Here is a 71,176-nt window from a genome sequence, read left to right on the forward strand (position 1 = left end):
TCAGAAAAATGTCCCAGTGTCCTTGTCTCTGTCACCTCTCTCCATACAGTATTTGGCTCCCCTGGTGCCTCCTTCCTGCCAAATCCCCAGCCCTAACTCCTACTCCTGAGCTATAGATTTTCCAGATCTTCCCCCCTATCTTCCCTGATCCTGTATCCCAACAGCCAAAGAGCTGGTCTGATAACATGAGGGCCCTCCCTGGAGTGGGGAGGGGGACCAAAAGGGGTGGAAAGATCCCGGGAGACAACACCAGAACCCCCTTTATCGAGTGGGGTAGGGACAGGCTGGGGACACCCCAGGTTAACCCTTTCTGTCCCAGGTTAATCCTTTCTGTCCTGTCACACCCCCATGAGCACAAGAACTCTCCGTGGCTAATATCCCTCTTCTTCCCAGGAGCATCAGCATTCCCTATTTGACATTTATGATACATCGTTCCAACTCTTATTTACTGGGGATTGTAGCAAAACACAGAGTTGGGGCTGCTGCCGTGGGAGAAAGTTTTGCTTCTGTCCCCCTAGCTGTTCATAGTAACCAGCCCAGAACAATGGGAAACAACCTGGTGATACTTTTCATCTCAGTCCAGAGCCAGGGTACTGGCCCTATCACCAAATCCCAATGTAAACTGGAATGACCCCTGGGATCTCACCTGTCTGCCCAGCCTAGCCCAGACCGATGGGATGCGCAATCAAGGCAACACTTTGGAAGACCCCCTTCCCCTTTCCTCAAAGAGAGATTTCCTTTCCGTGCACCTACCACCACTTCCAACACACCGACCATTCAGCTTAATTCTTCAGCTTCGGAAATTACCTCTAAAACATTCCCTGAGAGCAATGGTCAGTGGCCCCATGGCGCTAAGGTGTGAGCTTCTCGACCACAGGCACTTTGTCTGACACATAGTAGGTGCTCAGTAAATAGGGATCGAATGAATAAATGAGTGTCCACTAATATAAGAGCATAGATTTAAATTAGATCGTGTTACTCACTGATATCTGGCTGAGAGCAAGTTTTTGAAGGGTCTGGGTACTGAGATGATTTGTTCATCCACTTGGCAAATGCTAGTTGAACCTACATGCAGTCACTGTGCTAGGCACTGAAATGCAGGTGATCGGGGCAGAGACTCTCCCTGTGCTTGTGGGGATGGAAAGAACTGCCCTGGTTTGACATGAGGATACTTCTGCCCTGCCTCGGACAGAGCAGGACTTCCTCGGCCCCTGGGGCCTCTTTTCCAGAGAACCAGCTCTCTCCAGACCCCCATCTCTACCCCTTCCTCCCCACGTAAGAAATTCACAAAATGTGAGACCAGAGGTGAGGGAGTGAGTGTCCCTGAAAATGGCCATTATCAGATTAGACAAACCCCATGGCCTCCAGCCAGCACCGCCCACAGCTCCAGCTACCAATTTACTGGGATGAAAAAGGCTCATCCATATTTCATCTCAGGCACTCCGCATTCTCAGCTGCTGTCCCTTCCTTCAGTGGGCCCATTTCATGCCTCCCTGCCTCAGAGATGGCCCCGGACCAAAGGGGACACGCAAGCCCTGAGATGACAGCTCATTTGCGCAAAGTCTGCAGCCAAAGTCTGCAGCACACACATTCTGTGATGGACTCAGGCCCCTCTCGGAGCCCAGTCCCCACCTTCTGTCCATTCCCAAGGGCCAAAAGAGGATCTCTTCACCCCCCTTACCAGGGAAGGCACTCCTGCTCCTTCATGCCCCCACCCCGGTGTCCCCACCCCACCCCCAAGGGACCTGGTGCTTGCCACACTGCACAAATCAGCACAGGGGTGGAGGAGCCCATCTCGAGTCCCTGCAGGCGGATCTAGGACAAGATCAGGGATTTTCAAGCATGAAGAGGACCTCAGAGATAAGGGTCCTTATCTTCTCCCTCCCCCAGCAGAGTGATGGGCATTTGCCTTTTTTCTCCCTCCTTGCAGAACCAACTAGAAACTAAAGCAGCCAGAAGGCTCGGCAGGACCAGACAACCTATGGGAACTGCAGGATTTTAGTAGCTTGGCTACAGAGGACCGGGGGCCTGAAGAGTCAGCTCAACAGGATAAGAGGCGGGCAGGAGCAGGGGGGACTGCTCTGTCCTCATCCTCAAATGCAGCCAAACAAGATTTGGAGAATTGAGGAAGTGTAGGGGAGCCCTGAGCCTCCAGGGCCTCAGGGCCATGAGTTAGGGGGTGGGGGAGGTGTGTTCTTGGTCACCTCCCTTACGGTGACCTTGGATGAGTCCCTTCCTGTCCCTGGAATTAGTTCACTCAGTTATAAAATGAAGAAATTGAATCAGGCCAGTGATTTTAAAGACAGAGCTTAAAGAACACACCCCTCCCAGAGCAGAGTGATGTGGGGACCCCTCCTTACTAGAACAAGCAGCGCCAAGCTCAGAATGAGGAGGGAGTTTCTGAGCACTCCTGGCAAGAGGTGGTAGGTTTCAGCCTAAGCCAGGGGTTCCCACAGCGACTTGATAATCTAATCTAGTGGGGAGCCCCACATGACCCACTGAATCCCCATCTTTAAGATGGAGAATCCAGCCATCGGCATTTTCCAGAAGCTCTCCTAGCAAGACTAGTCACAGACCAGATTCCGAAATAGCTGGGCTGGAGGGGTGGGAGGGAAGGGAGGTGGGGTGGGGACCCTCTGAGGCTTCCAGAGCAACAGGCAGAGGAGCGTGAGGGCCAAGGCTATCTGGGGAGCCCCTCCGCTGTCCACCCACACGCAGAGCACGTGCAGGAGACACTCGCTGTCCAGCACCTCCCCCCGCCCCCCCAAGAGGAGCTAGTGCAGGGCTGGGCGTTATTTGTCTCCCTGAAGCCTTCTTTACTGTACAGCTGCAAGCTGGGAGCTCCTTCGAGGGCTCCCCTGGAGCACTGGAGTGTCTGTTTACAGTTCATTAGCTACTTGACAGAGAGGCTCCAAGAGCGAGAGACATAAAGAGAAAGTGTCAGGGCCGGGCCCAGCGCAGGTCCATCAGAAATGAAGATAAAGCTGCCCGCAGATGAAGAGGTCTGACAGTAGCTCCCGCAGCTCGGGCTGGGCGCCTGGCCTCGCAGGTGGTCGGTGAGCACCGCTCAGCTGACCTGAGACCGCGACTGGTGTCCCCAGCTCACCCGTGGCCCAGTCTGCCGGTTCCCTTGGCGACTCACATCCCAGAAACCAGCAAGAAGTCCGGCAAGAGGGGTTAGTCGGAGAAATGACTGCACAGCCCCTCCAGGGCATACTATGGGGCCATCAAGAATTATATTTACAAGAACTGTGTCACTACATGAGAAACGACTTCTATGCTGTAAGAGGAGGTGGGGGGGGAAGCAAGATGTGAAACTGTATGAACAGCATCAACCCAGTGGAATGAAAATTACACATGGGGGGAAAAAAAAGAAACCTAGAAGGAAATACTCCAAAAAGTAACGGTGCTGGACCCTGGGTGTTGAACGGTCTCTCTCTACTCCCCTCTGGTCTCCATTTCCCACAGTTCCCATGCTGGGCACCAGTGCTTTTATAATGGCAACACCAAACTTCACTTTTAAAATAAAAAGATTTTTTTAGAAAGATTTTATTTATTTTTATTTGAGAGAGAAAGAGAGAGTGCGCATGAGCAGCTGGGAGGGGCAGAGGGAGATAAAGAAGCAGGCTTCCTGCTCAGCGGGGAGGACTGATGCAGGACTTGATTCCAGGACCCTGGGATCATGACCTGAGCCGAAAGCAGAGGCTTCACCCACTGAGCCACCCAGGTGCCCGAAATAAAAAGATGTTAAGTCTTTTCACCATCTGAACTTATTCTATCCTGCCATTCACAGGGTGAGGACAGGTCCCCACTTCCCCACCCCCTTAGGACCCAAACCATGTCTCCTGACTTGAGCTGCATCCCTGAGCCCATTACTCTCCCTGGAAGCTCAAGACAGACGTCCCAGTAACTGTTTCTGCAGCCACCCCTCCAGCTACATTTTGGGGCCGGGGGGCTCCCTGGGAGTTGGCAGCCCCTCCCAGTCCGCCCCCTTCACACCCAAGGACAAGGTGCCTCTACCATGCTCACCAGTGGAGTCATTGTCAGTGGGTAATTGAAGGTAATTGAGTATCTATGATTCTTTACCCCCAAGACCCGGAGAAGGAAAGACAAACGGAACTCGGGGGTGCGTTTTCAGGGAGGGAGGTGGGGGCGGTGGGGTGGGGCGGGCTGGAGGAGCTGCCGTGGAGATTCTCAGCAAACCCTTGGTCATGACAGTAACAAGCAACAGTACTGAGACCTTTCCATGGACCGAAGTGGTTTGAATGAGGAGTCCCCCGAAAGACTGCTCACCTAGAATGGATGGATGTGGATTCATTTGGAAAGGGGGTCTTTGCGGATGCAATTAAATTAAGAATCTGGAGAGGAGATCACCCTAGGTCCATCCAATAGCACCTTTCCTTGTAAGGGACGGAAGAGAGACCCACAGACACACAGAGGTGAAGGTGGTGGGCAGACCAGGGCCGAGGTCCAAGTGATGCGTCCTCGAGCTCAAGGGAGGCAGGCCCCGGCAAGAAGCTGAACCTCCAGAAGGAACCAAGCCTGCCAACATCTTGATTTCGGACTTCTGGCCTCCAGAACTATGAGACAGGAAATTTTTTACTTTTTAAACCCCGTCCCCCCAAGTTAGTGGTCATTTGGGCAGCCTTGGACAAGTAACACATGGTGAAGCCCTTTATGCCCATCATTTGTCTCGTGAGATAGGCTCCTCTATCATCCACATCTTGCTGATAGGGAAAAACGAGGTTCAGAGTGGTTATGCAACTGACCTAAGGTTGCACAGCGGTGAGCAGGAATGGACTGGGGCGCAGGTCTGTCATCCTCCCAAGTCCCTGACAGTGCCAGGGACTGTGCTAAAGCTTCATACCCATGGTCTGCTGCTCTAGACTCGGGCTCTAGCTCCATCACTCACGGGCTGTGTGACCCCCACACAAGTTACTTAATATCTCTGAGCTTCAGCTCCGCATCAGCAAACTAGAGAGACTACTACGGGCTATCCCTAGGGCTGTAATAAGGATTTGAAAACTACCGTGAAGCTCTGAGCTAGAGGACCCCTCCCTGTCAGGGATATCCTCTGTACCCCGTCTGCTCCCAAGGATCTTCCCAACTCCCACCACGGCCAAGCCACAAGCCCAGCCTCCCTCCGTTTGCATGCTCCAGACACAGCTCCCAGCAAGCCGGAGCAGCACCAGCTCTAATGGCAACAGCAAATTATGCTCGTAAATTAGGGTTCAGCTAATTGTGACTTTATAGACCAGTAGTAGACATTCCTTTTAAAACCCTGTCTGTAAACACACAGGAGCCCCGCTGAGCAAGTGCCGAGCTGTATAAAAACTCTTTTAGGCAGAAATATATGGGCTGTGGTAGCTGACTCTCCAGGACAGCACCTCATTCATTATGTTTCCTTCTCCTCCCTACGCTGAACAGCTCTGCGCCGAGCTGATCCGCCGCATCGCTCCCTCTCTCTTCACCTCATAAATCCCTGGATTGCAGCGGCCCCTGGGCACCGACACCTGCCAACGGGCAGGACAACACAGCGGCGACTGGGTGGGGGCTGCCCCTTGCAGGGTCCCCACCTCTCATAAAAAGCCTGTGAGGTCCCGCCCTCCTGAACCCCCGTCACTTGGAGCAGGGAGCCGGGAGCAGTGGGGGCACGGGGGAGGGGGAGGAGCTCTGGCCGGGAGAGCAAGAGCCCTGATGCTTCGTATTACAAAGCCACCCCACTCCCATGCTCCATCCTCACCAGGAGAAATGGGGCTGAGCTGGAAGGTCCAGGGCAGCATATAGAGTTTGCATGAATTGCATGGGGGTCCGGGGTGGAGAGTCGCTGAGAGCAGGTCCCCAGGGGAGGAGAGGCTGAGGGGAGTGATCCGGAGGCTGGGGGTGAGTCTCCCACTGTGTTCCCGCAGTCCCCTACCTCTCTCAGGAGCCAGTGACCTGGAGGTCTCCCCAAGACCAGCCAGGGGCTTCTTCATAGGGGTGGAGAGAGGAAGAAGGATGCTGCCCCGTTCTCCCTGCAGGAGAAAATGCTCTGCCTTTGCAGTCCGCCTATCCTGGGCTCAAATCCACTCTTGTAGAGCACCGGCTGCGAGCCAGCACCTTGCTTGCCTTGCTTGTTGCCTCTTCACCTGATCCTCTGTGGTAGCTATGTATGGACACCTTCCCATTCTGCAGAGAAGGAAACTGAGGCACACAGACTCTATGAAATTTGCTGGGGTCAGCAGAAAAACGGAGGAAACAGGATTTATCCACCCTAACCTTTCCTTGGTTAGACCCCAAGGCGGCAAGTTGGTCACGCTGAGCACTCATGCCTCATTTTGTTTTTGTAAATGAACTTTTACTAGAACATGGTCACGCTTGTTTACACCTGCCTATGGCTGCTTTCTTGCTACAAGGGCAGGATGGGCGGAGACTCTATGTCCTCAAAGCCTAAACTATTTACCATCTGGCTTGTTGCAGAAAACGTTCGCTGACCTGAGCCTGGGTTTTCTGGTCTCTTCAACCGCAGCTGAAATGAAATCATCTGCACACAGACCCTGAACACAGCCAGGCTCGGCAGAGGTCACTCCCTGTCTTCTCCCGCTTCTCTCCATCTTCATTCCCGCCTACGCACCCTCCACTGCCACCATCTGCTCACCACACTGGGCACTGGATCTCCATCCCCTCCCCCACCCAGACAAGGGCGAGGGGCTCCTGGGCCCCAGGTAGGATTCCAAGTCATTAGTAAATCAAAACAAAATTTCCTCCCATCCCCCTTCTTTCCCACACTACTCCAGCGGGCCAATTATGCTGAGCCCCAGCCTAAGCTCAGCGGAAAATGTTTCACTTTAAGAATGAAAAGTATGTTTTAAAAGAACGTTGTTATTCTATGGAAACTGAATCCCCAAATAAATCTCCAACCCTGCGGCCACACACAATGGAGAGAAGTTGCTAAATAAACAGTCACTAATTTGCACAGGAGCCAGCCCTGACCCACTTCTGGGTCTTGCCTTTCTAAACAGCCTCTTTATGGTTATCTATTCATCACCGACCCAGTTTTCTTCCCTGTGTTCCAAAGGTTGGATTCTCTTCAGCTTTAAGCAGACACTTGGTTTGTTATTTAAATTATTTAGGTTGCATATTTGAGCATTTTGAATTACATTTTATTTACAACTGTGGTCAGTTAACAAATATTTGGTGCACTGAGGTTGGCATGTACAGTTGTGCAGGCTGTGCACTGTGCAAATCTAGGAGACACTGCTCACCCTTCGTGCTCTTAGATTTGTATATGGATGGGGATGTAAGTCATCCATCAGATGTAAGTCAACTCCCTTAAGGAAAGGGCTTTTTTTTTTTTTTTTCAATTTGCACTAAGTGCCTTGGGCTGTGTTCTGAGTAAATAGCTGTCACTAGCAGTCACTGTCCTCATGGAGCTCACAGTCTAGTAAGAAGGGAAGGACAGTGGTGACAGTAAAAGGAAAGGCATATGAGGGTGTTCTGGAGAATCTGGTTGGAGGGAGTGGGGTGAGTGGGAACCAGCTAGGTGGCAGGGGAGGGGGGGGTCACATCCTGTGAAAGGTCTGGAAGCAGTAGGCAGCAAGGACTTCTCTCTAAAGGAAGATCCTTGCTGACTCACTTCCTGAGCCCCAGTGTGTTTCCTGAGCCCCAGCAAGTTTCCTGCCTCCTCAAAGGAGCACCGTGTACTTTCCCCTGAACATCCCTGGGAGAAGAAGCTGTGTTCATGCCTTGATGGAAGGAAAGGGAGAACATTCGGCTCGTTCTGTGGCAATGACCTGCGTGGTGGAACAGGGCCAGTTGGTAAGTACACTCCGTGCTTCAGGCTCAATCACAGGTGCCCATGACCCAGAAGGCAGTGTCTGGAAGAATGGATATGGGAAGCGAGTGTGGCTCAGCAGGAGCTCAGCCTTGCAACCAGACGCAGCACGGCCCCCTTCCCCCCAAGCACGGATCCTGGCTTCAGCCAGCTGCTGCCCTGCACCAGAGGCCAGGCAGGAGTGCTAAGGTTCAGTCCCACCTCCCCCCAGCCTCTTCCCAGCTGGGCAGGGCAACAGGACTGGTCAGGCTAGGTCATGAGAAGCTGCCTGTGTTTAGATCTGACCTCTGCTGTGTCTGATCTGTGTGACCCCAGGCAAGTTACTAAACCTCTCTGAGCCTCTGTTTTCTCATCTATCAAACGGCATAACAAGAGTGCCTACTTCGGAGGGTGCTTCCTTCATTCAGGAGTTATTAATGGAGTGCTTCCTGCTTGCAAGATCACAGGACCGCTGATGTTCCTGAATTCTCTTTCGGGTGTTTCGGGTGTCTTGTGAAAATCCAGCATGCAAATCACACTTGGTTTGCCCCCCAAAGCCGGGCTCCCCGGAGGCCTCATGATGATCTTGGTGAGCCTTTTCCTCTTCTATTGGTTTGCTGCTCAGACAAAGGCAGGGTGGCAGCAAATTTGAGGGAGGCCAGTGTCAGCAGAAAGGAAGTTCCAACGGATCATGGCCGTGAGCACAGAGCCCGGGGCTGTCCGGTGCCAAGTGCCTGCAGGTCCATGGGGAGGGCTGAGACACTTCAGAGCCTCACCTCCTGATGGGGGTGAAAACAGTGCACTGCTTGCTTCACCATCGGCGTGGCAGGATCCTGTACTGGGGCGCTGAGCCTGCATCACACACACACACACACACACACACACACACATACAGCCCACATAGGCGGACTTAATTTTCCCTTGGGTAGGATGGGTGGTGGGTTTACAGTGGACACAGAAGCTCTCATACTTTGGGGGAGGCCTACAGCCCTCTAAAGAGAGGAGCCAGGGCTTTGGAGCCCAAAAGGGAGAGGAATGAGTGAGACTTGCCCAGAGGGGAAGAAGTGGAGGCTCCCCCAAGACTACTCTCTCCCACACATGCAGCACGTGCACCCTGAAAAGAACCCCCACATACCTGGAACCAGAGGTGCAGCACAGGACCCTGGATCACGGGATCCAGGCTGTCTGATTGGTTCATTCCATCCTCTTGGCCACTGTGGTCTAGAAGGGTGTCAGCTGCACAACTGGGGCCTCGGAGGGCCTGTGGCTGAAGCTGCTGGCAGCCACGTTGTCACCACGAGGGGAAGCCTGTTCAAAGTCAAAAAGTAAATAGAGAACTGGGCATGGCTGGATTGAGCTGGATTTTCTCTCCCCTGTTGGCAGTGGCCTTCTGAAACACAGTATTGAGGAGGACAACGGGGTGTGCCTGGGCCAGTGAAGACGGTCAGGACAGTTTTCTGGGCCTACCACACATGTCTAAAGGACAAAACAGGAGCATGCATGTCACACATGGGCGAAGGTACCAGGCAGAGGCAGCACATACCGCAGCGGCGCAGGTCAGGGAGAGGCTGAGGAGGCCGGAGGTGATTCTCCCAGCAGTGGGGTGCTGACTCTGTAGGTTCCAATCCCAGGTGAGCTGCTGTGGAACCCTAGGTAATTCACTGCCTATCCTGCCTCCGTTTACCCAGATATAGAATGGGGATGAAGAGAAGCACCAAGCTCAGGGTTTTGGAAAAGAACTCCCAGGTGTTTTCAGCAAGTGCTAAATTCATGCACGTTGGAGTCATACAGTCAGTGTGAGTTGTCTATTTCAGGATATAAAAGCCCGCTTCTCTCCCTGACAAATGCACGCACACTTTCTTTCTCTCTCTCTCTCTCCTCTCTCTCTCTCTCTCTCTCTCTCTCTCTCACACACACACACACACACACACACACACACCCTCTTCCTGATCTCCTTTTCAGACACAGTGGAGAACTGGCTGGAGCTGGGGGTGGCAGACCAACCCGGAGCTGACATGGCCCCGGCCACCAAGCTTCTAGCAGTGATTGTAGAGTCACGCTGGGAGCTCCTGAGGGCACCATTCATCCAATCCAGGAGGACACCGTGGAGACCACGTTTGCCCAGAAGCTGAAGTCAGGACCACACAGAAGCAAAAAAATCGTTTGAAAGAGCCCACCTGCAATGCAGGTTAATGGGGTGGCTTTGGTTCCCATGGCCAGAAGAGGAAATTACAAGCTTGAAAAGATTCAGAGGCTAAGGAGGGGCCATAGGGGAGCTTTTTTCTAGAAGCCCTGGAGCTAAGCTTCTCTGCTGCTGTGCTGGGAAGATCTGGCCAAGGCTGAGCTTCCTCCCACCCCTGCCACCTCCAATTTGGGACTTTTTCATGTCAAGGGACCAGGGGTCTCTGAACCTATCTGGACTCGAAATGCTCTAGATGTTCCGTTGGGCATGACTTATAATTACAAAGCAAGTCAATTGCTCCATTAGCATAAGGTCATGGGGTTAACAGTTTTTTCTCTATCTTCATCATTTTTCTCAGTTGTTTGTGTTACTTTGAAGATAATCCTAGCTAATAGTGATACAGCCCTTTCCGTGTGCCAGGCACTGTAAAATGACAAATATTAACCCTCATAACAGATCTCTGTGGGAACAGAGCAGGGAAGGGAGCTGAGGCTCAGAGATGCTGAACAACTTGCTGGGGACCAACCAGCTGGGAAGTGACAGAGACTGACGGTGGCGTCCATGTCCCAGACCACTGCCCCACACTGCCTCACAATGTGTCGCCTGTCTTTGGGCTTGCAAGTGATCGATCCCTGCTTTTGGCCACCTGCCCACTTACCCCATCTGAAGAGACAGGGAGAAGACAACCATCTCCAAGCCACGGAGAGAGGTCTCAGAAAGAACCAACATGGCCAATACGTTGATTTTGGATTTCCAGCCTCCAAGCTGTGAGACAAAAAATTTCTGTTGTGTAGAAACTCTGGACCTGCCTGTGGTCCTTTGTTACGGCAACACTGGGATGCAACGCTGGGCCACAGCCCTGGGGATAAGCTTCCTGCCTCATAGCCCCGATGGTGGGTTCGTGGTCAGAGTCAACACCAGTACAGACCTCTTATATTTCCTCCTTTGCCCTCCCCACCACTGCCCTGTGGGAAGAGAGTCCCCTTCTTCAGCCCCCAAAGATGGGTTGCTTAAAAACAAAAGTCCTCCCCAAGTGAGGCATTTAATAGACACACAATCTGTATCTAAACACTTTCTTATAGAGAATCGTCAACTTTGTGGGCCTGTTCACATCAGGATTCTTCCCCCACCTCCCACCCCCCATCTCTTATTTCCTCTGCAGTGGGCCCTGGGCCCCAGCTCCTCGCAGGAGTGAGTCAGACTCTGACCCTTACAACCTGGTCTTCTCCAGCGTGGTGTCTCTGCTGGTGTCTGGGGCTCTGAGGTGCGGAAGGAGCTCAGGAATCAGAGCCTACAAGGCAAGCTCAGAAAGGGGTGGGGGGAAACTGCTTGGCTGAGATTCTTTCTTTCCTTTTTGTTAAAGTTTTTATAAAAGTTTAAAATGCGTATGAAAAAGTGTACGTTCTAAGTGTTCAGCTCAGTGAATTGTCTCAAGCCCAGACCCAGGCAAATAGTGCCCAGTCAAAATACAGAAAGCTAGCAGGACCCCAGAGGTCCCCCTCATGCCCTTTTCTAGCTACAGCCCCCAGAGGGAGAACCTAGCAGTACTACCCTCCGTCCCAGGCTAAGGTCCCGTGCATTGGGGGCTTCACACTTTGGAAGATTTCCCTTGAAATTCTTTAGTCCCCCTCTGGTGGCTGAGACAGTGCTTTCTGGACAAAGCACCCCAAACCCAGTCCAAGGTCTGTAACGGCCTGGGTCTCTATTTCTCCTCTAGTGTTCTTTCCGGCCCCCTACCCTGTACATAGGACCAAGCAGATGCCCCCATGGGGCTCTGGGACTCACACCTATGGTTTGTCCTGGAGTCCGGCATTGAGTCTCTGGTTCTGGGAGGGTGGGCTGGTGTGCCGAGCACTTTTGCTGGCCAGCATGTATTTCTTCTGTGAGATTGTGCAAGATCAGGCCACTAGAGTGGTGCTGACATGCTGATTTGGAACAACTCACTCACTCTGGACACAGGACGAGCTCAGGGCTCCGGGCTCCCATGGGGCCACTGCTACCCTCCAGCTGGAGCTAGGTGTCACCTCTTGCCCATCTGCTTTCTGGCTATAGTGACACCTCTGGTCTGCAGGATTGAGGACAGCAGGGCTTGTGGCAAGTGTCCCCAACACTGTTCCCTTCTGGCCCCCAGGCCAGTGACCCATCCTCCTCTCCAGGACGCCACCTGTCAGGTGGTCTGGGAGGTGGCCGTGTCCCTACCTTCCAAGGGCTTCTGAGACCATTGCTCCCTGAGGCCCACGGGCCCATCTTGCTGGTGTCTTCTCATTTTCTACCAGTGTGGGATGTTGTGCTCTATCGTCTTAAGTCATGCCAGACAAAGGACGAACACTCCTTGCATGAAAGGGACCTCTCTCTTCTTGCTCAGGCCTTGTCCCCCTACCCTTCTCCCTGTGGATGCTGGTGCGGAAGGCAGGTGTATGGCCAACATGGAAAGACACTGCATTCTGGGAAGGCCATGATTACAGCCCAAAAACTCAAAAAAAAGGGTTGGCTGTTCCATGTGTATGTTATAAATGCTCGAACAGCAGACCTACCATTTCCGGAACATGCGTTCCCCCACGCACGCTGGTAAGATTTGCATCTGCGGTCATTGTCACCAAAGGTCAGTAACTGCCTCTGAGAGAGTCATGAGAAGTGAGGACACAGGGGTGGCCCGGTGCAGGCGGCAGCATCATGAGCGTGGCTCCGGCAGCCCTGGGTTGATGCATCAGGGAACGGCAGAGATGAGAAGATCTATACTATTTCTGTAACAACAGGTTCCAGAGAACCACAGCCCTGTGAATTGTAATGGCACTGTTACCTTCTCCTCCTGGTGGGAGAAATGAAATTAGCCAGGAAAGGCACGTCTGACGACAAAGAACACGAAGCCAGGGCTTCTGGATCTAAATGGGAGAGATGGTGTCTGGACACTAACAGGAAACGCCACCAGCCATAAAGAAACAGACCATACGATACCCAAATACGTAACTCACTCTCTGTCCACTGTTCTAAATCTTCATCAGTAAATCACCATGTCTTATGTGGACCCATGAGCTTTGTGAAGTATTTTCAGCAAAACTGTTTGTCTAGACAAGGGTCCTGCAAAAACAACACTTGCCCTGAGCCTTACAGACCACAAGGATGGCATGTCACCCACGGGTATAGTTGCCGGATCATGTAGGTTTGGTTGCGGGAGGCTTGGCCCATTGCCCGAAGAAGTTTTGCCAATTTACACTCCTACCAGCGACGTCCCAGGGCTCCTATTGTCGCCCCCCACCCATCCCTGCCAGCGCCTGGTACTTCCTTTTCACTGGTTCATCCTGGTACTGGGAATAGCGGGATCCTATTATGGTCTTAATTTGCTCTTCCCTGATCATTAATGAAATGGAGAACCTTGTCACATTTTCCTGGGCCATTCTGGGGGCCCAAGAGATGCTGTTGCTGGAGGGGTCCTCTGTCTCATTCTGGATGTAAGTCTCTGCTCAGGGACATGTATCACAGATATCCTCCCCCGCCCTGTGGCTTCTAGCTGGGACTTTCAAGTGCTCCAGGGTTGCCCCTTACACGGCCCATTTGGACCTTTTTAAGAATGGGAGCTCTCACCACTGCTGAGGGCTCCCGGCAGCAGGCGTGGAAGAGAGAGCGAACAGGAGTGAGGGGTGGAGAGTTGGGGAGACACCCAGTGCTTCTGATGTTGGAGGCAGCCTCCATGAGGCTCAGTACCCAGCCCCTGCGGTCTGGCAGAGCAGGGTCAAGTCCTGGTTACCCAGGATTTCAGCTACGTGGCCTTGGGTGGCTGGCTTGATCTACGCTGCTGGTTCTTCTGCATCTGAGTCACCTGGAAGGCTCCTTAGAACATCGGGCCCCACCCCAGATGAGAATTTACATTTCTAACAAGGGACGTTGATGGTCCTGGTCCGGACACCCCAATTTTGGCACCACTGCTATAAACCTGATGCCCTGTAGGTCACTGTCTCAGAGCCAGCAAGGGAAATGGAAACTGAAGTGTTTGCACACCCTCTTACCCCCGGGTCTGACCCAGTGGGAGGTGTGGGCAGGTGTTCTTCCGTCGCAGGGCCCAGCTCTGTAAGGTGTCTGGGTCTCAGAGCTCCCACAGACCCCACTGAGACCCCACTGTAAGCCAGCAGACCCTGCAGTCAGCCAGATCCTGGCACCTCCCTCACTCATGGGTGACCCGGGGCAAGCGGCTTACCTTCGGTACACTCCTCGCCTGTAAAACAGCCATCAGGACAGGAGTTTCAGGGAGGCACGAGGAAGGTGACACAGACACAGAGCTCAGCATGCGACTGGCACTAAGGAACCCCTCCATTCATGGTGGACAGTCATTCTTCTTATTATTAATCATATAATAATAATTCACTCCTATTATTAACTCTGGAGTTCCGGCTCTGCAGGAAAAGAAGGAAAACTGCAAAATGGAATAGTCAGATGGTGATCTTTCTCTAGAAAATAGCAATGGCTGGTGGAATAGAGGGGGGAACCCCGTGCTCAAAGCTGTCCCTGCCACCTGCTGCTCTCTCCAGGGTGCACATGCACCCACAGACAGACAGACACATATGGACACACAGACATGCACTGGCGCGTGCACACACACACACACACACACACACACACACCTGCTGCCTCAACGTACATCTGAGACCTTTTGCTAGTTGCCCTTTAAATGGTCCGACTCCCTTTCTCTTTGTAGGCTAAGTATGACATGGGGTGACACCGACACACCAGGGGAAGGCCTGAGCCACACGGCTGTCCCCTTAGCTGCGGCGGGCAACCACGCACGCACACTCCTACTGACTACCCCTGCGCAGCCTCCAGCCTCCCCCTTACCTCCTGCCTCTGCCCACACTCTCCTCACCAGTCCAAGCTTCCTCGGAGATGTGAGAACTTGTGGAAAGAGGACTGAGGGTATCAGAAGGGACTAGAACAGAGAAAAAGGGCTTTGCCTGGGCCCTCAGCGTGCTCCATCCATTGTCTCACCCCATGCCAACGGCAAGGAGGGAAGGAGGAAAGGGGGTGGTTTCTGGAGCCCGTTGTCTGGGTCTGACACTCACTTGCTGTGTGTCTTTGGGAAAGCTACTTAACCTCTCTGTGTCTCGATTTCCTACTCTGTAAAGTGAGGATGATAATTATACCTCCCCCTAAGATTGCTAGGAAGCGTTAGTGAGTTAAGGTTCATAAAGTGCTTAGCAGAGCGTCTGGCACACAGTAGGCCCGTGATAGCTGTGAGGGGTCATTATTATCCCCATGATAAGTCCTACAGAGGAGATGAGGAGCTGGGCTCCAAGAGCGCCACATGCAGTGAAACTGGCAGATGGGGACTGGGACCAGGCTCCCTGAGGACTCACCAGAAGCTATGCCCGCTCCACAGAGGCATTTCCCCTTCTCCCCAAACCGACAGCTTCCCCAGCCTGTTCCACATCAGTCCACTCCCTCCTTCCCGGTGACCAGACCCAAAACCTTGTTGCCACTCTACCTTAGCTCTCTCTCACAGCCTCAACGGATCCAGATCCAGCGGCGAGCCCCAGGGGCTCCACCTTCAAATGCACAGAGAGTCTGCTGGCTCCCCACCCCCACTGCCCTGCAGGCCCCAGCTGGTCCCCCCTCAAGTCCCCCGCAGCTCCCCTCCAGGAACAACAGCTAGAGGGACCCAGCATGCCCCCTCTCTGCTTCAAACCTCCAAGGGATCCCATCTTGCTCAGACCACAGCCAGAGTCCTTATGGTGGCCCCAAGTTCCTGCATCCCCGACACCCAGTCCCTCTGTCGCCTGACCTTCAGCCCTCACTCACCCTGCTCCAGCCGCCCTGGATTCCTGATGTCCCTCCAACATCTCCCTCCTCCACCTCTTCCCCTGGGAATGCTTTCCCCCACAGATCCACATGGCTCACACCGACCCTTACTTCAGGCCCTTGCTCATAGGCCAAGGCCATAGTGCTCACGGACCACTCTGCTTCAAATTGCAAACCAGCCCCCAGCCAGCCCCACCTCCTGCTGACTTTGTCAGTCTCACAAACTATTATTATTTCCCATTTCCTGATTTATCTTACTCTATTTTCTTTTTTGTCCACTAGAATCTAGGCTCCACGAAGGCAGGAATACTGGCCTGCACCATACCCAGGGCTTAAAACTGTGCCTGGAACATAGCTCAGTGAACGTTTGTTGAATGAACAAATGACCCGACAGAGCTTGGAGGGAAAGAAGCTGCACTTGGCTCCGTCCCTCCTCCCTTCTCAGCCTTGGCGGGTTTCCCTGTGTACCCACAGCAGGAGCTCGGTAAGTGGACACACCATCTAGGTCTCCCTGCCTTTGATTTTCTGGCTGATTAGATTTTTTTCTGAGCCATTCACGTGTAGATTTTCACGGAGCAACTGTCGACTGGTAGAGAGAGAACCACAGTCTCCAGGCAGAGCAGCGGTGGGGCTGGGGGCTTGGGGAATAGCTCCGTGCCACCGCCGGGGCTAGTGAAACGGTGTTCACGTCCAAGACAAGTCATTGATGGAAGGGAGACAGCCAGGAGAGAGAACAGAAAGAGAAGATAAATGCCTTTGTTACTTATTTTTCTGTGCACCTCCACTGGAACAAGAATAATGGAAATCAGAATAGAAGGGGGAAAAAATTACCCATGGTCCTGACATCCTTCACAAATCACACTGTGACATATTTATTTGTGATGAGAGGCTCTGGGCAGAAGCCGTGGGCAGTGGGGGCAGGGCCATAGAGCGGGGAACCAGGTTCCAGAGCCGCCCCTAGAATTCCCAGCCTCACTGCCAATGTGCCAGAGAAGCCGGAGCAGAAGAGGGGGCAGCTTCCACTGAGGTCCCATCTGGAAAATGGGACAGAGGAACAGAGTCAGCAGAACACAGGAGCATCACATTTGGGATGAGAGGGAGGCTGGGGTGGGTGAGAGGGAACCCAGGCAGGCAGGAGTGGGAACCCGGGGCTTCAGCACTTGGACCATGAGGAGTCGTTCTCAGCTCCAGCCTCTAGGCTGCGTGCTCTGAGCTTGGTGATGTGGAACAACTTCACCTCTCCAGGCCTCAGTTTTACCTTCTGCAAAATGGGGTGTATATCTCACAAGGTTATTGAGATGAAATAATACAATATTTATATAGTTAGATACAAGAGTAACCATACACATCTATGTACAATCTATACACAATTTAGCACACATGGAAAGCATTTTACAGACGTACTAAATCCTCCTTCTGTGACAGCTACTGTTACTACTACTTCTATTAAAGGGAAGAGCAGAGTAAACAAGTGAAAGAAATCAGAATAAAAATACCCCTCTTCTCACTGCTCACAGGGTTTTGAACCCAGTAGACGGAGGAAGAAACTCCTTTAGAACATATCATTCAAAACACAAGAAACTGGCTGTTTTCCAGCCAAGGAAAAAAAAAAGAACACCGTAACGTATCACACACGCACACATATCTTCTTTCATCGGAATCAAGCTGAGGCAATTACCAAGTCTCAGAGCGCTGCCCCGAGTCACGTCCCCTCAAAAGGAATTTGTGAGCATGACTCCTACTTCAGAGTCTAAAATCCTGCCAAGTGGGGGAACTGACAGCTCAGAAAATTGCAAGAACCCTGTGATGTCAGGAAACACACAGCGTGGGCCCTAACCAAGCTCCTGAATTCCATCTGCTTCCTGTTTCCTCAGCAGGTGCCATCCTGGAAGGAGGGGCCTGGCTGGAGGGAGCACAGTCGTGTGACGGGAGGCAGGAGGTGTGGAGTGGGCTCCGCGGCCTCTGCGGTCCGAAGCTGGCTCACCTCCTGGGCATGTGTGAGCCTAAGCCTGTCCTTTGGCATTTCCAAGATTTGGTTTCTCCATCTGTAGATGGTCTTCTTGAGTCTCTACTTCCTGGGAGATGGCGGGAGCTATCAAACAGCGCAATGCCTGATGCCTGAGATGCTCTCGCAGTGAAAGCTGTGGGGGACCCTCCAGTCCTGCTGGCACGCACCCTTCCTGCCAAAGCCAACAGCTTCCTACAAACAGGCCTCTGTAAGTCCTTCCCTAGAGCCTTTACTTACTGCCCTGTTCTTTCCCTCTCTCTTCTCTCAAATAAATAAATAAATCTTTAGAAATAAAAAAAAAAAAGAGTTGGCAGAGAAACCCCCAGCTTCTTTACCCCTCACCAGGCAACTCTGCTCTAAGAAGGCTCCTTGAAGTCCCCAGAAGCGAGTCTGTTTGCCCACAGCGGTCACCTGCTCATTAACACCCGTTGCGTTGGCTTCCTTCCCTTCCCTTTTCCAACTTTGCTTCTCCCAATCAGTGATCCCTGGGCCTGCCTCTAGGGAAATTCAGCCCAAGACAGAGCTCAATAAAAGTCAGCTATTAAAATAGTAAGAAGGGGGTACCTGGCTGGCTTGGTGGGTGGAGCGTGTGACTCATAACCTTGGAGCTGTAAGTTTGAGCCCTACATTGGGTGTAGAGATTACTTACAAGTAAAGTTGTTTAAAAATAGTAAGAAGAAGAGGGGCCAATAACATGGCAGCATCTTGAGTCTGAGGTCCCAGCAGAACATCGAGTTAGCGTCCCATCTAAGGCTCAGGAGAAATGACTAGAGAAGACCACTGGAGATCATCCACAGAGAAGAGATGGTGGGGGGGTGTTGTTATTGTTTGGTTTTGATTTTCCAAAGATGCATAGAAACAGAAATAAGTTGGTCAGACCCTGGTTGGGGGTAGAAACAAAACTTGTTTTAGATTGAACCAAAGCACATCCCAAAAATATTGTATTGCAGGAGATCTTTAAAATGAGATCTGTAGTGAACTTTTCCTCCTGTTCTGGGGAATGTGGTTCCTAAGAACTACCACCTCGTTCTGTTCCAAATCGGTCTTGTGCCCCCGGGAAGCTGCAGGAAGTTACTTGAAAGCTGATTCTTTAAAATACGGCTTTCTATTTTGTTCTTACTGCTACAATCTTGACTGTACTGAGCATGAACAATTTTGCCTTGAGGTCACTGGGATTTCAACAAGTCCCAGGGATGGCCCCTCCACTTTTGGTTGCAAGTTCTCTCTTCAAGGGTTCTTTCTCATGCACTCATTCATCACACATTTATTTGTCGACCTAGATGGGATAGACACGGTGCTGGTGGGTTTTGGGGTGCGTGTGAGCCAGAGAAAGTTTGCAGAGGTTGGTTTTGCTCAAATTTACAAGGGAATGTGGAGGAAGAAAAGAAAGTGGTTAGACAAAGAGCTGCAGGGCAGACATTTGTAGGACAAGACAGGAAATGGGAGGGATGCAGACAGGACCACGGGTAAAGCCAGAGGAAGAAAAGCTCAAAGAAGTGGGGCAGGGTGGGGAGATTTTTCACTATTAGATTAGAAAAAATATTAATGGTAATATACAGTGTTGTTGAAGACATAGAGAAACAAGCACTCTCCAATGTGATCTGTGGTCATAACTTGATATAATTTTTCTAGAGGACAATGTAGTAATGTGTACCCAAGAGCAATTTTTCTCATTCATTTATCATTAGATTTTGCTTCTGAAATGTTCTTCCTAATTTTGTTTTAATAGGGGGAAATCGGGATCCCTCTGCATTTACTCTAAAAAGTCCAGAACAATAGGCATTTGGTTCAATAAATTATGGTTTTACCCAGACTGAAATATCGGGAGCTGTTTAAATGGATGGTGTGAATGTTTACTGGCGTGAGAGAAGATTTGACAATATGGCAAATGGGAAAACAATTCATGCCAAGAATGATCTCAATATTTTCTTCTGGTTGTTAATACCTATTGATTAAAATATACAAGAATCAGGGCTCCTGACCAGCTCTGTGGGTATAGCATGCAACTCTTGATCTAGGGGTTGTGAGTTCAAGTTGGGTGCAGAGATTACTTAAAGATAAAAATCTTAAAAAAAAAAAAAAAAAAAAGAGGGGTGCCTTGGTGGCTCAGTGGGTTAAGCATCCAGCTCTTGATTTCAATTTAGGTCATGATCTCAGGGTCGTAATATTGAACCCTTCGTTGGGCTCCACACTCAGTGTGGAGCCTGCTTGGGATTCTCCCCACCCTCCTTCCCTCGGAACCCCTCCCCAAAAGTGCCATAAATAAATAAATAAATAAATAAGAACTGTAACACCGTGTCAATAGGGGTTCTTCTTGGTGATGGATAGTGAGGGTGTCTGTGGTGGGACATCAGCTCCTTGTGGTCCATTAGGACATTCAGGTAGTGTCGGTTTCAGTGATGCCAGAACCACTCAACCCCCTTCTAACGTGCCTTCCCTTCTGCCAATGTCAGAATTGCCCCCCCCCAAAACCCCACTGTATTCCAAAGGCTCCCTCGCAGCTCAGTCACCTCAGGGAGCTTACAGCTTTTAAATACTCCCACAGAATAAATTGCGTCCTTCCAAAATTCATACGTAGAAGCCCCTACCCTCAGTGTGATGGGATTTGAAGGTGGCCCCTTTGGGAGATGATTAGCCAAGGTCATGAGGGCAGGGCCCCTTAGAAGAGGAGACACCAAACAACTTGATTCCCCACCCCCACCCTCTCCGTCTCCCTCTCCAGCTGTCTCCCTCTCCCTCTCGCCACCATGTGAGGACCCTGGAGGAAGGCAGCCTTCTGCCAGCCAGGAAGAGAGTCCTCGCCAGGAAATGGATCAGCCAGCATCTTGCTCTTAGACTTCTCAGCCTCTAGAACTATGAGGAACATGTGTCCGTTGTTTAAGCCCGCCACTGTGTGCTATTTAGTTAGCAGTAGCCTGAACTAGTACAAATACCATTTCCATCTTTTAGGTGGCAAGCCAGGATTCTGAAGTCAGATTCCCTTCCACATCTTTTTTTTTTTTAACTTGTATTTATTTATTTTTGAGAGAGAGAGACCACGAGCAGGGGGAGGGCAGAGGGAGAAGCAGGCTCCCCACTGAGCAGAGAGCCTGATACAGGGCTCAATCCCAGGACCCAGGGATCACGACCTGAGCCACCCAGACACACTTCCTTCCACCTCTTAAATGTAAACCTCTCTTCTTTTCTAAACACTGGCCTCCATGGGACTTGACTGCTTTGGCTATATCTGTCTGGTGACTATAGCTCCACTTCTGGGGGAGTTCCAGTGCCCCGAAATCAGTGACCTGGCAGATCTCAGGACCCCAGTGTTGCTGGTGTGGACAGTGGCAGCTGCATCCTGATTCAGCAGCTGGGTTAGGGTGGCAGTGGTGTCAATCTGGAACCGGCCTCCAGAAGAGCAGCACTTCCCCCTCCCACCAACTCCACAAGAAGTTTCCTGAATGTGAAAGTGACAACCTCCCCATTGGTGGCCCAACTCTGCTGTGTGATTATAGAAGTCAATGCTGAAACCTCAAACTGGAGTCTGGGTCTTCAGGCCCTGATGATTCTACAGACCACTGAGGACCCTGAGAAATGTCCCCATTTTGTTCTGCAACTAGCTGAGTGGCCTTGCCTCGTTACACCAGGCAGAGGATCTGAGTATGTCCCTTCTCCATCATTCTGCTTATTTTCATAGCACAAACTCCAAACCCAACTTCCCTTGGGACCTTCCCTTTGATTCTCAACACATCTCAACAGTGACTATTCTTGTGCTCTTGCCATAATTAACCCTAAGACAAGGTGATTCCTCTGCCTGACCAGGACAGCTTGTCTCCTAAGACCTGATTTTGAAAATTTAGGGGCACCTGGGTGACTCAGTCGGTGAAGCAGTTGCCTTCAGCTCAGGTCATGATCCCAGGGTCCTGGGATCAAGGTTCCACATTAGGCTCCCTGCTCAGCGGAAAGCCTATTTCTCCCTCTCCCCCTGGTTGTGCTCTCTCCCACTATCTCTCTCTGTGTGTCAAATAAATAAATAAAATCTTTAAGAAAAATCTAGATCACCATCTCTGGTTGTTTCTGATATTTACTATCATATGTTACTAACATCATAAAAGAAGTTTCAGAAATAAAGATGTCCACCCAAAACCATAAGATACCTAGGAATAAACCTAACCAAAGAGGCAAAGAATCAGTACCTAGAAAACTATAAAGTACTTATGAAAGAAATTGAGGAAAACACAAAGAAATGGAAAAATGCTCCATACCCATGGATTGGAAGAACAAATATTGTGAAAATGTCTAAGCTACCTAAAGAAATCTACACATTTAATGCAATACCTATCAAAATACTATCAATTTTTCTCAAAGAAATGGAACAAATAATCCTAAATTTTATATGGAACCAGAAAAGACCCCAGTCACCGGAAGAATGTTGAAAAAGAAAGCCAAAGTTGGTGACTTCACAATTCCAGACTTCAAGCTCTATTACAAAGCTGTAATCATCAAGACAGTATGATATTGGCACAAAAATAGACACATAGATCAATGGAACAGAATAGAGAGCCCAGAAATAGACCCTCAACTCTATGGTCAACTAATCTTCAACAAAGCAGGAAAGAATGTCCAAGGGAAAAAAGACAGTTTCTTCAACAAATGGTGTTGGGAAAATTGGACAGCCACATGCAGAAGAATGGAACTGGACCATTTCCTTACACCACACACAAAAATAGACTCAAAATGGATGAAGGTCCTCAATGTGAGAAAGGAATCCATCAAAATCCTTGAGGAGAACACAGGCAGCAACCTCTTTGACCTCAGCCACAGCAACTTCTTCCTAGAAACATCGCCAAAGGCAAGGGAAGCAAGGGCAAAAATGAACTATTGGGACTTTATCAAGATCAAAAGCTTTTGCACAGCAAAGAAAATAGTCAAAACCAAAAGACAACTGACAGAATGGGAGAAGATATTTGCAAATGACATATCAGATAAAGGGCTAGTATCCAAAATCTATAAAGAGCTTAGCAAACTCAACACCCAAAGAACAAATAATTCAATCAAGAAATGGGCAGAAGACATGAACAGACATTTCTGCAAAGAAGACATACAGATGGCCAACAGACACATGAAAAAGAGCTCCACATCACTCGGCATCAGGGAAATGCAAATCAAAACCACAATGAGATACCACCTCACACCAGTCAGAATGGCTAAAATTAATGTCAGGAAACGACAGATGTTGGCAAGGATATGAAAAAAGGGGAACCCTCCTACACTGTTGGTGGGAATGCAAACTGCTGCAGCTACTCTAGAAAACAGCATGGATGTTCCTCGAAAAGTTGAAAATAGAGCTACCCTCTGACCCAGCACTTGCACTACTGGGTATTTACCCTAAAGATACAAATGTAGTGATCCTAAGGGGCACATGCACCTGAATGTTTATAGCAGCAATGTCCACAATAGCCAAACCATGGAAAGAACCTAGATGTCCATCAACAGATGAATGGATAAAGAAGCTGTGGTGTATATATGTACAATGGAATACTATGCAGCCATCAAAAACTGAAATCTTGCCATTTGTGCAACGACGTGGATGGAACTAAAGGGTATTGTGCTGAGGAAAATAAGTCAATCAGAGAAAGACAATTATCATACGATCTCTCTGATATGAAGAATTTGAGAGACAGAGTAGGGGGTTGTAGGGGGCAGGGAAGGAAAAAATGAAACAAGCTGGGATCGGGAGGGAGACAAACCATAAGAGACTCTTAATCTCACGAAACGAGCTGAGGGTTGCTGGGGGGAGGTGGGATAGGGTGGCTGGGTTACCGACATTGGGGAGGGTATGTGCTATAGTGAGTGCTGTGAAATGTGTAAGCCTGACGATTCACAGACCTGTACCCCTGGGGCAAATAATACATTATAAGTAAATAAAAATAATTTAAAAAAAAGAAATGAAGATGTCATATGGGAAGATGAAAGAAAGGGCAACATCTGAGCTGTGTTAGACAGAGGAACACAGTGTAGGAATTGGTTCCCTGAAAGGAGATGAGTAGATTTTACCATCGGGTTCTTGGTGAGTCCCTGGGCACGTGTCATCCAATACCATAGTCACTGGCTACACCTGGCTACAGCACACTTGAAATATGGTTATGGAGATGGGATAGAGGTGCAAAATACACATCAGATCTCAAAGAGCAAGTACAAAAAAAAAGAATAGGGAATACTCCACTAATAATTCTTTTAGAGATTTTATTTATTTGACAGAGAGAGACACAGCGAGAGAGGGAACACAAGCTGGGGGAGTGGGAGAGGGTGAAGCAGGCTTCCCACCGAGCAGGGAGCCCAGGGTGGGGCTGGATCCCAGGACCCCGGGATCATGACCCGAGCCAAAGGCAGACGCTTAATGACTGAGCCACCCAGGTGTCCGTCCACTAATAATTTTTTATTGGTGACATGTTACAAGTTGAAATGATACCGGTTTGGATATACTGAGTTAAAAGAAATATATTATTAAAATTAATTTTACTTGTCTCTTTTTACTTTTTGAAGGTGGCTAGGACATGTTCAAGTCCACGTGTAGCTGGCATTCTAATTCTCTCCCAGGGACGGTCCTGCCCTGGTGCCTCTTGGGGGTGGGGAGAAACAAGATCCTCAGTTTTGGGGTCAGGAAGTCAGTACGTTAAGGGGAGACCTGGGCAGAGGGCGGAGAGGGAAGTTTGCTGTTTCAGAAAACGCAGGGAAGAGAGAACAAGGACTATGGCTTGGGGAGAGGAAGGGAGAAGAGGAGTTGTATCTGAAGATGGGGAACCCGAGGACGCTGGCTGAAGATTAGGATACAGGAGGGAGAAGGCAAATCGGCCAGAGAGAGGAAGAAATAATGAGCCAGTCCCCGAGTGGGGATGGAAGACAGGAGCAGACACTGGGGAGGAGCATTCCCGGGCATTGTTCCCTTAACTGAAGAGACAGGCTGAAACAGTACAGTACACATTGGAGACGACGTATTACGTGTAATATGCACTTAGACAAAAGACTGGGGGTGATCACAGAGAACATTCGCACTCCCTGGGAGTAGGATGGCCATTTTCCCTCACGTGGGTTTTTCTGTGCTTTCCCCAGTCTCCTCCGACATACAGGTATTGATCTTGTAATTAGAAAAGCAAATAAAAAAAATTTTTTTTTCAAGACTCCAAGAGGCCAGGGAAGCTTCTGGGCTGGAGAAGGACACACACAAAGCAGTTGTTCTGAGTCCCCTGAGATTCACCCCAGACCTGACCCCAGGTTTAAGAATTGGAATCTTCACGAGGGAGGTCCCCCCCAGCGATTTTGAAGGGAGTCCCACTGATTCTCTGGCTCTGCTGCACAGCCCATAAAGGGGACTGGAGGCATGGGAGGCTTTGCAATGCAGAGGTGCATGCTGGGTACAGGCTGAGAGGCTATTGGTGCTTAGACTGAGGGTCTTCCGGGGGTGGGGGTGGGGGGCTGGCTCAGCAAACATTCTCAGGCAGCAGTGAAGAAGCCTGAGAGAGCTGTAGGAACACATTGGCAACTGGGAGCCTCCTGGCCAGACTTGAGGCTGAGGGATGGAGTCAGCACCAGCCTGGTGGGTTCCTGGTACTGTCTGTTGCATTCATTTTCTCCAGTCCTCGGACTTTAATCCCCTGCACCTGGCAAGGGCTGATTTGGATCATCCTAGTTTACTTTGAGGTTAAGAGAAAATGAGCTCATGCCTCCCTCAGGGAGCGCTAACTATGTGCCCAGCAGTGGAGGAGCACTGGGCATGCCTTATCCCACTGAACCTTCCCAACCACCCCGCAGGAGCCAAAATCTGCAACCCTCCCATTTTACAGATGACTAAATGGGCTCAGAGAAGTTAAGTCATCTGCCCAAAGGAATGAAGGTCCAAGGGTGATAACCAAGTGGCAAAGGCAGAATTCTAACTAAGGTCTGTTCATTGCACGGCCCATCCGGCGCTTTCTTACTTTTTTTTTTTAACTCCTCCAGTGTTTATTGAATAGTAAGCTGTTGCCAGCACTGTTGAAATCTGCAACTCACTCACCCAGTTCCTTCTCTTTGCTACCGCCTGAGAAGGAAGCCAGGAGAAGGACCACCCCAAATGCTAGAAAGTAGCCAGAGAAGTGAGGATGCAGGAAGAAGGGAAAAGCAGGGAGAGGAAGGAACAAGACAGGGTACAGAGCTACACTCACAGGGACACACACACACACACACACATACACACACAGATACACCTACACACAGATACTCACACAGACAGACACACATGCACATGCAAGGATCGGGGTGTCAGTTTCTGCCCCAACTCAGTGGCCACAGGGACATCAAGGAAAGACCAGGCATCCACAAGACCTTCCAATCCTTCCTGTCTTGAAGCATCTGCTGTGAGGGTCTGGGCCAAGGTCACTGGCCCATCCAAAGCAGCTTGGATGGAGGCCACCAGCTTCAGAAACTTGCTCTCCATGTCTATGTAGCCATTACCTCTCTTCTTGGAGTGAACCAACGTCACCGCTACCATCACTTGGAAGAAGCCAGTGGCCTATGGAATCCCTTCACCATAGACGTCCAGGCATCTGGGGACCTCATCTTCCAACTTCTTGAACTGAAGATTCTTGGACTTGTAGCCTCAAGCACCACAATAAATGATTGGGTCGGTGAGGGCCATGGCTAGGGACCACAGCATGGGAATCAACACAAATGGGCAACCCACCTACGGCATGGACAGTTGAACTCTCCGTCCTGAGCTTCTTGCCTTCCTCAGCCTTTGGCGTGCATATCTGTGCATCATGGATGTGGGGTTTGGACTTGAGAGAAGAGCAGAATGCTGCATCTCTCTCCATTACCCATCAGGAAGGTGGAGAGTGTCCAGGCTGGCCTCCCGAGGAGGGACACTGGGAGGCGGGGGTGGCTTTCAGGGAAGGGACCCCTGGGACTGGGCCCAGAAGGTACTTTGTTCAATACGGCATCATTTTCAACTTGCCGGGACTTGCCAAATGAATTACAAAATAAAGACCCAAATGACAGAATAATGAGCAATTCATTTGAAATGTAAAATAAATAGGTAAACCTCTGGTGAGAAGGCAGGATAAATGGCATTCGTCTGACATTTGGTGATTAAATTAAACAGTAATGAACTTGTGAATAATGTGCCTAGAGATGGCTAGGGAGGGCGATTATTTTTTTTCTGAAACCGAGGGCTTAAAGCTCCAGCTGTTCTCAATTCTCATGGCTGGGAGCCTAGCTGGGGGTCACAGACTCTGGGAGTTGGTGGCAGGTAACTGGTCCACCTACCCCACCAGAGATCCAGCCTGGAGGGCAGAGCTTCCAGAGACCCAAGTCCAGGTCTGTCGGTACTCGGAGAACCTTCCAGACCATCAAGTCCACTTCTGGACCGGTAGAGCCAGTATCAAGTCTTCTGGCCTGCCTGCTTCACCACATTTCCTCTTCTCCCCTGTAGTAGTTGGTCCTCAGAGATGACCCCCCCCCGAAACCACACCTCCTGACATTCACACCTTTACATGGTGCCTCCCCTTAAATCCAATCTGGCTTGTGATTTGCTTTTAGCCATGATGGAAGTGACACTGTGTAGCTTCCCAGGCTGGGTCACAAGAAACTTTGTAACTTCTACCTAAGACTCTTGGAACACTCCAGAGAAAGCCAGCCACTGTGTAAGAAGTCCAACTCATCCTCCATGCTGTGAGGAAGCCCAAGCTAGCCACATGGAGAGGCTACATAAAGAGGGAGAGATTGGGGTGTCTGGGTTGCTCAGTTGGTTAAGCATCCAGCTCCCGGTTTTGGCTCAGGTTGTGATCACATGGGTCATGAGATCAAGTCCCGTGTCGTGCTCCGCACTCAGTGGGGAGTCTTCTTGAAGATTCTCTCCCTCTGCAACACATTTGCTGGCTGCCTTTCTCTTTCTCCCTCTCTCCCTCTCAAATAAATAAATAAATCTTTAAAAAAAAAAAAAAAGAGGCGAGATTGCTGAACAGCTGTTGGGTATTCTGGGGCATCTCAAATGAGGCATGTACATGAAGAAGCCATCTTGGAATCAGCCCTGCCAAGCTTTTGGATGATTCCAACACCAGCCACCATCTGGCTAGAAACCACATGAGAGACCCCAAGTGAACTGAGTCTAGTCAACCTACAAAAATGTGAGAGTTAATAATAAATTGTTGTTTTGAGTTAGTGTAGTGATTGATTATTTTTGTCAACTTGAGTGGGCTAAAGGATGCCCAGATAGCTGGTAAAACATTATTCCTGGGTGTCAGGTGACCCACCAAGCCATAAAGTTGGGTCTGCACACCACACTCTCCCATCAAATGAAAGTGGTATAAATGAGATCAGACCCAATCAGGCCCTAAAGGCACAAGTAAGTTACAGGAAAGAATGTCCCAAATGCCCATGGTGCCTATTCTTGCTATACTGCTTTCTCTCCCAGCCTATACCACATGGGGAGTTCCCTACCATTGGCTGTCAGAGGAAGGGAAGAACTCAGACCTGGTTTGTGGGTGGCTCTGCCCAACATGCACGTTACCACCCAGAGTGGACAGCCACAGCATGGCAGTCCTTCCCTGGGACATCCCTGAAGACACGGTCCCAAAGACAAACTCCCAAAGGGGCAGACGAAGTGGGCAAAACTTTGGACCATGCACCTTGTTGTCCACTTTTGTTGGCAGGAAAAACGACCAGATGTGTGGCTATATACTGATTCATGAGCTGTGGCAAACGGTTTAGCTGGATGTTTGGAAGGAATGTGATTTAAAAATTGGTGACAACAGAATTTGAGGAAGAGGTATGTGGATAGTCTTCTCTCAATGGGCAAAAAAAGGTGAAGATATTTCTGTTTCACATGAATGCTCACCAAAGGGTAATCTCAGCAGAGGAGGACTTTCACAACCAAGTGGATAGGATGACCTCTTCCATGATACCAGTCAGCCTCTCTCCTCAGCCGCTCTGTCATTGCCCAATGGGTTCATGAATAAAATGGCTGTTGTGGCAGGAATGAAATTTCTTTATGGGCTCAGCAACATACTTCCACTTACCAAGACCAACTTGGCTATGGCCATTGCTGAGTGCCCAATTTACCAGCAGCAGAGACCAACACAGAGCCCCTAATATGCACCATTCCCCAAGGGGATCAGCCAGCTACTGGTAGTAAGTTGGTTACACTGGATCACTTCTCTCATGAAGGGACAAGTTTTTGTCCTTACTGGAATAGATGTTTATTCTGGATATAAACTGCATGTAATACTTCCCCTGCATGTAATACTTCTACCAAAACTATCATATGTGGATTTAGAGAAATCTCACTCACTGTCATGGTATTCCATGCAACAACATTGTTTCTGACCAAGGATCTAACTTACAGCAAAAGAAGTGTGGCAATGAGCCCATGATCATGGAAGTCACTCGTCTTATCATCTTCCCCACCATCCTGAAGCTGCTGGCTTGATAGAACAGTGGAATGGCCCTTCAAAGACTCACTACACTGTCAGCTAGATGGCAAAGCTTTGTAGGGCTGGGGCAAGGTTGTCCAGAAGGCTGTGGATGCTCTGAATTGGCTTCCAATATATGGTATTGTTTCTCCAGTAGGCAGTTTCTCCTTTCTAGTGGAGAAACATAAGAACTACCACTCCCCAGGGGCACTTGAATGGCTCAGTGGGTTAAGCCTGCGCCTTCGGCTCAGGTGGTGATCTCAGGGTCCTGGGATCGAGCCCCACATCCGGCTCTCTGCTCAGCAGGGAGTCTGCTTTCCTTCCTCTCTCTCTGCCTGCCTCTCTGCCTACTTGTGATCTCTCTCTGTGTTAAATAAATAAATAAAATCTTCAAAAAAAAAAAAAAAAGGAAAGAAAGAAAAGAACTACCACTCCCCAAATCTTATTCACAGCCCCAAAAGGGAGGGCTGGAAATGGGAGTGGCACCACTCACTATTAACCCTAGTGACTCACTAACAAAATTTTTGCTTTCTGTTCTAGAGACTTTATGCTCCACTGGGCTAAAAGTCTTAGTTCCCAAGGAACAAAGACAACCACTAGGAGACGCAACAATGATTCCATTAACTGGAAGACAAGACTGCCACCCGGAGATTTTGGGATCTTCAAGCCTCTTCAAGCTTCAAGTCAACGGGCAAAAAAGGGAATCATTGTGCTGGCTGGGGAGATTGATCCTGACATCCAAGGAGAAACTGAACTATTACTCCACAATGGAGTGCTGAAGAGTATGCCTAGAATCCAGAAGATACCTTAGAGAATCTCTTAGTGTTGCCCTGTGATTAAAGTCAATGAAAAATTATAATAGCCAAACTCAGGCAGAACTGTGAATGGCCCAGATCTTCAGGTATGAAGGTTTGGATCATCCTACCAAGTAAAAGACCATCACTAGCTGAGAAGCTTACTGAAGGCAGAGGGAATACAGAATGCGCAGTAGAAGAAGGTAGTTTTAAATACCAACTATGACCATGTGACCAGTGACAGAAATGAGGACTGCAATGATCATCAGCATTTCCTCTTTATTTGTTGTGAATGTTTGTGTGTCTATGTACATATATTAAACAAATATCTTTGTTTTCTTTCCTCTCTTATTCCCTTATCAAGTAACATAAAATGTTGTGACTTACTGTCAGTATTCATGAATTGTTAATTTTATATCCCAGTGTTTAAGTTATGGGGCATCAAGGAGAAGAGGAAACAGCACTCAAGGACTTTGCCTTCTCTTCTGGGGAAGGAGTTAGTGTGTTTGGGCTCATATGCAGCATAGCTGAATCGTGTTAGGTGGAATTACGACCTTACAATTGTCTTTATTTGGAGATTAGTGTGGTTTATGGAAATCGGTGGGGGTGTCAAGTTGACAAGAGTTACACTTGTGATGGTCAATCTGTTTGTCAATTTGACTGGGCTAAGAGATGACCAAACAGCTGGTGAAATGTTAATCGGGGGAGGGGGGAATGGTGCTTCCAGAAGAGATTACCATTTGAATCAGCAGGCTGAGTAAAAAGATCTCCTTATAGACATGAGTAAGCATCATCCAATCCATCTAGGGCAGGAATAGAACAAAAAAGCAGAAGAAGGGCCGGTTTCTCTCTTTGCTTGAGCTAGGACACCCATTGCCTCCCGCCTCAGGCATTGGTGCTCCTGGTTCTTGGGCTTTCAGGCTCAGACTGGGACTTACACCATCGGCCCACCCAAATGTTGGGCCTTTGGACTCAGACTTACACAATCGGCTTTCCTAGTTCTCAGGCCTTTGGACTTGATGCAACACCACCACCAGCTTTCCTGTTTCTCCAGCTTGCAGACAGCAGATGGTGGAACTTTTCAGTCTCCATAATCACATGAGCCAAGTACTAAAAAAAAAATCATATATATGTGTGATATATATATATATATATATATATATATATATATATATATATATCCTTTTGGTTCTGTTTTCCTAGAGAACACTGACTAAAACAGCTACTAAGTTGGGGGGAAGTTTGTTACACAGCAGTTTATAATCAGTATAGAACTGACTTTCAAAAGAAGGAGGAGTCATCAGAAAGATATAGCAGTTGGAGACCAGGGTCCTTGGGTCCCTCCCTCTGTGTCTAATGTGGGTCAACTTTAACTTAGATGTCCCATGAGAACCACCACTCCCCAGTCTGCAGGAAACCTGTCAGAGGTCCTAGAGAAAATGACACTTTGGTTTCTTGACTTATTTATTCAGCAAAAATGAATAAAGTTCTACCATGTGAGTAGTATAGATATGATTGCAAGAAAAGCAGGTTTTGTCCTGGGGCTCACCGCTCACCAAGAAAAACAGACGTTGATCAAGTAACCCTGACAGGAAAAACCAGGCTCAGGAGTGGTATAAGCAGACCCCCAGCTGGGTATGGAGCCTGACTTGAGGCACAATCTCACTACCCTGAGATCAGGACCTGAGCCAAAATCAAGAGTTAGATGACTTAATCAACCGAGCCACCAGGAGCCCCTGTTTTTCATTATTACCATTATCACTAATAAAAGAATTACAAAATTCTTCCATTTTTTCCCCCCAATTAATGAAGAATCTATTGAACATCTTCTCAATGCCTACTTTGTAACCTCTCTGCAACCAGATACTTTCCAAGTCCCTGAAACTTAAGGTCCCCAGGGGTTTTCCCCCAACACTGCTCAACCTGGCTACCTCGCTCTGTCAGGGACTCCAGCATCCATGGCTTGAGGACACTAAAACCTGGCAAAAGGTACAGGGTGGGGAAAGTTGGGAGAATAGGCTTCCAACCCTAGGACAGAAGACACTACAGATCTACAGCCCTTCAGGGTCACTGACTGCACCCACATCTCTCAGACGGTAGAATCAGCTTCCTGACCCAGGAAACCAATCTCCCACTTGGAACCAAGCAAAGCTTCACTTCCCATTTTGCTCCAAGTGGCAGCTAGATGCATGCATTAACCTTGGTCATTCTTTACTCTAAGAGTTGGGGGCAGGGACAGATGTGTATTCATACTCAGTTCTAACCACGATCCTTCCCATTTGGAGGATAACTTACCTTTCTGAAACTTCTGCACCGCAGAAACCCTCTTGATTCTCCCCCTACTCTTTGGGACTACTCCCGCATGATGACTACTGGGGAATCCCACCCATGCCCCTTGGCACTCTCCTCTGCACACAGAAGACACTTACTACAAACACCTGCAGTTCATTCCTCAAGTCTCTGCAAGCATGGGTGACCTCTGACATGGCAGCCACTCCATCTGCCCCCTGTGGTGTTTGATGAGTCAATGAAGGTGGGGTTAAATTTGAACTCTAGAGCCAACCATGAGAACTACCACTCCCCAAATCTTATCAAGAGTCAGATTCATTCAGCTTCATGCACCTGACACTAAAGCTCAGAAACCAGGGCCAAAACGGAAGCCATCTCCTATTTGTGCATTCATTTCACACACATTTACTGAGCACCTACTGAGTGCCATGCAATGTGATAGCTACTGGGAATAGAGCAATGAACAGCTTGACCTCAATCTCAGTGTTCTGTAGGTGAGGTCTTAGAAGGCAGTGCAGCTGAAACCAGCAAGGTGCTTAGCAATCCCCTTTCCATTTCTTTAGCACACAGGAAAACTACATTTCCCAGCTCCCCTTGCAGTCTCTCAACCTCTCCAAGCCTCAGTTTTTACCTCTGTGAGATGGGATTAATGACAGTCGACTGTGAGACTGTGGGGGGAAAGTATTTAGCATATAACGGCTGCTTTATAATTGCTCCTGCTCCTGCTGCTGTTGGCTAAATGAGTTTAAAGAAGAGGTGAGATCTGTCCCTGGTTTTGAATTTCATCAGGAACAACTGTCTCTCCCAACCCGGGGACTCCAGGGTCTTGTGGCCAGCCTCCCCAGATTTCAGACCCAGAGACAGGAAGACCAACAGCCAAGAGCAGAGGACACATGAGTTTGGAGAACATTTGCAAAGAGTCACAGTAACCAAGAGACAAAATAATGTTTTCTTCTGAGAAGTCAGGAGACCCTTGTCCCCCCAACCCCCTTCCCCAGATGCTACATGAGTACAAACTGAGGACAGCAACCTCATTTTCCCCAAAACACCCAGAGGTGGTTGGGGAAGGAGGAAAATCAGATCCAGAGTGGGGAGTTAGGAACCTCTGCTCGTAGGTCTGTCTCCATTCCCCCCAAGTCGATATTGTTAAACTGAGGGTGCCATTCCCCACCTCTAACTGGGAATGTTGTAAGACTAAAATAACATAATTGGGGTGAAAGCTTTCTGGAGCAATGGCATTCCAGCACTCCTGGGCAGTGCAGCCCTGAGACAACTTCCATGGTCACAGATAATAGCCCTGTGAAGCCATTAGGTTATTACCAGCATTACCATTAAGGCACTTGGTGTCACTGAGCTTAATTCACACCCCACCCCCAGCGATAGGAACAGATTCCAGAGCAAACACTTGGGGCCTGAGAGTCCTGCCCTGGGGATGGTGGGACTCTCCTATTTTTCTTTCCCCAAAGAGCCTTTAATCTTCTACACAATGGCTCTTTATTAAACCTAGACATTATGTAAAAGGGAAAAAAATGTTCCTAATAGTGAATTTTCATGAGGTTAGAAGCAGGAAGATGCTTTCCTACTCTCATTAGCCCTGGAGTGTGTCTATCCTGAAGCCATTAGCTTCCAGCACAAGGACATCTGTGTTGCAACCTTGGGGCCTCTGCACACGCCATTCCTCCTGCCTGGGTGCTCCTCCCACAGGATATCCACACAGCCTCCCTCTCACTCACTCAGATCTCCATTCAAAGCTTGTCTCTTCAGAGACGTCTCCCCAACTACTCTTCTAAAGAACATCCCCAGTCCTCTTTCTCTTCTTATCTTGCTTTTTTCCTAGCTCTTGTCCCTGTTCCTCATGGCATTATATATTCACTGGTTATGGCTTGTGTCAGACACTGAAATCTACATTCCCAGAGGGCACGAACGCTGTCTCCCTCACGACGGCATTTCCAGCACCTCGGACAGAGCCTCCAGCACCTCGGACAGAGCCAGGCACACAGTAAGCGCTCAGCAAAATTTATTTCTTAATGAATACCTGAAATGGATATTTATGCTTTATAGTCATTCCTCCACAATATACTGAAGGTAAGCCAAACAGGAGCACAAAACCGGGCTCAGTTTTATCCACTAATACCCCATCTCCAACCCTGACAGCCCCCCTGAGCCCCAGCCTCATTCATCCAGCCACTCGTTTAAAATTGTTACTAGGATAGGAATTCAAAACAGAAATTCTGATTTCCCCCCGCCCTTCCCTCCTGTTCGGGCCCAAGGGCACAGGCTCCACTTCAGTTGCTTACGCCAAAAGCCCATGCAGCATCTTGTATTCACGGTTTGCCCACCCTCTGCACCCAACTGGCAAGTCCTGTGGGCTCTGTCTCCAACACATATCCCAAAATATGCTTCTTCATATGTCCCTGTCCCTAAATTCCTTTTCCAAGTCAACTCCCTAAATGCTTCCAGCATCCCTGCCCACTCAGCAGCCAGAAGGATTTTTTAAAAAATATAAATCAGATAGGGCCACCCCTCCCTTGTTTAAAAGCCTTCAGTGGCTCCCGTACCGATTAAAACTCCTTGCCTGCTGATTTGTCTGACCTCATCCCACACATTCCATGTTACTCACCACCACCTTCACCCTGCACTGGCTCTCCTGTTGCTTCCCAAACACTCCAGCCTCATTGTTTCTACCCCAGGGCCTTTGCATTTGATATTTCCCCTGTTCAGAAAACTCTTTCTCAAGACCTTTGCAAAGTCAGCTCTGTCTTATCACTCGGCTCTCAGATCACATGTGTTTTCTCAGACAGGCTTCCCTTGACCACCAAACCCCACTCCCAACCACTGCCATGGCATTATCTCATGGACTCCCTACATCTCACAGAACACCATCTGAAACACTCATGTTCCTCTATGTGTTGCTGAAGTGTGTATCTCTGCCATTGACTGGAATGGGGAGACAGGGCCCCAGAAAGCAGCTGGTGGGGAGGTTACAGAAGGAGGATGGCAGGTCCTGCCTGGCTTTGTTGAGTCTGAGGGGCATGGGGTTGTCCAGGTGGGGATGCCTAATGGGCAGGAAGACCTGTGGTTCTGGAACTCAGGAAAGTGTTCAGAGTTAGAGATGGAGATCTAGATGAGTGCTCTGAGAAGGGCATGAAGAGCGAAAAGGGAGGCTGGTAGATTAGCACAAGGGGTAGCTGGTAGCCACAGCAGGTGCTGAGCAGGTGACACAGAAACCTAGAGAGAAGTGCTGGCCAGACAGGCCAGTGGGGCCAGTGGCACAGGACAGAGCCTGTGCCCTGGGAACCCCAGCCTGGTGGTCCTTACACTGGGGTTAGAGAGGAAACCACAAAGGCAGGACCCCCAGCATGGGATCTGCTAGGAGGGCATCCTCTCCCCTTCTGCAGACAGGGGTCTGAAATTTTATTGGGATCCCAGCTGAGGCCCCAATTCAAGTTGCTCTCTTCACTCTGCTCCACAGGGACAGCCCCACCAGGCCCTCGCACATCAGTTCTCCTGCCCCTTGGCTCTTAGCAGCTCCCGCCAATCGATGGCACTGAATGGAGTCAATAGGGCAGGGCCAGAGGATCTTGGGCTGAGAGATCATCACAGTGGTGGTGCTGCCAACATGTATGAGGACAGATTTCCCATTAACACGACAGCCCTCTCCTGGAGCACCCTCACTTGGCCTCTAGCCACAGGCTTCTGGCTCCTGAGCTCTCCATATCCCTGGCTCCCTGCTGGCAAAGAGTGCTGAACTGGGGACCATGCTGGGCTGGGTGTCAAGAGCCCCAGGAAGCTGACCCTCTTGCAGAAAAGACCCAATGGGAGGGCAGCCCCTCTGTACCAACCAAGCCCAGTTCCAGGGAGCAGGAGGTACAGAAAGGGAAGTGGCCATCCCAGAGGTCCCAGAAAGAGCCTCAGTTCCCAGGGCATTGATGGCAAAGTGTCAGCAAGGGCAGTGTGACCTAGAGGTTAGTTCTATGGCTCTCACTCCCCATCCACCTCCCAATCCCTGCACTTCCCAGCTGCATGGTCTTAGGCCAATCACCAGAGGCTCAGCTTGTCCATCCATAAAATGGGGACAATAATAGTACCTAATCCCATAGGGCTGTGGTGAGAATTAGATAAAATAATCCATGTGAAATGCTCAGTATGGTGCCTGGCTCATTGGTGCTTGAGAAATATCAATATTCTTTGACTCTTTTTTAGAATGAGGTAGAGATGGAGGAAGAAGAACCCGAGGTTTCCCCAATATTTCATCCCCAATTTTCTTCCCTCCCAGACTATTTAGCTCAGGAGAGCCTATATTCGGTGTTACCTGGAATATTCTCCACAGTCAGCTTGGCCAAAGGATGGAAACACGTTGCTGCTCACTATGACCCCCCCCCAGCCCAGGAAAGTCCTGCTCCCTTTCAGACTCTTGGCCACCCCTCCTCCAGGGAGCCAGGACCACAGTCCAACAAAGACCCCAATCAGGAGGTTCCTGGCCACATTCAGAGACTCTGGACCCTTCAGGTTCTCCGCGGGGTGTGAGGGCTGCTGAGGGTGGGCAGGGGTCAGAGTTATTGGTAGGAACAGCAGCAGGTGGGTCTTCCTGTGTCTCTGGACCCTGAGACGGGGAGGGATGCTGTGGAATGGTGTTTGTAGCTCCCAGTACCAGGAGCTCAGAAAGGCATGGGCTCTTGCTGTTTCTCTCCAGATGGAGTGGTTTCTCTGTGACAAATGATAGAGTTAATGATATCTCTCCTGGGTGGGGAAGGGATATCTTCCTCTGGAGGAGGTCTGGACCGAGGGAAATGGCTGCTGATAGCTGATGCCACCCCATGGGGTGAGCAGAGCCTGTCTCTGCCTCTTTTTATAGATTAAGAATCTATAACCTGAGAATCAGGCTGAGCACCTTGTCCAAGGTCACCCATCTGTTACATGGGGAGAGAGGGTCTAAAGCCCAGATTTCTGACTCCAAGTCCAGTGCTCTCACAGGAGTGGGGAAGGGATGGGGTGAGAGCTTTTCAGGGAAATGACTTGATCACCTGCTTTCAGTGGTTTGAGGCCCCAGATACATGTGTTCCCAAAGGGGCTTGGTCTCTCCGTCCACCCTGCAGGAAGGCCCTGTGGTGGAGGACGTGGGGACCCAAATGGGAAGGGTGATGGCAGAGTAGGAATCAGAAGAGGGTTCTGACCTCACTGCTGTCCTGTCTCCCCCACGTGACCTCGGACAGACCCCTTCCCTTCTCTGAGGCTCAATCTTCTCAGTTGTAAAACAGAGAGATGACATTGACAGACCTGTTCTTGCTCTCAAACTTCAAAGGGATGTTCCAACACTGTCAAGTGAAGGCCTGAGGCCCAGAGAGGGACAGCATCTTACTGAAGGTCACAGAGCTCCCTGTGGCAGAGCCAGCTAAGGTTGGATGCTGGACCAAATAAGGACCACAAGGCCAGTCATGGCTGTCCTTCTTTGGCCAGTTCTGCAACACCTCTGCCAAGCCAGAGCCGGCCCCAACCATCAGGCTGCTCCCCAGTCAAGCCTGTGGCTTCAATTCCCATACTGCCCAGGCTGTGGGTCTCCAGCTATGCTCCCAGACTCCAGGGGTCTTTTCTTATAGGATCAGATGGCAACCAGCCCCACAGAAGGACCTCGGCGACAGAATCGGAGGGGCAGGCGCAGTTTCTTCCTGTCTCTGCTAAAACCCCTCCCTCAGCCACGGTGAGGGATGACTGGCAGTAAGGGCATTGGGAAGGCCCTCACTGAGGCTCCCCGAGTGGGAAAGGGCAGGCCCTTTATTTAATTTATTTGAGAAAGAGAAAGAACATGAGAGAGCAAGAGCACAAGCAGGGGGAGTGGCAGAGAGAGAAGCAGACTCCCCACTGAGCAGGGAGCACTATGTGGGACTCGATCCCAAAACTCTGGGATCATGATCTGAACCGAAGGCAGACTGACTGCCTTAACCAACTGAGCCACCCAGGCGCCCGAGACAAGAGGACTTTTAAAGTCCTCCCTTCAGTGGGAACAAAGTACACCAAGAGCTCATATTAAATATACCATTTTTGCAAACAATTTTCTACAGAATTTTTATAATTTGATTCTTGGAAGTGTTTGGCTACCAGACGCCGATTTGACTTGCGGTCGGCTTTGCCTTCCTTCTCATCCAATCTCCGGTTTACCCGGGATTTCTTCCCAAGTGAGAAAATGTAGCTGACAAATTGCTTTCATGAGTAATGACACTTTTATGAATGCCTAATGTACTAATTAATGCAGTTGACCCAACGTTACATTTTGTAGACATTTAACATTTATTAATTTCGATTTCACAGTTTTCTTTTCCCATTTTGTAGCCAATATTTTAAGTTCTCAGATATTTTTGCAGGATCCTTAAAAGTTCGTAGGCCCAAAGAGCTACTGTGACCTTGAAAAAGGGACTGAACCTCCCTGGGCCTCAGCCTCACACCCCTGCCTCTGTCCTGTTCCCCAGGGGCTCTGGGGAGCTGAGCCACCCCATGGGGCAACATTTTAGAACCACAGCTCGTCAGACCATGCCCAGCAGGGGCTCCCAGGCCCCCGACGAAGACATTCAGAACCACACGAAGACAGAGACAAAGACCTCCCTTTCACCCATGAAGAGCAAAGCAATAAAAAATGTTATTTCGCCAGTCGGTTGAATTTCATTTGTGTGGTTTGGAGTGTATTTTCTAGTTAATGAACCTGCCACATTTATGACCACTCTTTTTCAATTCAATGGAGAGAAAGGGGGAAAAGAAAGGGGGAAAGCCTGCCATATTTCCCCCATACAGCTGGCTGGCTGACAGCAGGCAGATCTGGGAAGAGCAGGGCTGCATAGCTGTGGACCTAATAGCCCGGTCAAGAACAGGTTCACGGGGGGAGGGCTCGTTCATGCAGCATGTATGACGTGGGTTAGACCTCAGGGACAAGTTGCCAGCATAGGGCACTTGCTGGAGGGATGTCCCCAACCCCACCTCCAAGCATCTTTCCTGGGTCAAGGTGACCATGTCTGCTGTGTTCCTCTGTTGGCAGGCTGAAGGATGCCCAGTGGCCAGCACCCTCTACCTTAGTTAAGCAGGTTTGTGGTGGAAGGCAAGAGACTAGAGGCCAGGGGAAGAGGAGAGGAAGGTACGCCCCTTGCAGACTCGTCCACCCATGAGGCACACTGTGGCCGGGTCCTGAATAAGCCACAACCTGTGAAACCAGTGGCTCCAACTACACACACACACACACACACACACACACACACACACACACACACACGGGATCCCTCTCCTCTCCTTCCCCCAGCCCAGCACCCCTCCCTGGGCCACTTCCCAAGGAGCAGTTCAAGGCCTCAACTTCTGGGGGGATTCTCAGCTGCCCACCCCACCATTACCTAGACAGGAAACATCCCACCCACGCTGGTCAAGAACCAAGGGCAGCAAACCGGACATGACTTTGCAGGGCCACCCAGTGGGTGAGCTTTGGCAGGCAAGCCCTTATTCAAGCTGGAGAGATCCCTCTTCTCTGGTGGCTCCCTCAATCACCCCCACGCCACTCTGAGCCTTCACAGCAGCCCCGGCTCAACTGTGCAGTCGTGAACCAAGTCTTCATTCATTCACACACTTTCGCCCCCATCCACTCTATGCAGGCAAACATGGCGGACCACAGCCCCTGTGCCTCGGGAAATTCTCAACACTGCTAGAGACGCAAGTATGGGAGTCACAGAGGAGGAGCCACGTTCTGATTGGGGAAACACAGGCTCAGGGAGCACAGTGGGTACCCTGCCTGGACGGTGGAGGCAGCGTTCCTAGAAGACTTCCTGGAAGAGGAGACAACTCATCTGGGAAGGGAGGGGGATTCTGAGCGGAAGCCAGGCCGCAGAATGATGCATCTTTCAGCTCCACCAGGGCCAGGCGGAGGCTGCCATAGATGGATGGCAAGAGAGGAACCAGAGCCCTGAGGCTTGCTTGGAGCTGCCGCACCCACATGGCTGCAGGGGGTGTGAATGGGAACTGAGGAGAGAGTCTGAGTCACTGATTTCAGGCTACCAGGGCCTCAAATCTTCCACTTCTCCTAACAGCCTGTGGCAGCTGGCCTGCGCCTGAACCTCCCAAGGGATTTGCATTAGAAGAGGGATTCGAGCCCAGGAAGGGCATCCGCTCAGCTCTCCCTTCTCTGCAGACTTTCACTTGAGCTGCTTCTCCCTTCCTCCACTCCTCTCCAGACGCTGCACCCCCACACCCATCTTATGCGGCGATCACCATAGTAACCCCTACACTGCCCCTGCTATTAGCTTGGGGCACACTGGATCTTTCACAGCACCTGCCCTGGCCAAGCCGGGACTGAGCGCGGCATTCCTGCTAGGCCGCAGGGAAGGGTAGGAGGCGAACACTAGGCCCTCCAGGTCGCTCTGATTTCCCGCCTAGGAAGACCTTCACATTGTAACAGGAGTGTCTAGAAACCACATCACCCCATGGAGGGTGGAAAGAAGTGGAGTGGAGGACCCTGAGGCCGGGAGAGCCGGGGACTAGTCAAGGCTGCAGAACTAGTAGGTGTCTTGGCTCCGACTTGAATCCAAAGCTGCGTCGTTCCAAAATGTGGGCTTCTATGCGCTGGGTCAGTAAGCCACAAAACCCCAAACACCTGCCACAGCTGAGCAGGTCAGAAGTTGAGTAGAATGTGAGTGGTGGGTGTTGTGGGGACTCGGCCCCATCTATACAGACGGCCAAAATTCTACCCCAGCTGACAGCTGCTGTGTGGGAAGGTAAGACTCGGGATGTGAGATCATCTGATTCTTTCAGGAAGCTGGAATCCAGCTTTTTGCAGGAGATCCTCAAGTTTGTAAGGGTTATCTAATCAACATACATGTCATTACATATCGTATTGGTTAAACAAGACATGTCTACCTCCAGTTTATATGTATTGACTCAGTAAATAGTTAATGAACATCTACTCTATGACAGGTAGTGTAATCGAATCTTCCCAGTGCACCCAGGCTGTGCTGGTTTGAAGACTGACAGTCCCACCTCCTGAGAACCCCCTCAATCCCTCTACCAGATACCAAGCTTTGGATCTCCAGGGGAGCCTAAGAAAAAGTCCCTGGCCTGTGGCAACTTCCACCATGGGAGAAGGGGACAATACACGCATCCCCCAGGCAAGACAGAAGGAAACAGTACAGGGTAAAGGGATAGACTCGGTGGGGACCCAGGACGGTGGGGGGGGGGGGTGCTGATCAAGGATGACTGCTCTGAGGGGGGTGACAGTCATCCCCGCAGAATCCTGAAGTATAAGAAGGAAAGTAGTGAAGAAAACATCTGCCATAACAGATACACCGGCAAAAATAGGAAAATGTGTCCATACAAGCTATTCGCTGCAGCTCTGTTTGTGAAAACAAGACTGGAAATGACCCGGATAACATCAGGAGGGGACGTGGGCGGTGCGGCACCATGCAGCTGTAGGAGAGAAAAGGAAGAGCTGTGTACCCCCTTACACAGTGCCTGTTGTCAAGGACACACGGTTGAGTGGAAAGCCGGGGTGGAAAGATACCCTACGACAGGCTGCCATTTATCTAAGATACTGTGGGCGTGTGCTTACATTTTAAAGTAAGTAGTACAGGGATGTCCGGGTGGCTCAGTCGGTTAAGCGTCTGCCTTTGGCTTAGGCCGTGGTCCCAGGGTCCTAGGGTGGTCCCAGGGTCCTAGGATGGAGCCCCACCTGGGGCTCCCTGATTTTGGACAGTCTGTTCTCCCTCTCCCTCTGTTGCTCCCCGCTCTCATGCTCTTTCTCACTCTCTCTCATAAATAAATAAAATCTGGGGGAAAAAAAGTAAATAGCGCAGAGTTACCTGGATGGCTGTTGGTTAAACAACCGACTCTTGATTTTGGTTCGGTCATGATCTCAGGATGGTGAGATGGAGTCCCACACGGGGTCAGCACTCAGCAGGGCGCCCGCTGGAGATTCTCTCTCTCCCTCCGTCCCTCCTCGCTCGCTCTCTCTCAAATAAATAAATAAATCTTAAGCGGGGTGAGTGGAAGCTACCTGAATCTGGAGCTAGGCAGGAACCCCCGGTACCCCCCAAGTAAAAACTCAATAAAAATAAATTAAAGCACCGCCAAAAGGAAAATGTATGGGCCAATGGGGGAAATTTACCAGCGTCCTAGATGTCGGTTGATATTAAGGAAATAGAGCTTATTTCTTGGGTGTGAAAATAGTGTTAGGATTACGCTCTGGTAAGGAGTCTTTTTATCTTTTGGAGATAATGCTAAAATAGCTACAGATTAAATGACAACATGCTTGAGTCTTGCTTCACAAAAACCCCCGTGGGGGAAGTGGGTAGGGCTATAAATAAAACAAGACTGATTGGTCATGAATTAATAATCTTTGGATCTGGGTGATGGATAGAGGAGAGGTTCATTATTTTCTCTCCTATTGTATCTGTTTGAAAGGGGAAATAAAGTAAAAACAAATGAAGGAAACAGGATTCGGGGTGAGAACTTTCTAGACAGAGGTTATCAGCAGCCGCAAAGGTTCTGAGGCTGATGTGAGTGTGGCCAGTGCAAGAGTAGGGAAGGAGGCCTCTGTGGCTGGAGCGTGATAGATGGTGACTAGGCGTGCCACACGAGGCCACACGAGGCCACACGAGGTCAGAGACACAGGGATCCTGGCCCACACAGAGCCTGGGGCCAGCGGAGGAATGCAAGCTTCACTCTGACCACTGAGCAGGAGTCGTTAGAGAGCTGTGGGCAGCAGGGGGGCAGAATCTTTTGATTAACAACATGTAGCCTCCCCACGTGGTAGAATATTATGCAGCCACAAACGGGAATGAAATACTATAGCTTTTAACATACTAAGAGAAAGAAATCATACATTAAACGCCACATACGGTAGGATCCCAAATACGTGAACTATCCAGAATAGGCAAACTGATAGAGACAGAAAGCAGACTCATGGCTGTCCGGGGCTCAAGGAAGGGGGAGTAGAGACCGACTGCCAATGGGTTACAGAATTTCTTTCTGGGGAATAGAATGTTCTGGAATTAGTTGTGACAGTTGCACCACATAGTGACGATACAGAAACCACTGGGTTATACCCTTCAAAATGATGGTTTTTGTGTTATGTGAATCATATGTTTTTTGAAAACCCCCAAAAGACAAGATTCTTTTGGCTGCTCTGGAGAGTAAGCAACAGGTAGGGAGCGGGGGGGCAGGAGGAACAGTGCTGGGACAGGACCAGCTGTGGCCATGGGAAAGTGCCGCTGTTCATGCCCTCAGTGGGCTGGCTGGGGAAGACGGTAAAAGGGGTGGGGATGGCTGCAAATCACCATGCACCAAGATGAGGTAGGCCAGGGCCCCAGGAGTATCAGGCTTCTGCTCCATAGTCCTTAAATTCTAGGTGCTTGGTGGTCATTAGTACTTCTCCCTACATCATCCCAGGCCCCCAGGTATGGGTTGGGGCCATGCTGCCCGTTTGGGCCGATGAGGTATGAGCTGAAGTGAGGTGCATAAGGAGACCCTCCAGAACTCAGCACTAAGGTGACTTGCTACATTCAAGATGGTGGCTACTTCGCCGACCTGGGTTCTGGAGTAAGAAGACATGCTCAGAGCCCCAGCGAGTCCCAGTTCCACCATCACTCAGTGAACGACCTTGGGAAATGGCTGAAATTCCCGGCGCTTCTGTTCCCCACCTATGACGTGGAGACCATCATCACACCCACCTTTCAGCACCACCTGGCCTGAAGGAAGTGTTGAATATATGCTGATGAGACTAATAAAGGAATGAAAGTGGGTATGCCAGTCTGGCGCCTTTAGTCACCGGGAACCGAAGTCCAACCCAAGCTAGTTCATGGGGAAATGGTACTCAGCAGCTACAGTAATTGCAAATTCCAAGTATGGTAGAGCTGGCTTCAGACACAGCTGGTTCCAGGGACTAAACAAAGTCTTTTGACCTCCTCTGTGTGTGTGCGGGTGTGTGTGTGTGTGCGGGTGTGTGTTCTGCACACAGCTCCCTCCATGTATCAGGGGATAGCAAAATTCCAGCTGACATCATCCCAGTAAGCAGCTTTAGATGAAGGAGGTTATGCAAAAGAAGAGAGATCTGATTGGCCCAGCCAGGATCTCATGGGCCCTCATTAAGCAGAAAGGAGTCCAGAGATGAAGAGCTCTGCACAACTAAATAGAATGGCCAGGGGAATGTTCTCCCAAAGGAGGGGGCTCTGCCATCAGGAGAGGAGGGAGCAGTGGTGCTGAGCAGATGCAATATGGACACATTAGAGTCTCCCAGTAGGTGACTGGGCAGCTGGCCCGGGTGGGGCTACAGCCTATGAACACTGGGGAGGAAAGAGTGTGGGAAGAGGGGAGAGGGGTATTGGGGGGAGAAGGGGGGAGAGAAGCAAGAGAGAAGGAGAAAAGAAAGGAGGCAGAAGGGAGAGAAGGGAAGGGGGTGTGCCTGGACCACACGGGGCCCCACCTGAGCTCAGCACCCACACGGGCCCCCGAACACTGCTTGCATGAGGCCAGCCCCACCCCAGCCCTAACCCACTTGCCACAAGGTCATCCCACACTCCTGGCTGTGGTGCTTGGTTTCCACAAACCAGGTCTGAGCCCATCCATTCATGTGCCCCTCTGGCCAGTCAGCCTACCGGGAGCCAAGGACTTTTGCTGGAATTCTGGGTGGACATATCTCTCTCCTTCTGGGCTGGGAGGCATCGCTGGGATGGGCAGCTCTTTAGCCACCACGAAGGAAGACATTCTCCAGTGGAAACCAACACCAGGACCGGAAGACAATGGAGCAATGGGAAATAATTGGACAATCCATGACACCACTGAGCAGCTGAGTCCAGCCGGTTTAAGCCACTCTGAGCTGAGTTCTATTACGTTCACACAAGGGCAGCAGAAAAGCTGAGGTAAATGGAGACCAGCCACTCTCCTCTCCCTGGGCCTCCTTCTGTTCTGCCTGATGCCAGAATGGGGGCCAATGGCCACAGGGTGTCTGTATTAGTCAGGGTTCTCCAGAGAAACAGAACTAATAGAGTGTGTGTGTGTGTGTGTGTGTGTGTGTGTGTGTGTGTGTGTAGAGAGAGAGAGAGATTTATTTAAGTAATTGGCTGGAAGTCCAAAATCTGCAGGATGGGCCAGCAAGTTAGAGACCCAGAGGAGAACATGCTAAAGTTCAAGTCCAAAGGTGTCTGCTGACCCAGAGGTCAGGGTTTTGTTCTTTTCAGGCCTTCAACTAGTTGGATGAGACCCACCCACATTGTGCAGAGCAATCTGCTTTTACTCAAAATCTATTGTCCACTAATTTAAGTGTTAATCTCATTCCAAAATACCCTCACAGAAACATCCAGAATAATGTTTGACCACTTGTCTGGACACTGTAGCCCTGCCAAACTGACACAAATAGAAACTATCATAGGGTCTCCAAAGGCACCTTGTTCAAACCCCTCAGGTACAGATAAAGAAGTGGAGAGGCCCTCCAGAGAGACCCATTGTTCTGTCCAAGGTCACACAGCAATGTTAGCAGCAGAGCATGGCTGCCTCCATCCCAGCTCTCAGGTCAGTGCTCTCTGGACAGTCCCCTCACTCTTGTTGTGGCCCCTGGGAACCCAAGGACCAGATGAGAACACGAGTCACAGAAAGGCTAACCACTTTGCCAGCCCAACACACCTGAGCGATTAGCCTTCAAGAAGAAATGCTGGCTGGCATGGAATTTGCATAACGTTTACATGCTTTTCCCCAAAGTTCAAACAATACAGAAATTTCTCAGAACTACCTTTTCCCCTAGAGCCTAATAGCTTCAGCTGAATTCCTTTGGAAGGATCCAGAAGCACTGGTTCTTCTGTGTTAGTCTCCTTCCTCATCACCTGTCCCCTGACTCCCCCAACCCCCAGGCTGTACCAGCCATGAAGTCAGATTCAGCTGACCGAGGTTTTCCTCCATGTGGAAAACGCACCACTGCCCATGTGGGAGTTCCTTCAGGTGGTGCCAGAATAGACATTTTTTATTTTAATCGTCATGCATTCATTTTTATGTTGCTTTGAATTTATGACCAGGGATGTTGGTTTCCCATTTATGGAGGTGATATAAAGTTTCCCTTTAAACTAAATTTAAGTTTTTTAAAAGTGAGTCAATGGAAATAAAAATAGTCAGTAAATAATGGAACAGGAAGTATGTCGATATGGCCAAAACGGAGATGAAAATTATCAAGACTTTAGAAATGCTGGACTGACCGAATTATCTCCTGAAACCATGTCCACCCACTTCCACTTGGCCTGGCCCCAGTGGAGGTGAGGGCTGAGGAGATAGAGTCCCGTGTGTTGGGGAGACGTGTTCACTCTCCTGGCTCAGGAACTATGGCATGCCCAGCCATCATGCTCCAGAATCCCATAGACCCCAGGGAAAGGTTCCCAGCACCCATTTTTGGGATTCAGTATCCACCAAAGGAATATCCCACCAAGACCTACCTCCTCTCATGCCTCCTAGAAGGGGAGTCATGGTTTCCACCTAGGCCACCCACCAGCATGGAAATAAGCCATTACTCCATACATAAAAGCCTGCAAGGTAATTAATATCCCAGCCATTTAACTCAGCTGTAATACCCTCACCGTTAATAAGCTAGCTAAGAGCTCCGCTTGAAATTAATAACTTGCAAATGACCCAAGAGCCCTGGTTTCCTACCTTCTTTTTTTTTAAACCGAGAGAGAGAAAGAGAGAGAGAAAACCCAGAATTTAAATAGAAAAGCAATTTTCATTTATGAGCCAGTATCATTATTCATAACTGGAGAATTGTAAGGAGTAAAAGCCTTTTCCACTTAATTAGAATCTTGAGCATCACAGCAAAGGGGGAGGCCATATGTAGCGCAGGGCATTCAGGAGGCAAAAGGTACACATCGAAAAGAAGGCAGTCCGTCCCAAGTAGCTGCAGGTCTCCTGTCTCCATGCATCTACCGCAGGGTGAGCCCCGGGCTTGCTGCCACACGGGGACTGAGGCCGGCATGTCACGTCCATGTCCTCAAGACACAAGCAATGGGGGCGCCTGGGTGGCTCAGTGGGTTAAGCCGCTGCCTTCGGCTCAGGTCATGATCTCAGGGTCCTGGGATCGAGTCCCGCATCGGGCTCTCTGCTCAGCAGGGAGCCTGCTTCCCCCTCTCTCTCTGCCTGCCTCTCTGCCTACTTGTGATCTCTGTCTGTCAAATAAAATCTTAAAAAAAAAAAAAAAAGACACAAGCAAGGAAGTCTCATCTTAAACTACAAGGGGAGCAGAAGGGAGAGAGCCGAGCCAGCGAGTGGAGCTGCAGAGAGCTGCAGAGACCAGACCGATGAGAGGCTGCGGTGGGCGGGGGAGGGGAGGGGGGGAGGCAGGAGGGATGAAACGGGAGAGAGAGCTGTCTGTCCTTCCTCCCATTTGGAGGACCAGGCCCTGAGGCTCATGACCCCCAGCCAGCCCACCCCTGTACCAGACGCTAAGCAGGTGTGCTCTCAGGTTAGTCTCGCGGTCACCAGCAAGCCTCACAAGACAACCCGTATCTCTGTACCGGGGAGGAGGTGAGACTCAGAGAGGGGAGGCACCTGCCCTGGGGTCACCCAGCCGGTGACGGGCAGAGATACGAAGATACCCAGCCGGTGACGGGCAGAGATACGAAGCAGACTCAAGTCTCTGATTGCATGCCAGGCCCAGCATCCAAGGCCACCAACCAGCTCTGCCTTCCTTTTATTTTTTAAGATTTTATTTATTTATTTGAGAAAGAAAGGGAGTGGGGAGAGGGGCAGAGGGAGAATCCCAAGGGGACTGCTGCTCAGTGCCGAGCCCCATGCGGGGCTCGATCTCACGACCCTGAGATCATGGCCTGAACTGAATGCAATAGTCAGACGCTTAACCAACTGAGCCCCCCCGGGCACCCCCGCTTCTGGTCTTTCTTTTAAACTTGCCAGCATCCTGGTAATGTAGACGTCGTCATCGCAACTGAGGTTCGGGCTAGCTGAGGGCAAGTACCAGCCAGGGCCAAGGCTGGAACTCGAACCCAGGGCTTGGGCTCAAAGTCCAGCGCTTCCCTCGCACCAAGACACAAACATCAGGAGAGTTGATGGTTGAACCAGAACACAGGGTTCAGCTGAGCCCCTGGAAGAGGCATCTAGACTCAGAATGTCCAAGCTCTATAGATCCGGCGAGGGCGCCGTCTCAGCTGGTGAAGCATCTGCCTTCGGCTTGGGTCATGATCTCAGGGTGGGATGGAGCCACACACCCGGCTCCCTGCTCAGCAGGAAGTCTGCTTCTCCCTATCCCACTGCCTCTCCCCTCTGCTCATTCTCTCTCTCTCTCCCACATGAATAAATAAAAAAATCTTTAAAAAAATAAAATAATAAAAATAAAGAAGTGTTGAGTCCCCTCGTCCCCTGCCATGCTCATTCTCCAGGTGAGAAAACTGAAGCCCCAGACAGGATGCCCGGATCTGGCCAAGGTCACATGCTCCTCCTGCACTGTCCTCCCCACTGGCCTCCTGGGCATCCCCAGGCTGGCATCCCCCCCTCGCACCCCCCACATGCACGGGCACGCAGTGAAACCTGACAGCCCCAGGAAGAGCTCTCAGCTCCCAGATGCTGCACCAGTTGGCAGGCCTGGGTCCCCCTGTGTGCCCCCCACCACGTGTGAACACAAAGCTGCCCCCCCTTCCAAGGGGCTTAGGTTGGAGTCTGGGCTCAGCAGACACTGCCTCTCTAGTCGTGGGCAAGATGTACTCCATCAGCTCTCAAGGGGGCTGAGGAGGCAAGCCGGGCTTCAGATAGGAATGAGCTTGTCGTCCCGTCTGAGGAACCAGATCTCTTGGGCAGTGGTTTACAAATGTCAGGTCAGGAACCCACTCCATCAGCGTCGCTTCTCCAGAATACAGCCCCTGGGCCTCACTCCCAGGAGAGTGTGGTCTGGTGGGTCTGGCGGAGGGCCCAGGAAGCTGTATCTGAAAAGCCCCCTGGTCTGTACAGTTTACTCTGGCAAGCGGGACCACGGCTCAGAACAATGTACTCACGGAGGGTCAATCTTGGGGGCGTTTTAAGGACCCTCAAGCCCGGGACGCCTGGTTGGCTCAGTTGGTTAAGTGGCTGCCTTCGGCCCAGGTCATGATCCCAGCGTCCTGGGATCGAGTCCCACATCGGGCTCCTTGCTCGGCAGGGAGCCTGCTTCTCCCTCTTCCTCTGCCTGCCTCTCTGTCTGCCTGTGCTTGCTCGCTTTCTCTCCCTCTATCACTGGCAAATAAATAAATAAATAAATAATCTTAAAAAAAAAGGACCCTCAAGCCCAACCTGCCCATTGTACAGATGGGAAAACTGAGGCTTATGGGGCTTGTCTTGAATCAGGGATGGGGCTGTTACTCAGAGCCAGGTATCCTGGCTCCCACACCGGGGTGTTTGCCCTTCTGTGAAGCCAGCTTGGGGGATAGCGGGGAAGGGCTTCTGGCCCAGGACTGTAGGCCATGCTTGGCGCAGAGCAAGACTTTCACAGAGAATTATTGGATGGGAATGAAGAGCATTGACCCGGGGACAGATAGTACCTGTTTCTGCCCATCTCTGCCCACTCCACGGGGCCCTGAAGGAGCTCAGTCACGATGCTTTGTGGGACACATCTCTCTCCCTCCCTCTCTCTCTCCATCTCTGTCTCTGTCTTTCTCTGTCTGTCTGTCTGCCTGCCTGTCTCCCTCTCTGTCTCTCTCTCTCTCTGTCTGTCTCTGTCTCTTTCTGTCACAGACACACGCACACACACACAAGTGGTGGGTGGGAGATAGGACCGGGCTGCCCAAAGTTCTTACACCGCCCCCCAACCTCTATACCCTCTCTTCTCCAGATCTGTGGTGACAACAGTAGCCTCTTGATTTATTGGTGTCACTGCATCTAAATAGTCATAAAACTCTACCATAAAACACCGTCTGCACCTCAGTCTCTCCACTTATAACCTGGGGTTGCACCCACCCATCCTGCCCCAGGGGGTCGGCAGGAGTCGAACATGGTAACATTGAAAAGCCTTGAAACCATTTCTCCTTGAAATTCAGGGAGAGAGAAGGCACATCTGAAGCCAAAGGTGGTCCTTTGAGGACCCCACTGCCAGAGTGCCCCTCGGGACAGCTCTTTGGAGTAGGTGGGGCCAGAATGACCCCCCTCTTTCCAAAGAGGTAAAATGAGGCACGGCAAGGTAAGCGACTTACCCAAGGACACACACTGGTTATCCGAAGATCCGGGGGTGGAAATGAAGAGATGGGAGAAAGCGCCATCCAGCCAGTTGGGGTTAACCAGGGAGAGTGTCGGGGGGGGGGGTGTGCAGAGCAGCCGGTTCCCAGACACGAGGTGCACGTGCACTCACACACGCGTTCACACCCTCTCTTTGCGCCAGCCCTGGCAGAATTAGGAATGCAGGCAGTGCAGAGAGCTGGCTACACAATTACCCTGTCACTCCCACTCCTAATTCTCCCTCCCTGTTCTTGGACACAATTGAGAATCTCTTTTAGTTCACAATTGGACCCTTCTCCGACTGGCATTGTTTCCACGCCTCACCATGTGACTTTCCCTCTCCTCAAGCTCTTCCCCCGGCAGACCTCTCAGCCCGGCGAAGCCTGACGAATCCTTCCTGCAAACGTGTCTCAGGCTCAGAATAGCCTCCCCAAATAAGATAAAAACCCTCACCAAGTGATTCCAGGTTAAGTCGGGGCGTTCTGTGAGCAGCAACATTCTCAGCGTGTCTGCCATCTCCCCAGGTCACGACCATTTCTCATCTCCGACAGCCATTCAGGCCAAGGCCACGGACAGCCAAAGGAAGCCCGTTGCTCTGAAAGCCCCCAGCGACCAGATCACAATGATGAGATGCCCCCCACCTTTCTTTCTGGAGCATGCTGGGGTCGGGGAAGGAAGACATCTGGTCTCCTGTGCAGAGACAGAATAACAATGCTCATGGATGTTGGCAATGCGGGCTGTTACCACTGACTACATGCCAAAAGCTACTGTGAGCCCTGTGAATTTAATAGTTCCCTTAGCCCTCACACCAGCTCCCTGAGACAGGTAGCATCACTGTGTCCCTTTGACAGATGAGGACAGAGACCGTCTGACAACCAAGATCAGCCTCCTCTCAGGACAATGACCATCGGAGCAGAGAAACGGCTGCCCTTTAGGTGGGACATGCACACTTCAGTTTGTCCTAGTCCCCACTGCCCCCTATTAGTGTATACATTTAAGTCACTTGCTTATACATTAAGTCACTTGCTTCCCTCCCCCCACTGCAGATGTCTGAGCTTTTAACCCCTTACAGCATGTTGCCTCTACCCCCTGCCCCCATCTGGCTGTTACGGAATTGGGATTGTGGGACTATAGATCTGCAAAAGGCTGTAACCTCCCCCTTCCTTCAGACCAGCTCCTCCAGGAAGCCTTCCTGGTTTAACCATCAACTCTGAAAATGTCTGAGCTGAAAGGCTTCCAGGAGTCCATCTGGTGCTCACCCATCAGTTACAGATTAGAGTCTAAGGGCCGGAGAGCCATGAAATGCTGTTATCCCCTCACACGATCGTGAAGCCCTGTCCACCAACAAGGTCCCCACTCCCACTCCTACCAGGGGTGGGAAGCGAGGGCCGGGTTGTTCTCATGCTCTTTTTAGATGCCAGGTCTCTCTTTGCCACATACTAGGCAGTTTTCACTTTCAGGGTCTTCCTGCCCTCTCATTCCTCCTGACTCTTCTGTGAGTCCCTGAGCTCCAGAACGAGGTCTGCGCCCTCCCCTGTCCCCATTGCCTTCACTTGGGCACAGGCTCAGGGAGGGAGCCCAAGCCTGGAGCTCTCACTGACTCTCCTGTCCCGGTATTTGGGTCCCTCGTTCTGCCTCTATTTCACACCCACCCCAGTTCCACTCTCCTCCTGGGCTGAAGTGAAGCCTAATTCTGCCCCAAATTTCCCAGATGACAAAGGAGCATCAGAGAGAAGCTAAATGTGACCCAAGACCTCAGCTGCTCCTGCCCCTGGACTCCTGTTCTAACTGATTTCCCCCTCCATCCTGCATTGCCCTTCACAGAAGCAAGAAGTGACTCTGTGACATCCCTGTGACCATTCCCCTGACTTGGACCTCCCCCTGGGGACCCTCACCACTTGGAAGACATCCCATTTTCTGGAGAGGGCAGTGGAGAACTTGCCCCCCACCCCGCCCAATCATCATTTTCTCAGAGCCTTTGCTATATAGGCCCTGGCAAATCCCCAAGTTCCCTCTCCCTGGTCTTCCCCAGGACTCTGCCTGTCTGTGAATAGCCCCAGAATGGTCCGTACAGCTGTGCAGGTTGTGCACTGCTCCCCCAGCACAACCACACGCTGCAGTCCTAATTGTCACTCACCAGGCATCGCAATGCGTCCTACAGGATGCGGCTGCCAAGCGCAGGAAGCATTGCAGCAGCCTGCCACTCCCGTGGGCCAGGGAGCCTCCCTTCCCTCCACCGTGTCCCCCACCTCTAGCCCCTCCCCCTGCCCCAGCCACTAAACTCCCTCAAGCAACTGGGAGTGGACCTCCAGGACTCACAGGAAAGGTCTCCCAAGCAGGGGAAATCTTGCTTGGCCATAATTAAACTCCGCCACTGCATGGGCTGCAGACAAAAGGGAGCCCATAATGGGATTAGAATTGTCATAAATTAAAATCATAAATTCAATAAATGCCTTATCGGCCTCCCTCTGGAAGCGGCTGGCCCACAGCGGCTGGCTTTGATAGGCATAATGGAGGGGCCTTGGGAAGACAGGTCACTGCAACTGGGTGGGATACAGGTTGGGGGAGACCCTGGCTTGGCAGCCGGGCCAAGCTGAATGGGCCAGGTCAGGGGCCCTTTTCCAGAGAACACTGCCACAGGGACAAACCATGACAGCTGATAGTCTTTCAAAACCAGTGGGGGTTCCTTACCGTCCCCAGGATTTAATCCAGCCTAGCTAATCACCAACTGCCTGCCTTAGAATTGGTTGACACATGCCTCTGACACCAGTGATATGAGCACCATTAAATAGCCTTTGGCCTCAAATGCGCGGTAGAGGACACACACTGGACATACACTGACAAAGCAAGGTTCTGGGTTTAAATCCCAGCTCCAGAACGTGTGAGTTGCTTGGCCTTGGCCAGGTGTCTGCATTCAAGAACATTCCCTTCCCTCCCACCCTGGAGGTGCCATCCACCTGTCCTTCCATTCATGCCCACATGTGGCACATAGTTATGGTGTTTGGACTGAGTGCCAGACTGTGCTAACCGCTGGAGGAAATGGCCATGAGCAAGACCCATAAGATCATGGAGTTCACCTTCCAATGTGGAGACAGACGTTAGCAGGCAATTTCACAAATAATTGATTATAATCACAGAGGGACCACAAAGGAGAAGCCCGGAAGACCCAACCAAGTTGGACAGGCGGATGTACGGGGAGAGATTTTTATGAAGAATGAAAATTTGAACTGAGGTCTAAATGAAAAACCAAGAGAAGAGGGTGGGGGAAGTAGAAAGCACTCTCAGCATCAGGAAGAGTATGTGCAAAGGCCCTGAGGTGGGAGCAGTAGGGGATCCCAGTTTACAGGGATCTGAAGTTTATACAACCTGTGTGGGAGACAGGGCTTTAAAGAAAAAGAATGCAAAATCAGGCATCAAAATTAATGTTTATTTAGAATGAAATAAAGTTCTAAAAGTTTAGAATGAAAGAAATGTTTATTTAGAATGAAAAACACATTAAAAATTACATGCTTTCTAAAGCTGACAAATAACATAGACATCACAAAATCCAGGAGAGAAAAATATACTTTTATTAACTGTTTAACACGCCTCTATAATATTTTCTTACATATACTGGCTGCAGACTCTTGGATCCCCTCTTCCTATGTCAAGATTTTGTAATATCATTTTCTAGAGGATGAAATAATCATCTGATAATCCCTCCAGCATGATTGAGGGAAATACACACATGCGCATGCATATAAATACACACATGTAATACGTATATATGTAGTAAATATATTTTGTTATACAGGATGCATAAAGCATGTGGCCACACACACGGATAAACTCAGTGTCTTAGAGCTACTGCAGATGTATGTCCCACCGTGGTCAGCAGATTAATGACCCCATGGGACATCTACACCCTCATCCCTATAAGCTATGAATATGTTAGGATACATGGCAAAGGGCAATGAAGTGGCAGTTGGAATCAAAGTTGACCCTTAAAGACAAAGACAATATGAGACTATTTGAGTGGGCCCCATGTAATACCAAGGGTCCTTAAAAGTGGGAGTGGGAGGCAAGAGGGAGAGAACCAGAGACAGCAGTATGAGGACTCAGCCCAGTGTTGCTGGAGGCAGGGGCCACAAGCCAAGGAGTGTAGCCAGCCTTCAGAAACTGTAAAAGGCTAGGAAAAAGATTTTTTCCATCAAAGCTTCCAAAAAGGAAAGCAGCCCTGTCCAGACCTTGATTTTAGCTCTTGATGGAAGACCTATTTTGGACTTCTGGCCTCTGGAACTATAAGATACCAAGTTGGCATTGTTTAAGCCACCGACTTTGTGGTTATTTTTTGCAGTGGCAGCAGGAAAGGAATTTACCCCCAAACACAGGAATTCTAATCACCATTGAGAAAGGACACACACACACACACACACACACACAGTGTGTTTATCCTGGTATATCATGTGTTCTCAAGGATCTTCCTGACTGGAGAGAACTGGTTTTGACAAGATCTTTGTGAGAACCACTTAAGAAATTCCACATCCAGGATGCCTGGGTGGCTTGGTCTGTTAAGTGTCTGACTCTTGATCTCAACTCAGGTCTTGATCTTAGGGTCGTGAGTTCAAGTCCCACATTGGGCTCCACACTGGGCATAGAACCTACTTAAAAAATAATAATAATAATAATTTCCACATCCAACAACAGGCTTCCTGCTCTACACAAGCCAAACCACATGCCAAACTTTCTGAGACAGGCACCTCAGGACACACACACCTCCCAAGTCAACTCAACCCCTAGCCCATGTCTTCACATCATGACCTTGGGCAAGTCATGGGTTGGGGGTCGTAGAAGGGCTCCTTAACTAAACTCAGAGATTGTGAGCCACATATGTAGATCCTGCTGAAACCACACCAAAAAATGTCCCCTCAGCTTAACCTTAGATGGATTCTAATGATGTCATGGCCACCCCTACCCCCCGACCCATAGGCAATGGGAAAGCAGAGCGTCTGAGTGGACAGAGATGACAGTCTTAATGGGCTTCAGTTAATACATCTCCATTAGCAAAGTTTACAAACACACCTAATGGTGTGGACATGATGTTAGGGGAAGGGACCTGTGTACGAGAAGAACCTGAATCTTGAGCACCAAGCTTGGGCAAATCCACATTTACCCCATTCAAGTAACTCAAAGCAGGAGCAGTGCCTGGGGCACAACGGACCTGGAGGGGTGATAGGAGCAAGTGGTGGGCCAGATGGCTGGGCCTTGAACCCATGTGATTCACCAGTGGTGACTAAGACAGTCACAAGGTGAGGTCAGAGCATCTGCTAGATGGTGAACAGCTGGAGGACGGGCTGGATGTGGGAAGGTTATTTCAGGGGTCCCAAGAAGAGCTGATGGAGGCTAGGAGCTGGGGGGAGGAGCAAAGTAGGAGAACCACAAGACCTTGGGACAGACTGGAGGTGGGGCTTGAGGAAGGGGCAATGTCAGGGGTGACTCTGAGGTTCTGGCTGATAGATGGGAGGGTTGGAGTGGAGCAGGGGCTCCAGGAGGAAGGGTTGTGAGGGAGAAGAGGAGACCCTATGTGCTCACCTCTCCTTCCATCCACTGAACAGAGAAAGGAGTCTTCCCTCACTTCCCCTGCAGCCAATGAACCATGGCGGCATCGGGACCAGACTAAGATCCGCCACGCTAGTGCTACCAAGGTGCCTCAGCCTGGGAGGAAGAGCAAAAACTCCAGAAACAGAAATGGGTTCTTTTCTTGGGGACAATCTTGCAGCTGCTCAGGCTCCCACTGGACCCGACCCATTCCCAAGGCTGGTGCTTATTCTCCCCCACTGCTCAAGCCCCCATTCCTCACCCTCTGGGGATATCCATCCACCCCACCCCAAATCCCAAGCCAAGCCCAGAGTCTTTGCTAGTGCTTATTAAGCTACTAATTAATTGAATTTTTCCCCCTCATTGCATGCTGTTAATTAGTTTCTTGTAGTAACAGAGACTATTATTCTTGGAAGTAATAACTTGGTCCAGGAGGCAGTTTTAATGTTACTTATAATTGCTGGAGAAGGCGGGTTCTTGAGCTCAGGTGGGTGGAGTTGTTTCAGGAAGGGAAGTAAAATCGACAAGATTCTCTTACCTGAAAGATGACTTTTATGTTTGTCTTTTTTTTTTTTAAGATTTTATTTATTTATTTGACAGAAAGAGTGAGTGAGAGAGCACAACCAGGCAGAGCTGCAGAGGGACAGGGAGAAGCAGGTTCCCCATTGAGCAGGGAGCCCGATTCGGGGCCCATCCAGGACCCTGGGATCATGACCTGAACCGAAGGCAGCCGCTTAACCAACTGAGTCACCCAGGTGCCTCGACTTTTGACTTTGTCTTAATGTTGCCCTGTGTTTTCCAAATTTTCTCCAATGGTAAGCATTGTCTTTATAATATCAAAAGTATGCTGGAACTAATACATGAATTTAACAAAGTCTCAGTTTATAAAAATCAATGTACAGAAATCTGTTGCTTTTCTATATACCAATAATGAAGCAACAGAAAAAGAAATCAAGGAATCCATTCCAATTACAATTGCGTCAAAACCGGTAAGACACCTAGGAGTGAACCAAAGAGGTTCAGAGTACACTCTGAAAACTATTGAACACTTATGAGAGAAACAGAAGAGGATACAAAGAAATGGAAAAATATTCCATGCTCATGGATTGGAAGAACAAATGCTGGAGGCATCACGATTCTGGACTTCAGGCTCTATTCTAAAGCTGTGATCCTCAAGACAGTATGGTACTGGCACAAAAACAGACACATGGAACAGAATAGAGAACCCAGAATTGGACCCACAACTATATGGTCAACTAATCTTCGAAAAAGCAGGAAAGAATATCCAATGAGAAAAGACAGTCTCTTCAACAAATGGTGTTGGGAAAACTGGACAGCAACTTGCAGTAGAATGAAACTGGACCACTTTCTTATATACACACACAAAAAATAAATTCAAAATGGCCAAGAAACCTAAGGAACATTTTGAAATCCTAGAGGAGAACACAGGCAGCAACCTCTTTGACCTCAGCCATAGCAACTTCTTACCAGACTCATCAGCAGAGCCAAGGGAAACAAAAGCAAAACTGAACTATTGGTTCTTCATCCAGATGGAAAGCTTCTGCACAGCAAAGGAAACAATCAACAAAACTAAAAGGGAGCCTACGGAATGGAAAAAGATATTTGCAAATGGCACGTCTGATAAAGGGTTAGGATCTAAAATCTATAAAGAATTTATCAAATTCAATACCAAAAAAAAAACCCAAATAATCCAGCTAAGAAATGGACAGAAGAGGGGTGCCTCATGGCTCAGCTGGTTAGCAACTGACTTGATTTGGGCTCAGGTTGTGATCTCAGTGTCATCAGATAGAATCTTGAGTCAGGCTTCATGCTGGGTGTGGAACCTGCTTAAGATTCTCTCTCCCCGCCCCTCTGCCCTTGGCACGGCTCACTTGCTCTCGCTCTCTCTCTCAAAAAAAAAAAAAAAAAAAAAAGAATGAAAGAGGAAAGAATTGGGCAGAAGACATGAATAGAAATTTTCCAAAGACATCCAGATGGCTAACAGACACAGGAAAAGATGCTCAACATCACTCATTATCAGGGAAATTCAAGTCAAAACCATAATGAGATACCACCTTACACCTGTCGGAATGGCTGATAGTAACTACACAAGAAACAACAGGTGTTGGTGAGAATGCAGAGAAAGGAGAACCCTCTTGCGTTGTTAGTGGGAATGCAAACTGGTGCAGCCAACTCTGGAAAATAGTAAGGAAGTTCCTCAAAATGTTAAAAATAGAACTACCCTATAATCCAGCAATTGTACTACTAGGTATCTACCCAAAAGATACAAAAATGCTGATTTGAAGGGATACATGGACCCCAATGTTTACAGCAGCAGTATCAACAATAGCCAAACTATGGAAAGAGCCCAAATGTCCATCGACAGATGAATGGATAAAGAAGAGGTGATCTAGGGGCACCTGGGTGGCTCAGTGGGATAAAGCCTCTGCCTTCGGCTTAGGTCATGATCCCAGGGCCCTGGGATCGAGCCCCACATCAGGCTTTCAGCCTGGCGGAGAGCCTGCTTCCTCCTCTCTCTCTGCCTGCCTCTCTGCCTACTTGTGATCTCTGTCTGTCAAATAAATAAATAAAATCTTTTTAAAAAAAAAAGAAGAAGAAGAAGAGGTGATCTATATATACAAGGAATATTACTCAGCCATCAAAAAGAATGAAATCTTGCCATTTGCAATGAAGTGGATGGAGCTAGAGTGTGTTATTTTAGGCGAACTAAGTCATAGAAAGACAAATACCATACGGTTTCACTCATAGGTGGAATTTAAGAAAAAAAAAGGGGGAAAAAAGAGAGAGGGGGAAACAAACCAGAAGAGACACTTAATGATAGAGAACTGAGGGTTGATGGAGGGAGGTGGGGAGGAGGGGCTGGATGGGCGATGGGCATTAAGGAGGGCACTTGTGATGAGCACTGGGTGTTGCACGTTAAGTGATGAGTCACTGAATTCTACTCCTGAAACCAATTTTGCTCTGTATGTTAACTAATTAGGATTTATCTTTTTAGAAGACTTTATTTGAGAGGGAAAGAGAGAGAGAGAGCATGGGAGTCCGATGCAGGACTCAATCCCAGGACACTGAGATCATGACCTGAGCCAAAGGCAGATGCTTAGCTGACTGAGCCACCCAGGTGCCCCTTAACTAATTAGAATTTAGACAAAATTTTGAAAAATATATATATATAATATCTAAAGTTTTTTTTTTAAAGCAAGGCAGGCAAGGCCTCAGAGTGTCTAGGAAGATCATGCCGGGGCATGGAGCCACAGAGCTGGGAGAGTGGGCTCCCTTTGCTCCCACAGCTTCTGTCCCAAGCTATCCCTTCTGCTCCCTCTCCATGATCCCACATCTAATAAGCAACACAACCAGGGTGCAAAATCTGGACTCGGATTCAAAGCCCAGGGACCTCATGGGGACCCCCAGCGAGTTACGGAAAGAAAGCAGCTGGGAGTAATGTCTTCCCCCGTCAGGAATCGGGGGCCACAATGAGGAGATGATGAAGAAGCATCTGAAATTGTACCCCAGACTGCTAAATCCCTCTTTCCCATCTTCACAGAGCTTGCATTCTAGTGAAAGAAACAAGAAATAAGCAGAAAATAAAGTGAAAAAGAAGACCGTGGGAACAGAGAAACATACCGTCGCTAGGATGATCAGGTCTCCTTGAGGAGCCGACACTGAAGCTGAGGTCAAACGGATGAGGGGGAAACCCAGCCTTACCGTCTGGGTATTCTTGAGGACATGTCTGGGTTTACCTGGGAAGAGGGCCTCGGCGCACCCCACCCTCCCCGGCCAGACTCCTGCCTAGTCCTCAGAGCACCGCAAAAAGCTATCACTCACACCAATAAAAGCACCAGTTAACCTTGATGAGACCACAATTAGCCCGCAAGGTCTGAACTCCATCATTAGCCTGGGCGTGGGAGGGGAGGCCAGCGGGAAGCACTTCAGATTCCCCAAACGGCCTGGGGTGGTGAAAAGTGGCCAGAGGCTGAAAACACCGGACTCTTCCATGGGAGTTCATTCTGTTGTTCCTCAATTCTCCCCAGACAAAGCAGCCACTTGCAGTCAAGAGGGTCATCCTTGGCGGCTCCCCAGTACACCCCCATCCTTGGAAGCTGCTTCAGAAGACAACACCAGTCAGAGAGCTTAGGTGCAGTGATGTGCCGGTGAATGCTTACCAGCCCGCTCTCCGAGGGGGGAAAGCCTTGATCTGCGGCATCTGCCAACACCCGTGGTGTAAATACTCCCACCAGGGCCCACTGCAAACAACCAGCCTGACCTTCCCGAAGACCAGGTTGGGAAGAGATGCAGACAGGTGCACCACTGCTCAACCCTTGGCAGGTTTGCTCATCGGCAAAGTGCAGATTAAACAAGGTAAGGTAAGTCACCGTCACCATCAGGAAGAGCCTGAACAAAAGTCAGTGTTCATAAAATAAAGGTTTCCCTTTCCCACCCAAGGAAAGCATGGGAGTCCCAGCACAACATCGGGAAATGTCACCGGAGCATTTAGGGATCATATATCTTGTTTAGCCGTCTGGACAGACATGGCATGGAGTGGGATTGTGGGAGACAGGCAGGACAGAGAATGTAGAACCCATCAATTCCCAGTCCCCACCAGTGCTCCGCGCCATCTCAACTCCCGGGTAGTAGCAGAAGGGAGGGCTCCCCAGGACAGGGGCCAGGCTTGGCTATTCACCCCTGCATGTGCAGCCCCCAGCCCAGTGTACAGCAGGAAATAGCAGATGTTTGAGAGCGTGTGCCACATGACTGAATGAATGAATCCTAGAGACCTCTCCCAACGAAGGAAGGTAGCCTCCCCCTCTCAGCCCACGCACATGCACGACATGCAGCCTAAATCATGATCACCAGGCCAGCACCCCCCACCTCCCAGACCCTCACCCCCCACGCCAGGACACTGGGAAAGTATCATGGGACCCAAAGATGGGCACGCAGTGCCGTGCGAGAGCAGGTTAGAGACAGCCCGGTTATTCATAGCAGCAAATGCCGGGGAAATAAATATCACACTGCCCTAACCCTTCCCACCCCAGGCTCTAATATCCTTTCCACAGAAAGAGGCCTTATTATTCAGTGCCCGTGGTGACAGCTAACGAGTAAATCAGTGGCCTGGAGATTGCTCCCTGGGGAAATTGTCTATGACTTCTGGTGGCAGCCACTCTGTAGGGGCTGTGTGGGAATAGGAAAGGTCACACTGGGGCAGAAGTGGGGGCAGGGCTTGGGTATGGAGAGAAACTCCTCACCCATCTTCTTGCTTCTCGGGAAGCCCCACCCCCCACCCCCACCCCACCCCCATGCCATCACTTGCCTTCCTGGAATAGAACCAGCTCATGGGGAACATAGAGGCACCATTCAAAAGAAGTATCATATAGTCTTCTGGGCACTAGCTCCCCCAGGACCCACATCGTGGATGCAAATCCACCCTCCTGGGCTGGAATGGGTAAGAACCAAATTCACCAGTTACAGTGATAAGAGATCACCTCTGTTTTCCTGATTCTTAACTATTTGCCTGGCACATAATCACCCCTCAATAAATACTTTGTGAATGGAGAGATGAATAAAGGAAGGCACGAAGGAATGATGACAGAACAGGCATGGCTGTGCATTTTCTTCTATTTCTCTGCCTCGTTATCTTCCTAATCTTTCCAAGGACGCACCACCACTTTTCATCACGGCAGTGAGATAATTCACTGGGTCATACCAATTTCTAGTCGCCTGCTTCAAGCACCGCTTGGTTTTGCTTTCCCTTCCTCCCACTGTCAAAGTGACACCACCCCAAGGTCCTCTTCCTCCCTGCAGATGGTGGGCATCGTAGGCAAACTGGACCCTGTCCTCCCTGCTGGTGTAATGTCTTCTGACATCCCCAGCAGGCCCCCCACGTGATGGCCTTCCTAGAATGCCAGATGCTGGGCCAAGCAAGGAGATAGTTTGGGGGTTAGAGGGCTCTCCTATTGCCTCGAAACCCCACAGAAGAGTACATTTGGGGGGACGAGTGCCTGGGGGGCTCTGCAGAGAACGGGATCCACGAATTTGGTGAGGGTGAAAGACCCAGTTCTGAGTTTTCCCCAAGGTCAGCAGGATACAGCAGCACCAGTCCTGCTGCCTGCCACTCTGGCAAATCTTTCTCCTAATTATATCTGAATTATGCAAATCAATACCAATGTCGATATACGATTTCCTCTAACAAGTCAAGAACATGCAAGAAGTGAAGACCTGGAGAGACGGAAACCCATCTAATTAGGAGTGAGATTCTCTGTTTTTCTCTTGGCTGTGGGAGTAGTTGGCTGCGTGATAACCCCAGGGAAGAGAACGCTGGGGCACAGAGCAGGGCAGAGGGCAGACCGAACATGAAGATGGGGTGTGGGCAGGAGGGGTCAGGAGACAGGGGCCATGCTGACAGCAGGATGAGTTTAGGGCCAGTCTCAGATCAAGCGTGTAACCTTGGAAACTCTCCTTCCACTGAGCAGTTTCAAGTGTATCGAAACTTGTTGTTGGGGGCCCCGGAACACAGAGAAGGCACAGTCTGCTCCCTTTGGACGTGGGCTAAGAAGGAAAGAATGAATGAATGAGTGAATGAATATTATAGTTATCATACACTGGACCTTCGCCATGTGTCTCTGCTCGACTCTGTGCCGCCAGGCTTTCATCTAATCTTCAACGCTCTGAGTCAGATACTACTATGACCCCATTTCAAAGATGAAGATGGTGAGGTCAGAGAGGGGAAATGGCCTGCCATGGTTCCATGACTACAAGTAGAAGGCTGGGACACTAGCCCTCATCGTCCCACTGCACCCCACTGCTTCGTTATGTATAAACTTGGGGATCATAGACAGAGTGTGGACAGACAGAGTTGCCTATGGAAGGGTAAGAGAGGGAACAAGAACACCTGCTTTAAAGCCATGGGGGTCTTGGGCACAGTGACCCCTCCTGCAGGCCCCTCATGCAAGGAAGAAGTACCAACATCTGAACCCAAGAAGAGGAAAGTCATCACAGGAAGGGGCTGGCTGAACTCCATTTGGAGTTTATGCCCAATCATTCTGTTATAACATCTCTTCCTCAAGGGGAGACTGGAACACCTGGTGAGCTCTGAGGGCTCAACATGAAGTACTACGCTGTAGTAGCTAAGGACCTGGCCTCTGGAGGCAGACTGTCTCCAATCCCAGCTCTGCCACTAGTGGCCATCTGGCTTCTAACAAAGTACTCTCTATGCCTCAGTTTTCCCATCTATAAAAGGGGACTGATGGTAGTACTTGACATATAGTAGAACCTCAATAAATGTTAGCTATCGTGATTGTTCGGGGCAGAGCTCCAGGCCTCAGGATGAACAAGGCATCATCTCTGTCCTTGAGTGGTTCATAGTATAAGGAGAATGGGAAAAGGCAGCACTGAGATAAGTCAGTTATGGAGGTGAGCAAAGAGACCATGGGAGACCAAGAAGGAAGCCCTTACCCTTGCCTGGCTCGTGCTCTGGGGATCTATGGAGCAGTCAGGGAAGGCTTCCCAGAGGTGGAAACACTAGGGCTGAGTCGTGAATGATAAATGGTGCTTACAAGGTAGAAAAGAAAAGCAATGGTTTTACAGGCAGAGGACCCAGCCTGTGCAAAGGCCTGGAGGCATTCAGGATGTGTACATCAGCCCAGAGCAAGAGCTGAAGATGGCGAGGTGGGCAGTACCTTGTCTTCCAGAGCCCTTGAATGCCAGGCTAAAAGATTGGGATTTTTCCTAGAAATGCCGGGAAGACCCTGAACACGGACAAGATGAGATTCACACGTTGGAAAGAGCGCCCTGCAGGTGACTGGATACTGGAGCAGAGATGTGGAGTGGGGAAGGCAGGAGGCTGCGTCCTGGAGCCTAAGCCCCAAGCTCCCAGCTCCCAGCTCCCAGTCAGACTCCCTCTGAGGGGGCTGAGGGGGGGAGCCGGAGCTCAGCGGGACCAGAGAAGTTATTAATCGCTCCACAACGCCGCAGGCCATGGTCCATTTGCTGCTTTTCTTGGTCTGTTTTGAAACTGTGAAATGAGCTCCAGTCTTCAAGGCGGCTCTAATAACCATCCTGATTCTGACATTTAAATTACAGATGGCATTTTCAATTAAACAGGTGCTCTCAGCAGGTTTAATCTAGCTATCAGTTCTGGTCTGTTCTTTAAGTGCTTTAAAAAAAAAAAGGCCAACAGTGAATGCTAGGTCTCCTTCCAGGAGGAGGGAGGGTCTAAGAGATACCACACCAACTCTCATCTTCCGGCTCCCCCAGGGACTGACACAGCCTCCTGTCAACAGTCACACTCCACTGAACCCACCCTCTTGCACATCCAGTGACAGTCACAAAGCCACACACATAAATACAGATCCAACCTCTCGGCTGTAAGCCCAACAGCTTTGGAGTCATTTTTGTCACAAGTGTGCAGAGGCCGTGCCTCTTCTGTCTGATCAGAGTCATAGTCAGAGATTCTAGAGCAAGACAAACCTCGATGGAGGTCCATTCTCTACACGAACCAGCTGTGTGACCTGGGACAACTTGCTTAAACTTGATGAGCCTCAGTTGTCTCAGCGGTAAAACAAGAATGAAGATAAGGCCAAGTGGGAGTAATGTATTAAGGTGTCCAGCACTAGTGTGGGCTTATATAAATGCCTATTAATCCTTGTGCCCCCTACTCTCCTTCCCTTAGACTGTGCTACCCTGCTGTCATGTGGTTCTCCCATTCAGGATTTCCACTCCTAGATTCCTGGATTCCCCTGGGGGCGGGAGTGGGGGGTATAGGGGGGAGCTGTCGCTGTCCACAGTTCTGAACCATGCTTATTGCTTGCCTTAGTTCCAGGTGAGTTATCTCCTGTCCCACCAGCCTGCTTTGCTTGCCCTGAAAATCTCACCACCACCCCGCAAGGCAGCCCCAAAGGCCCAAATAGCCTCCTAAGGTTCTGCCTCCCCATATCCCAAAGTGATTAAACTGAGCGCAAGGGGCAGAGACAAGGAAAGGAAGTGTGCCCAGACCTCCAGCCCATATCGACACAGAATATTCCCAGCAATAGTCCAGCTGCTGGGCTCTAGCATGTGTGTGTGAGGCTTGTGTTGCTCCGGTTGATCCCTGCTCTCTTTTTGGGTTCTGGTCTTCTCTGAACTTTTGTCATCTGGACTCCAAAGTGCAGGCAATAAACCTTTGCTCTCTCCTTCCCTCAGCCCACTTCTGACCAAGTGGATCTGGAAGGGAAGGGACAGGCGGTCCATTCAAATATACCCCAGCTGGCCACTTGCAGCTTCTCCAAAGCCAGCTTCTCCCTAAAACACTGGAATGAGCACACACTGTGCATCAGGTCAAGACTAGAGATCCTGTCCACCCCAAGGCCAATAGACAGGGGGAACATCCTCCTGAAGACATTAGAAATTGGGGGGCAGGGGGGACATTGGGTTGTAGCTCAGATACTCCATAAAACAGTGTCTCCAAGGGAGGGTTTTATAAGAGAGAAAATTCTTCCAGTCGAAACTTATTTGCAGAATACGAACCGTTCATAAAGCACGTTCTCAACCACCCCATCACTGGTTCCAGCAGGTGTTCCGTGTACTAAGTACTATTATCCTATTTTATAGGGAAGGAAGCTGAGTCAGAGAAGTAGAGTAACTTCCCTAAGGCCCCTGGGAAAAAGCAGCAGTATGCGGACTTGAACTCTGGACTCAGGAAGTCCCATTCTCCCTGTCCTCACGCCCCAGGCCACCTTTCGCAGGAGGGTAGGGCAGTTGGCAGAAGACAAGGAGGGCCAGTGCCCTCTCAGGGCAAAACATGGAGCCTGAACTGAAGCCACGGGAATTCAGCCAGACGTAAGAAGGCAGATGGGTGTGCATACTGCCCCCACCAGGCTCTACACACCTGCAATAGGTGCTTTCAAGGCAGGGCACACCTGGGCTCGGCAAGGCTAAAGCTTCAACTCCCCAGACAAGTTCTCTACTTTCACCCCCTCATGGTCCTTCCCAGCATTTCTCATCTGGGCTCTGTACTCTGTCTCCCGAGCCACAGCCTTTAGGGGATGTGCAGGACCTCAGAGGAGACTTGAACCCCTCCCTGCACACATCCAAACCAGATCACTACCAGTCCTCGGTGAGCACCTGGAGTGTGTCCAGTGCTGTACACAGAACAAACTTAACTCTGGAATAGGTATCATGATGTCCATTAAAAAAAAAATCTTACTGAGATTCTAAGGGGCAAAGAACTTGTGCAAAGCCCTCCAGCTCACTAAGAGTAGAGACACATTTGAACCCAGATGCTGCCTACATTTCTTCCAACCATGCCCACTACTACGGGTTGATGGCTGGGAATTGGGGGCAGCCTGGGGAGACGAAAGGGATTCTAGAAAGTCTTGGAGACAGAGCACTTCTGGACTCCCCCAGATCCAGCCTCCACACTACCCCAGGTGCCCCCCCTTCACGGGTCCATAAGCTTCCATCTCCCACACCACCTCTGTTGCTCCTTCCACAAACCCCTGTAGACTACAGGAAGCAGCCTTGGATGACCTCACCCCTGTCCTTCATAAGGCCTCTAGCTCTGGCCCCTCTTCCAAAGCCCTCAAGTAACTTTTATGCCCTAGAGGCAATATAATACTCATGAAGTCGAATATTTGTTTTGAGCCCTAACCATGCCAGGCGTTGCACTGTGCCTTACACCATCCAAGTTCCTTCTCATGTCCACCAAACAAGGTAAGCCCAGTCTTGCTCCCTATTGGACAGTGGAGAAAACAAGCTCAGAGAAGTCTGGAGTCTTACTCAGAGTCACACAGCCAGCAAGGGCTGGAGCTGGTCACTCCTCTTCCTCTGCACCCATGCCTGAGCTGAGGACCTCGGCACCGCGGTGGCTCTCAGAACCCAACCCCAGGTTTGCTCTCTGTGTGTCAGCACCAATTCCTCTGGCTTCCTGAGGTCCCATGGACCAGGCGGTCAGATCAAGCACTGAAACTCCCCCCCCACCCCCCCGCCGCCAAGAAGCCCAGGTCTGCCAGCTGTTCCTACTTCCTACTTCATCTCCTTTCTGGCTCCAGAGTCTTCCCGATGCACACACACCCTTCCTCAGCCTGGGTTCTCCTCCACCCAGAGGACAATGGTGTAGGATGCAACCTCCCCCTCCCTCCACACACATCTGATCCCAGAACCGAGGTGGCTGACTCTCAAGGGAGGCATGTTCATTCCCTCCTATAACATGGCCTCCGTTTCCTGATCTGTACCTGGAAAGGTACAGAATAGGGGGTGCCTGGAGTGAAAACACCTAAGACAGAATGTGCCGGCAGTCTGCGGTGAGCAGGAAATAGGACAGCTCCTCTTTTCCATCCTCTTCTTCCTCCTTATCCTCCTCCTCCTCCTCCTTCCTTGATCCCTGGGGCAGGTGTCTAACGGATACAGCGGAGTTCATCAGAATCTCTCAGCATGTGTTGGGAGGAAATGCTTGTAACATAAAAAGGCAACCGTAATATTAAAACATGACTTTATATTTGGGGAAAATAAAACAGATACCTAGGGCTTTCACAGTACAGGCTGGATATAATCGAGCCTAGCAAAATTGTCTTGGCCATTGGAGATCATTCCTGCATGTGGGGGATGGGACACCGACAGGGCCTCGAGGAGAGCAGGTGCCCCTCGAGAGTCGGCAGTGCCACTGCGGGCTGAGCTGCTCTCGGCTCAGGGGGCACAGAGCCCCCTCTGCCCCCACCCCTCTCTCCCTGGCCAGACCTCCAGCTCCTGCAAAGCCCCAGCTTCGGCCCCCTCCCCAGCAACTCTCTCGGCCCCAGCTCATTAGCCCTGAAAAATCTGCTCAAATCCAGGGGGAGGGTTTTTCAGCTAAAATAGCTCCATCTTGAACCAGCTTTTTCCTTTCTTCCCCACATCATTAGTGAAAATGCAATCTCGGCACCTCCTGGGCTGTGTGGGGTGAGGGAACCCCCCCCTCCCTAGGGACCCCTGGCCAGGCAGAGGGCCAAGGCTGGGATCTGGCCTGGGGGGGGGGGGAGCGGTGGGCTGGGGAAGCAGATGGAGCGGGAGACCATGAGGGAGGCAGAGAGTCTGGGCAGAGCCCGGTGTATCCTGCTCAGGCCGACACCGCATCGTCCTCGCTGAAAATTGGCAGCACTCACTGACGGCAGGACCGTGGCTGGCAGACTGCTTGTCCTATGCCCCGTGCTGTGTCGAACATCCGCTCATTCTTGCCTGGAGCCCATGAGTGGCGGGGCTCCGTCCCAGGACCCAGTCCCCCTTCTTCAGGCCCCACAGCCCTCCTACCGCCTTCTCCCAGCCTGTGGTCCTCCCTCGGTGAGTCCATGCCACGTCTTGCCCACGAGAGGGCCATGACTGGCTCAGAGGCGGGTGCGGGAACCCACTGGACTTAATGTGGGGAGTGTCGGGCCCCTTCCAGAGTGAGCCTGTCTGGGATGAAGCCACACAGAGCCAAGAGACAAAGAGAAAACCCAAATCCTGAATATGCCATTAGAGCCCCTGGATCCAGCTATACCTGAGAGAACTCTACATTGGGCTTTTCTGTTATGTGAGCCCCAAATCTGCTTTTTCATTAAATCACTCCCAATTGCATTTCTGTCATTTGCAGCTGACAGAGTGGCAGCCAGTATAAGGATTTTAGTAAACCCATTTTTTGGATTGGGAAACAGATGCCCAGAGAAATTGAGCTACTCTTCCCAGGTCACACAACTATGCCTGGGCAGAACCAGTATCCCAGAGTAAAAAGCTCTTCCAATTTGTTCCAGCTGGGATTTGGCAGGGGGGTGGGGGGGTGGGGGGGGGGGAGGCAGGGACAGGGGGATGGATTTGAGGCCATTTTCAGCTTGGCCCAGAGAGGGAGGGACAAAAAGGTAACAGGTTGCCATAGTTACTAGTTCGCTGTGTGGCCTCAGAAAAACAACCTCAGCTCTCTGAGCCTCAGGCTGGGAACAAAATGTCTCACTCCTGCAAAATGCAGGTGGGCCTCTTGGGCAGGTGAGATGACTGCCTCTTACCCCCCCAGCCCAGAGTACTGTGAGCAGGGGGCTTCCCCAGCCAGGCGATAGAGGCCCCCCGTGGTTGTCAGACACTCCCCACCAACATGCACACTCCACCTGGTTTTAAATTGTCTCGCAAAGACCAAATCCAATTTGGTATAACTCTGCCAGCTCTGCAGTGCAGAATTCATCGGATGAGAAGCCTGCTTTTGGGGGAATAATTCATTTTTCCGGTGTCGGAGAGCAGAGTAATTGATCCAGGGGGCCGATGCCTCCCTCCCTCCTCCCTCCCTGGGACCATCTGATTCCAAATGCAGCCCAAGACAGTTAGGTCAAAGTCACGGCAATAAATAGGAGGGGGGGCTTCTGCTTTAATATATTGGATTATTCCACTCAGTGGTGACGAAAAACAAGATTTAATTCCCTGAGAACGCCAGCTGAGAAAATCATTTCCCTGCCTGCTTCTCCTTTACTTTTTTTTTCCCCCTTTTTTTTTTTTCCAAAGACATCTTTGTCTTTATGCAGGCCAGGAGGGCCTTGCTACATCCTGTAAAACAAGAGATTTCTCTGCACCTGCCCAGGGTCTTCTATCTTTAGAGAAGATTCAGGACCCTCTTGGCCCACCACCCTCAATTGTGGGTCCCTAAGGACACAGATTTCTGCTCAAATCCACAGGACACTGTGGTGCTGAGCACATTGATAAATTATAACAAGAAGCCCCAGGAAATGACCGGTTACTACCGCAGCTCCACCTGATGAGACAGGAAGCTAGGGGCTGGTTAGGGAAGTGATTTACCTTCTCACTATTCCTCAGATCGAGAGTCCATTCACTGCTATCTCCAGGAAGCCCTCCCTGATTAAGGTCCAAGTTAGATGCCTCTCCTCTTGGGTTCTCAAAATACAGTGGGCCTTTTCCTCATAGCCCTTTTACTATTGATTACAAGCTGCCAGATTTGTTCATTTTACTTCTTTAACAAACTCACATACAGTCCTTGCTATGTGCAAGCCCTGACCTTTACAAATATTACTTTGTGCACTACCAATATTCATTCATTCGAGGTTGAGTACTATGATCAGCCCTGTTTTATAGACAAGGAAGCTGGGGCGCTGACTGGTTAAGTGACTTGGCCAAGGTCACACAGCAGGGAGGGTCAGAGCTGGCAAACTAGGTATTACCCCCTTTTGTTAGTGAGCTTCTAGAAGACAAGCCCTTCAGGGGTTCACTAGAGCCCCATGCCCCCCCTCAGTCCCACCCCTTACAGGACAGAATCTGCCATGAAAGTCAAGTCATGTGGGGACAGCCTCTTGGTGTGGACAGGACTCCCTCCCTGGAGTGGATTCCAGCTGTGTGGCCTCCGGCGAGCCTGCGTTCTCTGGCCATTGGTGAGAGCCACAGTCTCTCACACGGGAAGGGAAACAGTGCCTAGGTGTGCTGGAAGGATTCAGAAGTCACGCACCAGTGCCTAGCACACAGTGAGCATTCAGTAGGTGTGCAATACCATGAACTAGAAAATGCAGACTTCGGGGATATTCTTGCCACACTCAGAAAACAACAGAACCTTATCAATCCCGGTAAATGAAGCAAGGCCTGAGATCTGGATGGAAAGGTGGACTCTTTCTTAATAGTAGTAGCAAGACGGGTGAGTTACCAACAATTACCAAGAAGAATTTTGCAATCAAGCACAACCCATTTGCTTCTGGGAGTTACCGAGATGCCAGCGAGTCTGAAATGGAGACCTACTGGGCCAGAAATGGCAAGTGAGGAATGTTTCATTCATTCGGCAAGTGTGGGTTGAATGCCTTCCAAGTGCATTGAAGCAACGTGGAGTGGGGGAGGGGCACAAGCCCAAGGGCCTCTCAGATCCAGGTCCGTCCCAGCTAGCTTTGCAGGCCACAGTTTGTGAACTTGGCCACTAGACCCCCCTCTCAATGTGTCAAACTTCCCTTCCATAAATTGGGGTGACAAGTGAAGCTTCCCCCAGGGGCTGTTATGGGGAGTCTGTGAGATAATGTAGCCGGGGCAGGAGATGGACAAATGTTCATCTCCTCCCCTACACCTCACCTCTCCCATCGGCCCCAGCGGTGTGGCAGTCCCCCTGACCCATGCGGGCCCCCTGTCTTATACAAAGAACCCAGCAGGTGCCAGGAACTGGGCCTG

The 71,176-nt window shown here is 50.2% G+C and overlaps 1 long non-coding RNA gene across 1 annotated transcript; it reads left to right on the top strand.

Moving 5' to 3' along the window:
- Nucleotides 1-7,678: 7,678 nt before the first annotated feature.
- LOC309842194 lies at nt 7,679-18,005 on the top strand. Its single transcript, XR_014299550.1, has 4 exons — nt 7,679-7,797; nt 12,731-12,937; nt 16,044-16,245; nt 17,636-18,005. It is a non-coding gene; the product is annotated as an uncharacterized lncRNA (long non-coding RNA).
- The last annotated feature ends 53,171 nt before the right edge of the window (nt 18,006-71,176 follow it).

This window comes from Mustela nivalis, assembly GCF_964662115.1.
Source record: "Mustela nivalis genome assembly, chromosome: 10".
Lineage (NCBI taxonomy): Eukaryota > Metazoa > Chordata > Mammalia > Carnivora > Mustelidae > Mustela > Mustela nivalis.